This window comes from Nuphar pumila, chromosome 5, assembly GCF_984573655.1.
Source record: "Nuphar pumila chromosome 5, dmNupPumi1.hap1.1, whole genome shotgun sequence".
Classification (NCBI taxonomy): Eukaryota; Viridiplantae; Streptophyta; class Magnoliopsida; order Nymphaeales; family Nymphaeaceae; genus Nuphar; species Nuphar pumila.
Window position 1 is genome coordinate 16,235,025 of NC_143253.1, and position 72,089 is coordinate 16,307,113.

At 37.4% G+C, this 72,089-nt stretch overlaps 2 protein-coding genes across 2 annotated transcripts; one reads left to right on the forward strand and one right to left on the reverse strand.

The window, feature by feature from the left end:
- Positions 1-1,373: 1,373 nt before the first annotated feature.
- On the forward strand, positions 1,374-28,349 carry LOC149836934 (floral homeotic protein AGAMOUS-like). The gene is made up of 8 exons (XM_090005672.1): positions 1,374-1,558; positions 7,097-7,178; positions 25,947-26,008; positions 26,071-26,170; positions 26,449-26,490; positions 26,592-26,633; positions 27,112-27,269; positions 28,162-28,349. Exons 1-8 carry the CDS (start codon positions 1,377-1,379, stop codon positions 28,172-28,174), a joined length of 681 nt encoding a protein of 226 aa, XP_089861798.1. The 5' UTR covers positions 1,374-1,376; the 3' UTR covers positions 28,175-28,349.
- Positions 28,350-53,808: 25,459 nt separating this feature from the next.
- Positions 53,809-59,085, reverse strand: LOC149836935 (GDSL esterase/lipase At5g45670-like). Its single transcript, XM_090005673.1, has 5 exons — positions 58,746-59,085; positions 57,677-57,801; positions 56,803-57,048; positions 56,109-56,364; positions 53,809-54,237 (listed from the first exon to the last, which is right to left on the reverse strand). The coding sequence occupies exons 1-5, from the start codon at positions 58,987-58,989 to the stop codon at positions 54,014-54,016; spliced, it is 1,095 nt and encodes a 364-aa protein (XP_089861799.1). The 5' UTR covers positions 58,990-59,085; the 3' UTR covers positions 53,809-54,013.
- Positions 59,086-72,089: the final 13,004 nt, after the last annotated feature.

Below are 72,089 nucleotides of genomic sequence, written 5' to 3' on the forward strand. Positions count from 1 at the left end.
TGGTCGTGAAGATATATTGCTGTTTAATTCTTGTTTTAGGTACAAACCTTGAAAGCATTATATTGAGGGTTAAAATCATACATAGAATGAGATCTGCCTTATTTTGAACTTGGAGAACCGTGTTTGAGGATAGTGATCCAGAGATTTGGTTTCCAAAAATTCTATTGGTTAGAATTGGGAGTATTTACATACCTAACCATCCAGCCATCTCATTTGACCTCAAAATATGATTTTTTTTTGTTGGGGAGATTTGCTGCATTGAAGGCCAATGGACTTTAGATTTTTTAAAGCCTATAAACGGATGAAAACCTCTTTTGAGAGAGAGAGAGAGAGAGCTGACGTCTTCAATTTCGTTTTTCGGCCTTAGATAGGGATGTAAAATGTGGGTTTTCCTTTTTCTTGAGATTTATGTAAAACCCTAGCTAGGTCACCTATGACAACGAAGCCTCATCTCAGCACATCAAGAGCATCTTTCCCTCCTAACCACACATAAATGAAGGTTGTGGCTAATGTAAAGTAACAACACATGCAGTCGAAGCTTGCACGCCCATGATATACTGAGACTTCTTGTAGTCTAACAAATTAAACAAATCTTTTCATCTAAGAGCATCCTTTCCCTAAAGAATTTACTATAAAATCCATCTTATTCAAAAGTGCCATATTCAACAAGAGGGAGAAAATTGAACAAAGCGAACATAATTGTTCTTCTAGTCAATCTTTCACATGATTTTAGCACCAAAAAGTTACCGAATAAAGAACAAGAACAATATGATACATAGTGCAAATGTTCATTATTGCACATGCATACTTTTGTCAAAAGTGAATCATATAAACTTTTACATATGCCAATCTCTTCATTAAAGCAATTAAAGTGATACGTCAAATATATATATCGGCAATGAGAAAATTGAAATATTTTCTTTTTTGAAAGGAATACATTTAGATCATGATCTCTTGATTACAACTGGATCATTCAATGTCCCATTCAACTCATTTAAAAATCTGCCTTTCCAAAACGTTCCTTTCCTCCTTCTCTATTCCATCCATACAATGTATGAAAATAAACCCTGTGTACCAAAAATAAACGAATAGTAAATAGAAAATAGGACAAAAATAGCAGCAGTAGCATCAACAACATTAAAAAGGAGTAGTTGTGGGGGAAGAGAACCCATCTCTCTCTCTTAGCTTTCTTATTTCCCGTTTCACTCATCTCCATTTCTGTAAGTAAGCTGAAAACAAACACTACCAGCTATTTTCGTCTAACTTTTCCGTTTCTCCCCTGCCTATTCCTCTTTACTAAAAACTACCAACTCCCCATTTGGTCATTTTTTCAAACAGAGAACAGGAAAGAAGAAGAGGTAAGGGAATTGAGGAAGATGGGAAGAGGTAAGATCGAGATCAAGCGCATAGAGAACACGACTAACCGGCAGGTTACCTTCTGCAAGCGCCGGAGCGGGCTGCTCAAGAAGGCTTACGAGTTGTCGGTGCTCTGCGATGCCGAGGTCTCCCTCATCATCTTCTCCAGCCGTGGCCGTCTTTATGAGTATTCAAACAACAGGTTCATCTTTGGTCCCTCTCTCTCTCTCTCTCTCTCTCTCTCTCTCTCTCTCTCTCTCTGATCGTGTCTCTTGCTCTTCCTTGCCTTTTTTTAGTCAGATTTATGTTTATTTTTCCTGAATTATATGGAAAACCTAGGAAGAGAAAATTTCTTCCTTGTATCTTTCCTCAGGTTTTTTGAGTTGATGGCTGCACCTTAATTTTTGACGGCTAACTATTTTGCTTGTTTTAGGTTTCTTTCTTCGTCGTTTTTGTTTCCAATTTTAATAAATTTGGGAGTCTATCAGCTTATCCAAGCAAGATTGGGCGCTTCTACTCTGATTTGCATATAGTGCATCTCACTTGTTTCAATCTATATTCTTAACAGGCCTCCAATGTCTCATCAAAAAGAGGCCTCCAATGAAAATGGCCTTCTTGAAAATTTTATTTTCATTTTTTTTCTTGTAGATTTCACTGAGGATACCAATTTTCATTTGAATAAAAACAGAAAAAGATAGATTTGTGTTTCAAATTATCCAAAATTTTAGACCTTTTCTTTCTTCATTGGATTTTCTGCCTTTACTCCACTCAAGTAATTTCCCGTTCATGTTTTTGTCAATTTCTTCTACTTTGAAACATCTCTTTTGCTGAATATAACCAAACTTATGAAGAAAAGTAGTTTATTTTCTACTACTGATGCGGCCTTATTTCCATCCGTTTTGTTTCCATGAACATTTTTTTTGAGATTTGCATCATTGTTAAGTTTTTTATTTTGTCCTTTAATCTTCTCCCTACAGTTTGAACGTTTTATGCGTCTTAGAGATCAAATGGGCCTGATTTCAACTAGACCATGCTCAAATCTAATGTTTAATTTATTTTTGAAACCCTAGATTTGAGCATGATCTAGTTGAACAAGAAGTTTTTTTTGACAGAAGAATGAGATGTCATTTCCATTTTGGTTTTTTGTGCAGATTTACCCCTTTTGGATTCCTTCTCTTCTTGCGAATTCCTGATCTATTTAACATCCTGAAAATATTTTCTCGGTTGTACTAGACCTTGTCTGTCAATCAGAAACTTTAGCACTTTTTAATCCACTAAAATCTCTCTCTCTCTCTCTCTCTCTGCGAGAGTGGGAAGCAGCAGCCCGTGAGAGTGGGTTTGTCTTCCTTTCCGCCTGTTCTTTCTTTTATAAAACGTTATGCTTTCGACTTATTATGATTAAAGGAAAGCAATAAAAATCCGTTTTAGTTCATCACGTCATCCTCTCATTAGTCCATTCTTGAGCCCACGTACCACCCCGCCCATTTGATTCTTGCTCAAACCCACATAATCTGTTGATTATATTTTTCCATTTTGCTTTTTCACACCCTCCTTCCTTCCCCCATCATCGTCATCATCACCACCATCATCATTTCTACTGAATATCCTAGAAATACCATACATGTCCCTTGTTCTATGCAGCAGACACCAAACCTCTTTGTTTACTGTGAAGGGGTTGTGAGTGCTTTCTTTTTTCTCTCAAAAAAAGAAAGCACTCACGACCCCTTCATGGCAATAAGGCCACTGTGTCACATACCTCAACCTGTTGTATAACATGTTTCTGTAAGCAAACTTTGAGTTTTTATAATCCCTAATTGTCATTGGTTTCACATCTGCAATACTTCTCTCCACTTTACTCAAGTTTTTTTTTAGACAAGCTTTCAGCAGAGACAAATCACCTCTCTTAAAAATCTAATTGGGTTCCCTTCTCTTTAGTAGCAATTGATTTATAGAGTGCTTTCATCATTGTTAAGGTTGTTATTATCTTCTCTCCCAAGATAGTGGCAGGCAACCAACCATTAGAAAACCCTTATTAAGAGGGTATTTTTGACATTTTAGAAAGGTGGTATAGCATTTTGCTCCACATCCATAATGGCGAAATCGGGATTTTGATTTTTTTGTTCTCTGGCCATTTTAACTGTGTCTGCATTTGAGAACACGGCTTGTCTAAAACCAAGTCTTCGTGCTCCATCAATTACCAATTTACCCTTCTCCGGGGTTGCTTTGGCGCTTCCCTTTGGTGGTAGTTCGGTTTAGGAATCATATTCACGTCATCAGCACGATTTCGGTTTCGTGGTTCTCATCAGAGTTGATCTGATTCATGTTTTTGTCTCTGTTTAGTTTTTTCTTTTCTTTTTTTGTTTTTTCATTTTTTTTCATGATGAAAAGTTTCTACTGCAATCATTCATGATCATACATTCTCCTAAAAAGGGGAAGATTTTTTTATCATTTTAGAAGCCTTGTTGACATTAAAATGAGATAAGATCGTTTTGATATTAGACATAAAACTACAGCATATCAGTCCAAACGGTGTGTTGGAGTCTCAAAAGTTTCATTAAACATCGGAATCATGATATTTTTTAGTTGGGGTTTCTTTTTTGTGCTTGGTCTTTTCATCAATATTTTGTAACAAGCTAAGTAAAAAAATCAAGCTTTCTGTGGATGGAATGCTTTCCACTTTTTTTCTGTAGATGTCATTAACATCCATAATGAGAAAATCTGGGACATTGTATTAGGAAAATCCTGAGATTCTGGACTTTGATGAGTTGGCAATTTGGTACCGATTTGTAGGATGAATAGGTATAGTGTTTGCGTTTGACACGATAACTCTTTCTTTGGCTTTTCTTGTTCTTCTAATCTCATGCTTTTTTTAACTAAGTTTGGGCGGCCAACAAATTGAAAACATCAAATCATATATGCTCTCTGAAGTAAGAAAGGTTTCACCTTACATGACAATATTAGACTCAATCTTGGTCCTTGTTAACTGGTGAAAGGCAAATATATCCATGTTGCTATACTTGGAAAGGTTTCAATGAAGTCTTTGCCGTTCCCCCCACTAAATTTTAGTTTCTGCAATCAAATCTTCTTCCTCATAACTTATCAATCTAATCTTATATTCTTTTTTTTATAAAGCTAACCCTATATTCTATTAAAACATCAAAATCCAATGCTCTTTCAGAAAGAGAATCCTTTTCTGCTTTTGACAGTGTCTCCACTACGGCTGTATCCATTGTTCCTATCCCTGATAGCATATATTAACAAAAAAAAACTAAAAAAGAGAAGGGGAAATGGCAGTTCTATGTTTGGCTAACAATTAACACACATTGCAGTACGTACCGCCCTCCTAAGAAATGCCATATATTCTTTTACTCTTTTCTCTTAAGAATACATCATTTTTAACTAGGCCACTCAAGCTCTTCCCCATCCCATCTGCAACGATGGCCCTGTAGAGAGAGAGGGGGGAAGGTACTGTAGTCTATACAGGCTAGGTCATAGGGAAGAAGCAATGGTACAGTTGGGGAGCCAATGGGATGATTGTACGACGTTTTTTGCATGGGGAGCTTCAGCCTTACCACTGCAGGAAGCAGGATGACATTGTACAATAATATAATATTAGTATCTTTATTTACTCTCTCTCTCTATATAGATTTGTCTCTGTTGTAGTTGGGGAAACAAGTGACCATGGCAGAAACCATAATCTTCATAATAAATGGTTACCATGGTTTACTGTCTGAAGCAATGTCGTCAGTATCGGTGCCATATCGGCTGTTTTTTAATAAATGAAAAAAGTACTAAAAAATAGTTTTTAAAAGATTTTTAAATATTATTTTGATGGTTTTGACACATGTCTAATGTTTTTTTTTTTTTTGGCAATTTCGAAACGAATGACTTGAGTATCGGTACCGGCCGATACAGCTGAATCGTTCGCCAAACGACTCAGGGCCGATTCTGACATTGGTCTTAAGACTCTTAACCTCTTAAGGAGGAAATTTTTGCCATGGTCACTCTTTTTTTTTTTTTCCTCTAAAAAAAAAAGGTGACCATGGCAAAAATACCCTCCTTAAGACAGTAAACCATGGTAACCATTTATTGTGAAGTTTATGGGTTTGGTACTCCGTCTAGGGTTTCTCTCTCTCTCCAGATTTGTCATTGTTGTAGTTGGGGAAACAAGTGACCATGACAAAAATACTCTCCTTAGTAGGTTAAGACAGTGAACCATGTTAGCCATTTACTGTGAAGATGATGGTTTTGGTAGTCATTTCCACAGGCGAGGGGTGTCTAGGGTTTCTCTCTCTTTTGCTGGGGGTCATGTAGGATTTGACGGTTTCTTAATGGGGGCTTGGGTTTGGACAAGATTTGCCTCGAGCCCATCCCAATTCGCCACCCCCGTGTCAGTCGAGAGTCCACCAGCCAATCATATCGCGGGATCACGTGCCAGCGTGGCACCCCTGGCCAATAATAAGTCGAGGATGTTAAGGTAAGAGCGTACCGTACGATCCCGCCTGGATCGTACTGATGGGTGCCATGTGGCTGCGTGAGGTATACATGCTTTTCTCTTCACCCGTTGGATAATAACCATTGTTCCTTTTTCCTGCAAAGCAAACGAATATTTTTCTTTCTTTTGAAATGAGTAACAGTGTCAGGTTGGTTACTCACATCGTCTGTTTGGTCGCACACCTTGTCTAGATAAATTGTATATTTCGGGATATATGAGCATAATTGTGCCTTTTCACATGGTGCAATTTCCCGAATTATCCTGATCACGAGGATAAACGGAAAACCACACAACCTCAAGTGGATAATATGTGTTTCATGTATTCTTGCTGAATTATGAGATACAAAGTTTACTTAGTTGCATGTGAACCGAAACTTGGATCTATTTTCTTAGTAGTTTTATCTAAATTTATTTACGAGTTGAAAGGCTTTCATTGCAATTTATTTACGAGTTGAAGCGATGGAGTGATTAGTTTGTAATTAACAATGTTTCATTGTTCTTAATACTTGCATGTTTATTGCACATAGCAATGTTGAGCGGTTTTGGTGGGTTGCGTTGCGTGTTTAGATGTGCTAACTATTCAGTTATCCCGTAAAGTTTTCCCTTTTTTTTATTTTGGAAATATTACATAGTTAAGTTATTTGAAGAACTTATAGTGCTGAGCAAAAGTCAAGCACAGTCTTAATTAAAACTTTTAACCTAATTAAAACTGCTCAACATGGAGATTGGCAGTGTGAAATTATATTTTTCTTTACACCTCTTAATAGTGTTTTCTTCCTATACCGCTTTCATGTTTATTTACTTTCTCTAATGTAGTAGAGGGAAAAAAATCCAGCAGGAAATGACATTGGATATTTCATCATATGGGAATTTGGAAAGGATGGTGAATTCCAGAAAGATACTTTCCAAACAAACAGTCGACCTTCAGACCAATATATTGCTATGCCAAACTGGAATGGGATCTCCTGCAGGCTACTTCCCACTGCCCCACTGTTCTTGTTCAGTATACCTCCCATTTGGAAAGAGACCACTTTTTGAACGTCCCCGCAATAAATTCGTAATACTAAGTAGATTTAGAAGCCATGCAGATTAAATATCTGCATAAAATAAATGGGGCACTAATGTATAGAAAGACCTCATCTCTCTCTCTCTCTCTCTCTCTAAGTTTTCAGTATGATAGCCCCCCATGGTTGAACTATATGCAGTCTAGATGGTATATTAACATGAATGGTTGTGGATGTGCAGTGTTAAGGCAACAATTGATAGGTACAAGAAAGCATGTGCGGACAGTTCGAACTCGGGAACTGTTTCTGAAGCAAACGCACAGGTAAGTTTCTGTTGGTTCTTCTTCTTTGCATTCCTAGTGGGTATAGCAAAAGTTCAGAAAAACTCACAATATTTCATGACTTAATTGGTGTTAGTTTTATATTTTTCTTTTTTCAAAATCACAGTTGCTTTGTGCTGTCAACTTTGAGTACTCTTTCGACGTGAAGTTTCATGCACCAACCAATTTCTTTTTGGAGAAACTAACCAACCGATTACTTATAACTGGTTTTTGATATCTACAAGGGAGAAGCGCAACCATATTCTTGAAAACTATATATATTAATGCAAGAATATAGCTTTGGGCCCCTTCAAAGTTTAAATTACCAAATGCTTCATACTGTTATTCCAGTTAATAATTTAAGGGAAGCAGAACGTGGTACTATAGTCCTTCACAAATTGAAGAACTGAAAATAATAATAACAATAACTAAGTATCATTGATAAGCATGAAAATCAGGAATAGTTGGCAGTGACGAGGCATCACCGGTTTGTGGGGATAATAATAATAAAACAGCAAATCAAAAGATATCCTGATCATGAGCTCCAACTACTCTTTTAAATTTAGGAAAGCTTATTTGTTTATTAGTTCATAAAATACATATCCACTTAGTAAATTATTATGGCAGAAATAATTGCTCCATACATAGATGTCTAACCCTTAATATCTGAACCAAGTGCCATTAAAAATTGTTTAGAGCACCATCAAGTATATGTTATTAAAAAGGTTTTTTCTTATAGAAAGTCAACTTGCATAAAATAGGTAGAATTCGTACGCAGCAGCGACTGATGAGATATCACTTGCAGCAGTTACAAAGCAATAATACAGCATTCAAAAGCAAGAAATTCATAGTCTCGGTTGACTCGGCCAACTCTGCTCCTCATTTGGCCATTTAATCTTGTGCCTCTTCTTAAATTCCCATTTTATTCTTGCCAAGAGCACTTCTGTTGGGAGATCAATACCCCTGAATACCATGCTATTATGTTCTAACCAAACTCCTCTCCAAAGCAAAAGTAGCCCGCATCACCAGGCAAACATCCACTTGTTTCCTTTTCCAGCCTCTCACGGGCTGATATCATCAGGACTCTAGGCGACAAAATGCTTTTTCCAGAAACTCGATCGTAACATCTCCCCAAAACATGCATTAAAGCTCTCTTGAATGAAGAAACATTTTGCAGATATGTGGAACGTAGTTTCCTCTGCCCTATCTCATAACGTACATCTACTAGGCAAATCAAACCATGTTTGTTCATAAATTCATCAGTCTCTATCACATAACACCAACCAGTCAAAAAAGAGCCCCTAGGAAGAAGGCCACCTCCCCCTGCTGGGCCAGGGAGCAGCACACTGAGGGTTGAGAATCCGGAAACATGATGACACTGTAAACTGACTAGAATGAGAGAATTTCCATCTCAAAACATCTTGATTTTCTGACAAGTGAACATGAGATAGTTCTTTTTTTTTAAGAAATGAACATGAAATAGTTGCTGCATTAAAGCTACCCATCGTTGTTGCAAAACCTACTTGTTCGGCTCTCTCCTCAACACAATATCCCAGCCCATATTGTTTGAGTTTAGGGAAATGACCATTTGACTACCACCTCTAGAAACTTGAAATAGAAGTGGATATTCCTATCTCAAAGGAATATCAGCACACCAAACGTCCATCCAAAACACTATAAAATTGTTGTTACTCACTTGAATTTTAATCCTTTGCATGAAACTGGCCAATACCTTAAGAAGACCTTTCCAAAAGCCCAAACTTCTTTTTCATTTCATTGCCAAGGCCATCCTCTAATGTCATATTTTTCCTTCATTACACTAAAAACTAGGGATTCTTCAATTGTAACGATCCACAACTATTTGACAAGCAAAGCTTGACTGAATCTACTCAAGTCCTTTATATAGCCCTCCAGAACCCAAAGGCTGAGCTATGAAATTACATCTCATCAAAATAAGCCTATTGCTTTGATCCGTCCCTATCCATATAAAGTTTTGAAAAACTCTCACCAGCCTCTTAATCAGCTTTTTCGCCATTAAAAACAGTAGCATACAATGTTGGGCCATTGAAGATAGTACATACCAAACCAACTTGATGAAGAAAATAAAATAAAGAATGGAGAGAAAAAGTGGAGAACGATGATGGAGAATGACTTCTAATACTTTTTACTCAAAAAGGCTCTTCACACTTCAGATTCATACAACGACTCTTAGACTAGGTTTTATAGCACTAGTAAGACCTTTCTAGATGTATTGAGACTCCAAAAGACTCTTAGAAACTTGTACCTACTTAATAACTCTAGAAGACTCTTAGAAACTTGTACATACACAATAATTCTAGAAGACTCTTAGAAGCTTGTATATGATCAATAATTCTAGAAGACTCTTAAAAGCTTGTACATGCTCAACAATTCTATAAATATTGTTCAAGTTTAATTTATTCCCAACAATGCCTCTTCTAAATTAAACTTGTTCCTTATGATTTATCTTTTTGCATTTCTCTTGAAGACTTGTCCACTAAGTGGCTTTGTGAAAATATCTGCCATCTGATCTTTCGTTTTGCAGTACTCCACATGAACATCACCTTCATTCACAAGTTTCCTCAGAAAATGATACCGAATCCGAATGTGTTTAGTCCTTCCATGAAGAACTGGATCTTTCGCAACTGAGATAGTTGAGTTGTTGTCACAGAAAAGAGTTGTTGGCTTATTTTGCTTCTGCTTCAAACTCTCTAAAATTCCACGCAACCAAATTAGCTGACGACCTGCAAAAGATGTAGCAATATATTCTGCTTCCGTAGTAGAAAGCGCAACAATTGATTGTTTCTTTGAGCTCTACGAAATTGCTCCACTTCCAAGATTAAATACATAACCTGAAGTACTTCTGTTATCATCAGCACTCCCTGCTAAGTCACTATCAGTATAACCAATAAGGTTGACTGCAACATTAATTTCATAAAAAAATTCATAATCGATAGTTCCTTTCACATATCTTAGAATTCTTTTTGCAGCTTCCCAATGATTTGAATATGGCTTCTCCATAAATCTACTCACCAAACTGACAACATACATAATGTCAGGCCTTGTGGATGTGAGATACATTAGATTTCCAACCAAACTTCTGAACATAGTGGAATTGACAAGTTTTCCTTCACCTTCTTTAGATAGCTTCAAACCTGAAATGCATAGAGTCGAAACTGGATTAGCATTCTCCATCTTGAACTTCTTTAAGATCTCTTTTGCATAGCTCTCCTGCAAAATAAAAATTTCTTTCTTTGTTTGATAAACTTCAATACCAAGAAGATGATGCAATTCACCTAAATCTGTCATCTCAAACACTGCCATCATTGAGTTCTTGAACTCATTCAACATCTGCACATCATTCCCTGTAAAAATTAGATCATCAACGTAAAGACTTACAACAATAAATCTTCCTTCCGAATTGACTTTGATGTAGAGAGTATGCTCATATGGACATTTCTGAAATCCATATTTTTCAAAATATGAATTGATGCGGCTATACCATGCTTTAGGTGATTGCTTAAACCCGTACAAAGCTTTTTTCAACTTGTACACTTTCTTCTCTTCTCCTTCCTTGACAAACCCAGGTGGTTGGTCAATATAGACTTCTTCATTAAGAATACCATTCAAGAATGCAGATTTTATGTCCATTTAAAAAAGCTTCCAATTATTCTGAGCAGCAATAGAAATAATTAAACGAACAGTCTCAAGTCTTGAAACAGGAGCAAATACCTCTATAAAATCTTCTCTTTCTTTTTGCGTGTACCCTTTTGCTACCAGCCTTACCCTGTGTTTGTTGATAGGGTCATATGGATTCATCTTTGTCTTGTACACCCACTTTACTCCAATAGAACTTTTGTGTGGTGGTAAATCTATAAGCTCCCATGTATCATTGTTTTCAATTGAACCAATTTCTTCTTTCATGGCTTTCCTCCATTTTTCTTCTTGGCATGCATCATCAAAAGAAATTGAATCTTCACCTGCAAAGAAGGCAAAAAATATGGCATCATTCTAACTATCTTCTTCTGTGATGTCATATAATTCTTAGATGCTTCTCATTTTTCTTATAGGGCTGCTCGATGAAGAACTTGAGGAAGCAGAAGAATTTCCTGCTTGAGCACCATTTTCATTATTTTCAAATGCTCGATCATTCTCTTCTTCTTCAAACTCAAAAGGAAAGATAGGCAATTTTTTTTTTTCAACCTCCAAGTCTTCAAATATGGAATTTTCATCAAATCGAACATCTCGACTGATCACAATTTTATTTGTCACTGGGTTGTACAGCTTGTAAGTCTTGCTTCTTTCACTCTAGCCTATGAAAATACACTCCTCTGATTTATCATCCAACTTGTTTCTCATAGCATCTAAAACATGAGCATAAGCCACACTCCCGAATACCTTAACATGGTGAACAATAGGCTTTGAACCATACCATGCTTCATGTGGTGTGCAATTTTCCAAGCTTCTTGTTGGTGATCTGTTAATGAGATAAACTGCACAAGAAACAGCTTCTGCCTAAAATCTTCTTGACAACTTCTTCTTCTTAAGAATACATCTGGCCATCTCCATAATTGTCTGATTCTTTCTTTCACACACACCATTTTGATATGGTGTATGTCGGATCGTGATCTCATGTCGAATACCATTGTCCTTGCAATATTTTCAAACTCATTTGAAAAATATTCACCTCCGCGGTCAATCCGCAAAGTATTGATTTTCAGCCTAGTAAATGTTTTAACTTCTGCCTTGAAGTCTTTGAATTTCTGAAAAGCTTCAGATTTTTATTTGACACAATACACATAAACTTTTCGTGAGTAATCATTAATGAAAGAGATAAAATAACGATTACCTCCCAAACATGTCACCGTCATCGGACCACAAACATCTGAATGAATAAGCTCCAAAGGTCTTGTTGCACGCCATGATGATTGAGGAGAAAATGAATTTCTGTGTTGCTTTCTGAGTTGGCATGCTTCACAAACTTCATCAAGATGAACAATTTGAGGCAAGCCTTTGACCATCATCTTCTTTAAGAGAAGCTTCAAATTTCTATAATTCAAGTGTCCATATCTATCATGCCATAGCTTAGAAAATCCATTATCAATACTAGTAAAACAAGACATATTTTTATTTTGAAGAGTGAGTGAAAAAATATTATTTGAAGCAACTCCAACCCTTGCAATAACTTGCTTTTTCTTTGACAAGTAGCAAGTCATGTCATGAAAATGAATGTCATATCCCTTCTTCAAAAAATGCCCCACACTGAGCAAATTATTTTTCAAACCAGGAACGAAATAAACTTCAGACATTTTCTCCATTTTTCCTGATTTTGTTTTGAACTTCATTTCACCAACACAACTAACTTTATAAGTCTTTCAATTTCCTACTTTAACTTCACCATAATTAGATTCAAACAACTTAGAAAATAAATTTTGTTTACCTTTCATATGCTTGCTAGAACCACTGTCTATGTACCAAACATCATCAAGATCTCCACCATGAGACACAAGAAACAAAGTGTCATGATTTTGCTCTTAGTTTTTGTTTTTATACACCAAACGAGCATCATGCCTTTCTTCCTTCTTGTACTAGAATTCACTTGCCATATGACCAGGTTTGTGGCAATTATAGCATTCAAAATAGCTACGACCTCTCCCTCTTTGATTTTCACGACCTCTTCCTCTTTGCGAGCCTTTGAAATTTTGATTTTGATTTAAGCCAGTCTCCTTGCTTGAATAATCGCCTCTTCCATGAGTATATGAGCCTCTTCCTCTAAAGCTTTCACTTCTTCCACGACCACGTCCTCGACCTCTTTGATTTTTGAAATTCTCCTTCTTATTTAGAGACAATTTTGACTAGAATGCTTGATCCAAAACTACTTCTTCTTTTTTATTAGCCTTTCTTCATGAGCTTGCAACGAGCCCGTAAGTTCATCAATGGTCATGGTATTCAAGTTCTTTAATTCTTCAATGGCTACCACAGTGTATTCAAATTTTGAATCCAAAGAACAAAGAATTTTCTCAATGACACGAACATCATTCATAGTTTCACCATTTTTTTTTAATTGGTTAACTTTAGACAATACTCGTGAACAATAATCAGAAACTGATTTCGACTCTGTTTTATGCAAACCTTCAAACTTTCCTCGAAGAGTTTGCAAACAGACCATTTTTACCTTTTCACCACCTTTAAATAAACTTTCTAAAATCTCTCATGCTTGCTTTGAGGAAGTAGCACACGCAATGTTCTCAAAAGCGACTTCATTTGAGGTTACTCCTTGGTATATTACTACAAGAGCTCTCTTATCTTTTTTTCTCGACGCTTTTAAACTCTCTTTTTGAGCCTGTGACATTTCTTCTTCATTTTCAACTTCAACATAGCCTTTTTCGACTATCTCCCACAATTCTTGAGATCCATAAATAGCTTTCATTTGGATACTCCAATTGTCGTAATTTTCTTTGACTAATTGAGAGACGAAAGGAAGAGAAATCGAGTTATTCATTTTAATCAAACAAAGCTCTAATACCAATTTGAAGAGAATAAAATATAGAATGGGGAGAAAAAGTGGAGAACGATAATGGAGAATGACTTCTAATACTTTTTACTCAAAAAGGCTCTTCACACTTCAGATTCATACAATGACTTTTAGACTAGGCTTTTATAGCACTAGTAAGACCTTTCTAGATGTATTAAGACTCCAAAAGACTCTTAAAAACATGTACCTACTTAATAACTCTAGAAGGCTCTTAGAAACTTGTACATACACAATAATTCTAGAAGACTCTTAGAAGCTTGTATATGCTCAATAATTCTAGAAGACTCTTAGAAGCTTGTATATGCTCAATAATTCTAGAAACATTGTTCAAGTTTAATTTATTTCCAACACTTGATGCATCCCGAGTATGAGAAAAACCTCAAAGTCTCATACCCGACCACTTTAAACGTGTCCAACTTCGCTACACTGAAACTCAACCATAGTAACTTCTTGGTATGGAAGACATAGATCCTAACACTGGTTGAAAGTCAAGATCTGCACGTGTTCCTTAATTTAGACATATCACCACCTAAGGCCACCATCAAGAGGTTGCCCAAAGGGAGTGTCGAGGTTTCTGAGGTGCCAAATCCATCTTACCTTGCTTGGCACAGATCTGACTGCCTAATTAGAGGATGGATCACAGGAACTCTCTCTCTCTGAGGCTGTTCTCGGATTGGTGGTCGGCTTGGAGACATCAAGAGATATCTGGACCACCCTCGTCGATGATTTTGCTCAAGATTTTCAAGAGACAAAATTCCATTTGATGCATTAAAAAACATCCTTGAAGAAAGAAAATGATTCTCTTATTAGCTACATAGACAATTTCAAGAGACTACGCGATGACCTTATAGCCATAGGAAAGCCTGTTGAGGACAGTGAAAAGGACTTTTGGCTTCCTCAGGGGCTTGGTCAAGGATACGAATCCTTTGTCACATCAATGATTAAGCCTCTTGTACCTTCATATATGAAATATATGAAGGTGGCGTTACTTCTCCAAAGACATGAGGCTAGGAATAAGATCCAAGAAGCATATACCCCTCCTCAAGTTGCTTTTTATGCTCATCAAAATGTTCCTAAAAAAAGAGGGAATAAAAAATTCAATAATAATACAGGTTGTGAAAATGGGCAAACGAACAATACTTTTGATGGGAAGAAGGGACAAGATGCTAATCAACAATGCTTGCTCAAAGTCAAAGAAATTATAGTGGTACCAAAGAAAGGAAATATGAAAATATTGTTTGTCAAATCTGTAACAAAAAGAATCACTCAGCCATCAACTTCTTTAATTACTTCAACCACGTTTTTCAATCCGAAGAGGTTCCTCAAGACATTGCTGCCTTAACCATAGCTGATAGCCAAGACTCAGAATGGTTTCCTGATACTGATGACAACGTCCACATGACAAGTAACATTGGTAAGTTGTTTAACCTCAAAGGATATATTGGTCATGATTGTGTTATGGTAGGAATAGAGAGAAGCTTAACATTTCTCATATTGGTGACACTAAGATTAACTCTAAATTGTCACCAATTACATTGAGAAAATTTTTATATGTTCCCAAAATTAAGAAAGATCATATATATATGAGCCAACTGACTACAAAATTATCATGTGTTTGAATTCTCTGCTTCTGGTTGTGTCATAAAGAATAGTGCGATGAACCGAATAGTGGTCACAAGGAATAGAAAAGGAGGACTCTACAAGTTGGAGCAAGGACACTCAACCTATTTTGCTAATCAGTTCAAGAGGACCACAGAGGAAAGATGGCACGAGCATATCATTCATGCCAATATTGATACCATTCGCATTTTGAAGGAGAATAAATTTATTGATTTTTTTTCAAACACAACAATAAAGACGTTTTCTGTTTTAGCTGTCAAATTGAGAAAATTTCCAAACTTCCTTTTATAAAATTCGAAAGCACAAGAATTGAACCCCTTGCCAAAATTCATTCGGATCTATGGGGACTTGCACCTATTCTATCGAGAGAAAATTATTGTTACTATGCTAGTTTTGTTGATGATTTCTAGTGTTTTACTTGGTTTTACCTGATAAAAAGGAAATCTAATGCTTTTGAATGTTTCAAACATTTTCACAAACTTGTTGAACGATAGTTTGAAAAAAAATATAAAATTTTCGATCCGACAGAGGTGGTGAATACGTTGACACCAATTTTATTAAATATTTAGATAATCTTGGCATAAAGAGGTAGATCTCGTCCTAAGTGCCCTGAACCAAATGAGGTTTATGAACAAAAACATAGAATTGTCACCGATTTGGGCCTCACCATGCTTTTTCATGATAATTTGCCTAAACAATTTTGGGTTGACACCTTTTCTGCTGTTATTTTTTTGATAAACTGGCTACCCATATCGCTTTTGAAAAATAATTCTCCTTATTTCAAACTCCACGATGCTCACCCAGATTATTCCTTTTTACATGTTTTTGAAAGTCGATGTAAAAACAAGTTTGATCCAAAAACTCTAGTGTGTGTTTTCCTAGGGTACAATGTTCACTACAAAGGTTACATATGTTTGTATCCTCCAACTGGGAGAATATACATTTCACGTCATGTCATTTTTGACAAAGCGAGCTTATCTTTTAAAAAACCAACCCTTTTAAACCAAAACAATAAAGTTGAAGGGTAGATAAAAACTTATCCCAGTTGGGACGTTGATGTCCCTAAAACCAGTGTTAACGTTGAAGTCCTTAAAACCATTGTTAACAGTAAACCCCTCATGACCAACAGTCCCAACAACGCATCTGATCATATCAGCGGATATCCTTGTTTTGAGAATGAGGATTGCATGATTCAACATCATGACACCCAAGAGAATGACAGTCAAGGTCAAAATAATGATTCTGAAAATTATGTTGAGGATGAGTTGCAGCATCAACTCACGGTTCATGAAAATGAAGGGATGTTTAGTTCTCAAGGGGAACTCGATGACGATCAGTCTGCTTAAATAGAAAGTAGTGACATTAATGTAGAGGTTACAACTCCTCAATTGGAACTTGATCTAAATGGTACCGATGAAAGTGAAAATCGGGTTCATACTAGGTCCATGCATGGCATTTTTAAACTAAACCCTAAGTATCTTGGGCTTCATAATATTGTCAAAGTTGTCCCTAAGGAACCTCACAACATCAAGGATGCCCTCTCTCACCCAAGATGGAAGATAGCCATGGATGAAAAGATGAAAGCACTTCTCTCAAACAACACTTGAGATCTTATTCCTAAAAGACCCAAAGACAATGTTGTGGGGTCAAAGTGGATCTATAAAGTTAAGCTATGGCTTGATTGGGGCCCCGATCGCTTAAATGCCCATCTTATTACATGAGGCTTCACTCAAATCAAGGGAATTGACTTCTATGAAACTTTCTCTCTCATCATAAAGTCAGGGAGTATTATGACCGTCTTATCATTGCTACTGTAAAAGGTTGGGATATATGACAACTTGAAATCAAAAATGCTTTCATTCATGAGATATTAAAAGAGAAAGTCCTCATGAAACAACCCCTGAATATGAAGATGTAGACAATCCCGAGCGTGTTTGTAAACTAACAAAGGCGCTCTACAGCTTTAAGCAAGCCTTAAGAGCTTGGTTCTAAAGGTTAAGTGATTTTCTTGCTAATTTAGGTTTTTTTTGTGGCACCATAGATCCTTGAATGTTTGTCAAACACAATGATTGTAGAATCTTAATTTTGCTCATATATGTCAATGGCATGATATTGACTGGGAGCAATAATGAGATTATTAACGGGTTTACTAAAAAAATCAATCAAGAGTTTTCTATTAAAGATTTGGGTCAAATACATTATTTTTTAGGCAGTGAAGTTTATTATAATCTTCAAGGCATGTTCTTGTTTCAGGAAAAATATGCTAAAGATATTTTGGAATTGGCACAAATGCGAGATTGCAAAGCCATTGTGAATCCCATTTATGGATGCCACAATCGACGCGGTGTTTAATATCTCATGCATCCATAGAATGCAAGGATGGCCCACCCCAAACTTTTCCAAGCATTATGTTAGGTATGGCCAACTAATAGAGTCAAAGGCCTTTTCCAAATCAATTTTCAGTAAGAATGCCTACTGTTTGGTAGATTGAATCATGTGATAACAAGCAACAATCATGAAGTCTATGATCATGAATAAAAGCACATTGGACTATTAGTTTGAGGATATAACACGATGAATTGAGCTTTGTTGAAAGGACCTTAGTAATAATCTTGATGTTGAGATGTGACTACAACACAATTCTGCAGTCATTCAACTATTAAAAGGGAGTTTCCTTTTCAATTATTTTTAACTTTTCCTATAACTTTTTATTGTTGAGATGTGGCTTTAACATAGGCGCCTTGTAGGACTAGTTGCTATATAGAAGTCCTTAAAACTTGTTTTTTGGTAACCCATATGAGATGAGAATGCAAATCATATGGGGGCGGGTTCTGAGTTATAAGAAAAAGACTATATGTATATATTTTCTTTGGAACATTAAATAAAGAGAGAGGAGGTATTTTCCCTTGGGGTACATATGCACTTCCTTTGGAGGTTTGAGAGAGAGAGAGAAAGAGAGGTGGCTCACCCCGATATTTTACAAGCATTGTGTTAGGTATGACTAGTTAATAGAGTCAAAGGCCTTTTCCAAATCAATTTTAGATTGAAAGGCCTTCCATTTGGGTAGAGTGAATCATGTGAATTGCTTTATGCATTACCAAGCAACAATCAAGGAGTCTACCACCAGGAATAAAAGCACATTGTCCTGGGGCTATAACACGATGGATTGAGCCTTGTTGAAAGGACCTTAGTAACGATCATGATGTTGAGATGTGGTTGTAACACAATTTTGCAGTCATTCAACTATTAAAAGGGAGTTTCCTTTTTCCATTATTTTTATCTTTTCCTACAACATTTTATTGTTGAGATATGGCTTGAACAAGCACCTTATAGGACCAGTTGCCACATAGGAGTCCTCAATCCACTAGGAAACGAGCCAATCCCAAGAATGCCCTATTCGATTCATTCAACTCATTTACTAGCCCTAATGATAAGTTTGATTTATTTTTTTCTTATTATAGTCAGGTTTGAATACATGGATAAGCTTTCTCACAATGGTGAGAATGAGAATGTTGGTGCAGCGGAAGGGGATTTTTGGTTTGGCCAACAAGTGGATGATGGTGAGAAGTCACACAAGATGAAAATGATGGGTCATTAGGGACATTTAGAGACAACACACACGTGAAGCAGTTTTATAAGACAACCTTGTACTCACAAGAATACTCAACTTTTTTGCTCGCACACTCAAGCACACAAGACATCACATAAAACACTTCATTGCTTGATTGAATACACAAGAAACATTACCCTATTTATGCTAGTGGTGACACGTTTTACACCACTCATTTACCACCATACTTAAATGTTCATTATACATTATAGCCAATACTAATGGAGGATAAGTATGGGTTCTAAATCCCATTTCTTGCTGACTTTACGAGTTGGCAATCTCAACCGACCTCAAGGCTACAAAGTAACCAATTTGAATAAGGTCAGTTTGGATTTTTGGTGCTAGAACCATATAGGATCTAGATCTAATTATAAATTATCTTTTAACATCCACCCTTAATTCGTAATTTGTAAAATTGATCTAAAACCTTCAAATTTATCCATAGGTAATGGCTTTGTAAACATGTAAGCTACTTGTTCCTTGCTAGGGATGAAGTTGGGTAAGATTTCCCCTTCAACCAATTCCTTGATATAATGATATTGAAGATCTATATGCATTGATTGACTGTGGAACATGGGATTTTTTGTCATGGGAATGGCAGACTTGTTATTGTAGTGAATGCTTGTTGAACCTTCTTGTTTTTGTAGTAGATCTGATAGGATTCTTCTTAGCCAAACTGTTTTGTATGATGTTGTGGTTGCAACAATGTATTCTGCATCAGCTGATGACATTGCTATTGTGCTCTGCTTCTTTGAACATCATGAAATTGCTTTAGTTTCAAGCCAAAATACATAGCCTGTGGTACTTTTTCTATCATTGATTGAACATGCTCAATCACTGTCACAATCAACTTTGTATCATTTTTAGCAATGTACCTGATAACAAGTTTCTTTGTGCCTTGAGGATATTTCAGGATCCTTTTTTCTACTGCAAAATAAAGATTACATGGTTCACTTATAAACCTAGAGACAATGCTCATTGTATTAACAATATCAAACCTTATGCTGGTGAGATGTATTTAGGATCCGACTAGGTTGCGGTACATCGATCAGTGCATCTGCTTTCTTTGCTCCATCATTTTTGTTGAGTTTTTCATTTACTGCCATTGGAGAGTTTATATATTTGCAATTTGCCATGTTGAATTTTTTCAACAAATCTTCAAGATATTTCTCTTGAGAGACGAAGATCTCTCCCTTTGACTACTTAACTTGGATTCTGAGAAAATATTTCATGATTCCCAGATCAGTCATTTTATATTCTTTCATCATGGCTTCTTTGAATTTTGTGATCATTTTTGGAGTCGATCCAGCATAAATCAAGTCAACCATGTATAAGCACATGATCATAAAATCTTATTTTCCTTCTTCCTTAACATGGAGGTATAGTTCACTTGGACTTGTTTGAAAACCATATTTCTAGAAGTACTAATTAATTTTCATATTCCAAGCTCTTGGTACTTGTTTTAAGCCATACAAGGTTTTTTTCAATTTGTAGACATTTTCTTCTTTTCCTTTCTTCTCGAAGCCAAGAGGTTGCTCCACATATACTTCTTTTAACTCTCCATTTAGAAAGGCTGATTTCACATCAAGTTAGTGTGCTGGGACTTTCAATTTTGCTGCAATGGTAAGTACAATTCTGATGGTTTCCATCTTGACAACTAGAGAAAATGTTTCATTAAAGTCTACTCCAAATTTTTTAGAGTAGCCTTTCACAGCTGAGCTTTATGCTTTTGGATCAAACTGTCTTCATTGTATTTGGTTTGTACTTGAAACCAACGACTTATTTTCCTTTTGGTCTATCTACCAGCTCCATGTTTGATTATTCTCTATCACCAAATTCTCCTCTTTCATGGCTGCTTTTAAAACATCATTTTTAATTTCTTCTTCATAGTTTTGTGGTTCACATGAAAATAGTGTCAAGTCACATGGTTTATAATTTTTTTAGAGAGACCTCACCTTTCTTGGAGGTGCATCTGATCCAGAGTCACTTGAATTTGCATCTTCTTCATGACTTCGTGTGTCATGAACTTGCTTCTCTCTCAAACCTCCTTCTTTGGCAATTTTAGATGTCTGACTTGAGCTTAACTCCCAGCTCCATTCACTTGATTCGTTGAAGATCATATCCCTTGAAATTATCAATTCATTTGTCTTTGGGTTATAAAGACGATATGCTTTTGATGTGTCACTATACCCAACAAGGATGTATTTTTCTCCCTTTTCATCAAACTTTTCTCTGTTTTGAGACATGATTTTTTTTTAAGCAATACAACCAAAGACTTTGAAATAAATTATCTTTGGGTTTGTGTTTAAATTATCATAGGGAGTTCGGTTGTGGAAGGACTTTATAAGGGCTTTATTTTGAGTGTACACAACAATAGTTACAACTTCAATCCAAAACACATTTGGCAGATTTTTGCCTTTTAGCATATGTCTTGCCATTTCAACAATCACTTGTCTCGACCACTCCATTTTGTTATGGTGTGCCTACTATAGTCAATTGTCTTTTGATGCCATGTTGCTTGCAATAACTTCAGAACTCATTGGAAGTGAACTCTCCTCCATGATCGGTTGTCAATGCATTTAACTTGAACCCACTTTTTTTCTCCACGATTGCTTTAAATTGCTTGAAAATGGAGAATGCTTCTGATTTTTGTTGCAATAAATACACCTACATCATTTTACTATAGTCATTAATGATTAGTAGAAAATACCTTCTTTCATGGTGGGTTTCAGTTTGTGTTGGTACACATATATCTGCATGGATCAACTCGAGCGAGCACCTTGATCTTTAAGTTGAGACTGGAAATGGTAGTCTATGAAATTTACCATAGACACAACCTTCACAAATTTATTTTCCTTCATTGATATGAGGAAGTCCGATCACCATGTTTTTTTGCTTCAATAGTTTGAGACTTTGATAATTGAGATGGCCAAATCTTAAATGCCAGAGATTTTTTTAAGAATAAATATCATTTTAGTATAAATCACAGATAATGTATGAATGGGTGTGATGAGATATCACACCCACTATACGTTGATAATAGAGAGTCCAAAATAGAGCAAGACTTCTTTAAAAAGAAAATAACAAATACAAAATTAAAAATAGTGAAATCAATAGCCATGTAGGGTTGAGATATGTGAGGTCAGATCTGCCTAGCCGTATAACAAAATAGAATGGAGAACAAGGCAAGCTATAGCCCCCCCTTGCCAATCCAGCTGAGATCCAGACTAGGCCACTTCAAGCACAACATCCTTTCCCTCAATTCCTGATTGGTTTTATTGTGCAGTATCCCAATTGAAGCTAGCACAACCCTGAAGACTTTGCAATTCCTTTCAAGCCAATGTATTGCCATGATAAAGAACCCAACATCTCCTCTGATGAAAGCAATGGTTAAAGAGAGATAGGAAGACAACATGAGCTTTCTAAATTGAACTTGAACATGGCAGATTACACCCTCTCATAAATCTATCCTCACAAGAATAGAAATCCAAATCTTCTGAAGCTCTTTAGAACAACAATGACAGGTATGCGAGTTTTTCCCAGTGCATGAAAGTCGACTAGCAGAGGCTTTAGATCTCTGAGAGTCAAAGACTACTACTCCATTGTCCATGCTAGGTATATCCTACAATTTGCATGAAATATAACAAGAAATGCACATAGAGAAAGTTGAAATCAAGCCAAGGCCCATAAAGAGTGGGCCATGCACAGAGCAACGATGAGCAGAGCCTTGATGAACATCCCTACATGCATAGCAACACATATCCATTGACACCCACCCACACACACATGAACGCACACATACACACACATGATAAATATCCCTTGTGAGTTCCAATCATTCCCAAAAAAGATCGCAGTCCTCAGTTATCAAATCAAATCACTATCCTGCTACTGTCAATGCAGTCCAGTGGTTGACCTTGTCATTTGTTGTGAGACATGTTAGTGACAGACCATCTAAGTGACTCCAAAATCGTTGTAGAGTCACCTTTGAGGCCCCTGAAAATGTGATTATTTCTCCCACACCATATTAATTTCCATACAGAGAGAATCCAGACCCTCCAAACAAATTTCCAACGATGACCTTCGGGATTCAAGAGGTTTGCAATCAGTACAACCCTGGGATAAATAAATTGTCCCAATGTAGATTCAGGTTCCCCCATGCACGATCAAGCATGCCTCTGACGAAGTCACATTTCCAGAAAAGATAAGGGGTAGACTCCTCCTCCCACAGACAAAGAGAACAACAACTTGACAAGTGCTAGCCTAACTGTTTTAATCTTAACTCCATATTAACCCAACCATAATTTGCCACCCAAGAAGAGAGCCGCTCGAAGATAGGCCCCCACCCTATAATGTCTTCTTCAAAAACCATTGCATCGAAGGACACCCCAATAAACGATAAAAAAGTGGTGTCTTGAAGTCACCATTACTAGCTAGAATGCAAAAAATTTCATCCTCTTTCTACACAAAAGACTTTTGTATTCTTCAAAAACCATTGCATCGAAAGACACCCCAATAAACGATAAAAAAAGTGGTGTCTTGAAGTCACCATTACTAGCTAGAATGCAAAAAATTTCATCCTCAATGCCTAGTAGATTTTGATCTAAGCCAGCAGGAACCTAGAACACGTCTGGAACTCTTTTGCCTTTGATTTCCTGGAATTTTCCACCACCTAGCTTGACTTTTGATCAAATACTTTCATCTAATTTGATGAAGCAATTTTTGTTACCTGTCATATGATTATTGTAGCCACTATCCAGGTATCACACGTCCTGAGTGTCTTGTTGTGCATTCATACAAGTGAAAAACATATGACCTCCAGAATTTTCTTTTGTTTTATCTCTTTTTTAGAGAAATTCACTTCATTTTTCTCTTTGAACCAGCAATCGCTTTTAGAGTGGTTAGTTATTTGGCACCTGATGTATTTGAATCGGTAATCTTTGGATTCACGGCCAGCCTTTTTGCAAACAAAGCAGTAATATTCAGATTTTCTGCTTTGCTTCTGGTACCTTGGATGATATGGACTTCTTCCTCTACCACGTCCTCTTTGGTTTGATTTCGCATCCTCTTTTGAACTGCTTCTTTTGGCTTTTGCTGGTGCTTTCTTTTTCTTCTTCAATGTTCATTTTTGTTTGGAGTGCATGTTCTAGATTCTATAACTCTAATCTAGAAATCCGCTTCTCATTGCTTCAAGCGAACCCATCAACTCATGTAAAGACAAAGTTGACAGGTATTTGGATTCTTCTATGGCTGCAACGACATAGTTGTATTTTGATGGTAATTCCTCAATATTTTTTCAACAATCCTTTTGTCTTCAATCTTGTCTCTGCAGCTCATAATAATTTCAGCAACTCGAGAGATTTTTTTGAATTGTTTCACTTTCTTTCATCAACGACGCATCAAACTCTTTTCATAGAGAGTGGAGTTTGATAGAGATGATCTTTTTAGAACCTTAGAATTCTATTTTATAATATATTCCAAAAATCCTTTGTTGTTATGCATTCATAATATGAGGGAAAATTTATTTAATTACCCCTTGTGGGATGAACAGAAGTGTTTTGGCATCTTTCTTCCTGTTCTCCTTGTATTCTTTTTGTTTTGCTGGAGTCCACATGCCAAGGTTGTGCCATCGTCCGGTTCAAGGTACCCATCTTTTACGAGCTCCTATAATTCTTCTGAGATGAATAAAGGCTTCATTTGGGGGCTCCAAAATTGTAACTTTCGCCATTGAACACGGGCACTTGATTTTTGCGAGAAGTTGAAGCTAGAGTTGGTGGAACTCGTTGCCAAGATCTTTTTTTAACAGAAATGAGCCTATGTTAACCAAAGCTCTGATACCAAAACTTGTTGGCGGAAGGGGATTTTTGGTTTTTCCATCAAGTGAAGGATCACATAAGTTGAAGACGATGGGTCGTTAGGGACATTTAGAGACAACACACGTGAAGCACTTTTATAAGACAACCATGTACTCACAAGAACACTCACTTAACTTAGGGGACACTCATAGAAGGAAGCACACTTACCCACACTCTTAGTGTAGAGAGGCTAAGAGAGCACTCTCTCACATTATTGCACACACTGAAGCATACAAGACATCACACAAAACACTTCATTGCTTGGTTGGATACACCGGGAACATTACACCTATTTATACTAGTGGTGACACATTTTACTAATGGAGGATAAGTACATGTTCATTATAGACAATACTAATGGCGGATAAGCATGGGTTCTAAATCCCATGTCTTGTCGACTTTACGAGTTGGCAATGTCAACCAACCTCAAGGGTACAAAGTAACCGACTTACATGGTAGACATCCAATTTGGATAAGGTCAGTTTGAATTTTTAGTACTGGATGCATATAGGATCCAGATCCAATTACAAATTATCTTTTAACAGAGAAGACCTTTTTTACTTTAAAATTTTAAATGTTACAAAGAACCACTGTAAGAAAAGAAATCAATAATGTGCACATTTGATTTATTGGTTTTGAATTTTACCATATTCAGAGTTAATTAACATTTGTGGGAATCATAAAATTATCTTACAAGAAATGAAGGAGGCAAGGATTTAAAAGAAATTAACTATAAGAATGAATAAAGCATGTGACCTTGCTCCTTAGCATCATTGAGAAAATCTTCAAGAATCCTAATGGATCTAGCACATGATTTTTACACTGGTATCGATAGTTAGAAATATGCTTAAGAAATTCAGTACCAGGAATAATAGCATATAGATGTGTTTTGTTGATGTTGGCATCCATGTTCAGGAGTTGAGCAATGCACATGACAGCTCAGATGAGCCCAACTTGTCATCAAATGTGTTCTCTAAAATTCATTCAATCAACAATTTTTATGCTCATGGCATCATTCCTTTTTCACTAAAAGTTTATTTTACAAACATCATTATGGTTGTAATTGGTGTAACAAATAATGCTCTTTGGTTCAGTTTGAAATCTAGTAGCTAACTATATTTTCTTCTGTGCAGTATTACCAACAAGAATCATATAAACTACGCCAGCAAATCAGTAAAATACAACAAGAAAACAGGTGAATTTTTTTTGTTTTTTTTCTTCCTTACTACCGAGCTACTAACGTGAAAGCTTCTGCAGGCAAATGCTGGGTGAAGGTATCAATGAAATGTCTGTAAGAGATCTCAAGACTTTAGAGGGAAAATTGGAGAAAAGCATTGGCAAAATAAGATCCAAAAAGGTATACTCACATGTCAAAGACCACAGAACGGAGGTCTTGGCTAGGTAGAGACCCAAAAGTAATGATGTTGGTATCATGAATCCCATCAAGGATTTCTTAACGTTATAATTCATGCATGAGCACAAATGGGTCATGTTTTATGCAAGCCTAAATGGGCCCCTGTAAGTCCCATAGTATCATGCTGCACCACCTTGATTGTAATGATTGGATTTTTTCAGAATACAAGTTTGTAATCACCTGTTTTACTTGATGTATACATTTGATTCGTTTGTCACCAGAATGATTTGCTGAATAGTGAAATCCAGTACATGCAGAAAATGGTAAACTTCTTTTCAACTACTACTTGCGATATTCTTTGGCCTTCCACTAATCATCCATAAACAAATAAGAATATTGAATATTGTTGTTATATTTCTTGCAGGGTGATGATCTGCAGGAAGAGAATATGTATCTTAGAGCGAAGGTAATTGAATATCTCACCAAATGTATTGATTTTTGCAAAGACAGGTGATGGTCATTACTCATTAGGCTCAGTTTTTTATGACGAGGAACCCTCGCATAGAACCAGGTTACTTAATGGGCTTGTCTCCCTGCAAAATAAACCCCGGGTCGGGCCACCGACACCCAAGCCCTTATGAAGCCCACCAGTTAAAGGCACCTGCACATCTGGATGCTCGGTTTTGACTCAAACTAAGTTTTTCATGAGTTTCTTAGTGATTCACTTCTTATCAAGATGTCCTTGCAGATGCCTAAGCCAAGTTCTGAGTCCTTACCGAGCTCAGAGCTCATTGTCAAGTTGGGTTGTGGCCACAGTTAGTCCTGACTCAGGCCCCGGCCAGTTGGGCCAAGTTTGTATCAGTCTTCTGGTGATAATGTAATTTACTTTATCAGAGCAACTACTGATGGGTGAATCAATTCTTTTGTTGCCATGAATTAAGTAGATTAGTGAGAATGAAAGGGCGCATCAGCAACAGCACATAAGCATGATGGCTGGGCCATCAGAGTATGAGTTGCTACCAACGACCTTCCAGCATGTCAATCTATTGGAACCCTCCCACCACCATTACTCGCACCAAGAAAGGACGGCACTGCAACTTGGGTATCTCTCTCTCTCTCTCTCTCTCTCTCTCTCTCTCTCTCTCTCTCTCTCCATTATATATATATATATATATATTGGTGCAAACTTCATTTGCTCAATCTGACCCCACAGGCGCATTCAATTTGCCACTTTATTAGGAAACAGGCTATATTTTTTTATACAAAGCAGATTGGATATGAAAAAACTATTTTTTTCAGTCTTAAGATTTTTGTCAAATTGTAGATTATTTATTTCCGAGGTTCTTGAAAAACCTGCCTAGATATCATAATTGCATAATAATATGTTTTTTACTAAAAAAATTATGTGTGCACGTGTGTGCGTGAGTGTAGCATGCATTCCAAGATACATGAACCAAATCATGGAGGCACAACAAGATTCACTTTTAGGTAGACTGCGTTTTCCTAATATCTCAGAACTTTTTCATCAGTAGCAAAATGGCAAAAAGTATTTTCAAGACCACGAGCATATGACCACTTGCAATCATCCCAAATATTCTTTTTTAGAAGATTTTTTTTGTTTTTTAAAGACAGCAATCATCCCAAATATTCACATTCATGAACTCATGTATTGTATAATAGCAAAAACCTGTCTCATAGATAAACAATCTTTTTAATGAAAATGGAAAAACCCTTACCCTAATCGGGTTACTTAATGGCCTTTCTTCCCTGCGACGTAAAACTCCGGGTTGAGGACACTACCACCCAGCCTTAGTTGCCCCAATCATGATAAAGCAACAGCGGGCCCCATGTGTTGGCGGGATTTGATACTGGGCCCCGCTGACCAATATTTTTCAGCCACTGACAGTTTTCATCTTTGTCTTTTTTTTTGAATAAAATAATTTTCATATTGATCATCTTCTTCATTTGTTTCCTTGTTTTCATTTATTAAGCAGAAGAGATTTCTAAGGAACCCAGAATCTCAAGATGGCTTCTTGTGGAAATATGCTTCCAATTATCTTGCTATAAATTTGCAGTTATGTATTTATTTTCCAATCAAGAAAAGAAGGGGGGATGATGAAAGGAATCAAGGGGCACAATAGAGATGTGGTGTAATCTTGACCATTCTCTCAGTATTTAAAACTCTCATAAAAATCTAGTTTATTGGTGCAGCATGTTTTTCATTTGGGGTGTAGCAACTTAATTGTAAGCATTTAACTTTAGTTAATATTTGTCTATTCTGTTCTATATCTTCCCTTAATTTCAGCGTCTACCCATTTTATGTATATAGCAATGAGCATTGGATGCCATACAATCATTAGTATTAACAACATGGTCATGTTGGGTCAAATATGGACCAACCGATACGACAACCACATCCTATAATTTTGATCTAATCAATACAAATCTTGCCACTGGAACTAGAAGGCAAACACTAGGGTCTCAGTGATTTAGAGTTCTCGGCTCTATTATGAATGCCAGTCAACAACTAGGCAGCTTGTCAACAGGTTGGATCTTAGTTGGAGCCGATCCGAAAGTCTGAACCACGGCCCATGGGTCCGACAGGTTAATTACTAGGTCAGGCTCGGTAACATGTGAAACCCATGGTTATGGAACTTCTAAGTTCTAACCTCCAACTGGTTCCAACCTTGCCTGGATCAAACCCATTAATTCCAAATGCAACAAGCTTGGGGATCACATTTTTGTTTTTGTTTTTTGGATAATTCAAGGGAAGTAACCCCCATGAGTGACCGCATATTGGCTGGCATCTGGTTGGTAAAACCCTTGTTTTTTTTTTTGATAGGCAAGCTGCGGGATAACCCCCTAGAATTTGAACACAAGACCCCTTCCCTTAGTTATGATAGTGTGACCTAACCATCCAGCTGTCTCATTTAGCCCCGTTCGTTTAATTTTGGCTTATTCACTAAAATATGCATACATTTATAATGCAATTACTGGTTCAATGATCTAAGCAAGAGGGCAGCGCCAGATTTAATGAAAATGAAGGTTGGCAGAGATCACTAGCTGAATTAGATAAAAAAAATGTCATGTGGATCACCACCAGAGTATCTTGCAGAGTCTGCTCAATAATATACAAGAGTGGAGTATTCAGAATAAAATAAGATGGAAACAAAGATATAGGGTCACCTGATTGAGGATTGGGGATGCTAATACTTGGTTTTTTCATGTGGGGGCTACAAAGAGGAGGAGCATAAACACTATTCAGTTCATTACAATTACAATTGATGGTAGACCTTCCTAAGGTCACGAGGTCATTGAAGGTGTCACTAATCACTTCAAGCATCTTTTCATTGCTCAGCCAACAAGAGGGGGACATTTCAAATTTGGAATTCTGAATCAGATATCGATAGAGCAGGCTATGATTTTGGAGGCTGATTTTTCATTGGAAGTGTTGGGTGTTCGACCAAGAAATGAGAAGAATTGATTGGAGCCAAGATTGATTATTGATTCATTCATCTCAAACTAATTTATAGTTGAGTACAACATTCTAGGTTCATTGGAATACTCAGAGATAATTCTAGACTAGTCACAACATTCTAGGTTCATTGGAATACTCAGAGATAATTCTAGACTAGTCACAACATTTTAGGTTCATTGAAATATTCGGAGATAATTCTGGATTAGTCACAACATTCTAGGTTCATTAAAATACTCAAAGATAATTCTAGACTAGTCACAACATTCTAGGTTCATTAAAATACTCAAAGATAATTCTAGACTAGGCACTTGCCAACTAACTCATTAACATCACTTTCCAACTACCTAAGTTAGCACATTAGTCAACATATTCCCCCCTTAATGTGCTGCTCTTGAACTCCAAGCATCTCTCAAAAATGGTTAAACTTGTCTTTTGAAAGTGCCTTCGTAAAGATGTCTGCAACTTGGTCTTCACTCCTGCAAAATTCCAGCTCAACTTCACCTTCTTCAATTGCATCTCGAATGAAATGGTGCTTGATGGCAATGTGGCGAGTTCTACTACGATAAACTGGATTTTCGACAATGTCAATGGTTGATTTGTTGTCATATAACACAACTGTAACTTGCTTTTGCTTCTCACTAATATCTTCAAAAATTCTCCTAAGTCAAATGACTTGTGATGTTGCCAAACTTGCTGAGACATATTCAGCTTCAGCGGATGATTGTGTCACACTTTGTTGCTTCTTTGATGCCCAAGAAAACACTCCCGAACCAAGTAAAAAACAATAGTCTGATGTGCTCTTCATATCATCATGACATCCACCCCAATCACTATCACAATAACCATGCAAGTTTATAGGAACTCCTTTGCTTAATTTGATGCCATAGTTGAGTGTCCCTTTGATGTATCTTAACACTCTCTTGGCTGCTCCAAGATGCATTTGACTGGGATTGTGCATAAACCTTGATAATAAGCTTGAAGCAAACATAATATTCGGCCCTGTAGCTGTGAGATAAAGCAAATTTTCCACCAAACTTCTATACAAAGTAGAATCAACTTTCTTTTCTCCATCTTCTTTAACAAGTTTTTCACTTACAACAAGTGGTGTAGCCATATGCTTGCAATCAGCCATGTCAAACTTTACAAGAACATTTTCAGCATATTTCTTTTGACAAATAAAGACTCCATCATTATATTGATAAATCTCCATGCCAAGAAAATGATGCCATTCATTTCATATCTTTTCGTCATGTCTTTCTTAAAATCAGCAATCAACTTCTCATTGTTACCGGTATAAAGTAAATCATCAACATATAAAGCAACAATGAGAATGTTTGAGTTACCTTAGTCTTGACATACAAGGTTGGTTCACTCTTGCTCTTTTTGAATCCTTGCTCCATGAAGTAAGAATCAATTTGGCTATACCAAGCCCTTGGAGCTTGCTTCAACCCATACAATGCCTTTCTTAACTTGTACACTTTGCCTTTTTTTCCTTCTTTAACAAAGCCTTGAGGTTGTTGAACATACACCTCTTCCTTCAATTCTCCATTCAAAAATGCAGATTTGACATCAAGTTGGTAGAAATTCCAACCTTTTTGGGCTATCATGGCAATGATGACTCTAATTGTGTCAAATCTTGCAACCAGTGCAAAAGTTTCATTGTAGTCAATTTCGGGTTGTTGTGAATAACCCTTAGCAACAAGTCTTGCCTTCTTCTTTTGAATTGAGCCATCAGGATTCAACCTAACTTTGTAAATTCACTTGACACCAATTATTTCCTTGTCTTGAGGCTTCTCAACTAGCCTTCAAGTCTTGTTCTTCTCAATTGCATTTATCTCTTCTTCCATTACCTTTCTCCAATCCTTTTCTTCGTATGCTTCTTCAAACTTTTTTGGTTTAAGAATGCAAAAGTTGCATCTTGCATAGACATCACTCAAACTCCTCGTTTTCTTTGAAGTTGAGCTTGAGGAACTTGAGCTTGAATTTGGAGATAAAGTTGGGCTGGTTATTGGAGTTGAATGATCATCACTTCCTTCTTCATTTGCTGAATTTTCTTCTTCATCATGATGCCAAACATCATGCTTTTCAATCTTTTTCTCATCCCAATTTCAAGCAGCATTTTCATCAAACAAAACATCTCGACTAATAATAATTTTGTTAGTCTTCAAATTAAACAATCTATAACCTTTAGACTTGAAACTATAACCAATAAAAAAATATTTTTCACTTACTTCATCAAGCTTGTACATCTTTTCTTTTGGAATTTGAGCATAGCAAATGCTTCCAAAAACTTTCAAGTGTTTCACTGAAAGCTTCCTTCCACTCCACGCTTCAATTGGAGTTTGATTCCACATGGCCTTTGTGAGACTTCAGTTGAGCAAATATACAGTTGTATAAACAGCTTCGGCCCAAAAAAAAATTGGCAAACCTTTATCATGCAGCATAGACTTCGCCATCTCCATCACTGTTTGATTCTTTCTTTCAGAAACTCCATTTTGCTGTGGTGTGTAGCTAACGGTCAGCTGCCTTTCCATGTCTTCATCTTCACAAAATTCTTGGAATTTGTTTAAAGTATACTCCTTGCCACGATCACTTCTTAACGTCTTAATGTAGTGGCCACTTTCTTTTTCAACAAGGCTTTTGAACTTCTTGAAAATTGAAAACACTTCAGATTTTTCTTTCATGAAATAAGCTCAAGTCATTCTTGAAAAATCATCAATGAAAATGATGAAATACTTGTTACCTCCATGAGAAGTGGTTCTCATAGGTCCACAAACATCCGTGTGCACTAGCCCCAAAATTTCTTTGGCTCTCCATGCAACTCCTTTAGGAAATGATTGTCGGTGTTGTTTTCCAAGTGCACAGCCTTCACACACTTCATGTTTCTCATTAATCCTTGATAATCCATACACCATCTCATTTTGTTGAAGTACTTTGAGGCTGTGAAAATTCAAATGGTCATACCTCTTGTGCCACAACCATAAATCTTCAATAACATGTGCTTTCAATGCTTGAGTTTCACTATATTTGAAGTTGATTGGAAAACTTTGATTGGTTTGCATTTTGATTTTCATTACAAGTTGTCTATCATCCATTTTTGTCATAGATACAACACTCATAATCATCAAAGTTAAGTGCATATTTATGCTCAAGAAGTCACCCAAGACTTAATAAATTTTGGTCCAAATCAAGAACAATTAAAGCATCACAAATGAACTTTGTACCTTGCTTGGATTGGACTCCAATGGTTCTCAATCCTTGTGCTTGAGCTATGACTCCATTTCCCATCTTCACTTCTGTTTTTACAGATTTATCCAAGTCCACAAAAATGGTTTTATCTCTTGTCATGTGATTGTTACAACCGCTATCAAGGTACCACACATCATTCTTGATTTCAGTGGTCATGTGACAGACATAGAACAAGCTTCCTTCTCCTTCTTTTTCTTTTGAAAATTGTGTTTGTTGGTTGGTCTTGAACCTGCAATCTTTATCTAAATGGCCAAGTCGCTTGCAATAATAGCACTTTGGTTTGCCTTTGTGCCAACAATCTTTCTCGAGATGATTGTTCTTGCCACAATGGCTGCAATGTTACAAACTTTCTACATTAAAGGTTCTTTGAAAGTTGTTTCTTCCTCTTCATCTTGAATTTCTACCTCTACCTCTTTCACGGCTATATCTTTCACCTCTTTATGAGTCTCCTCATCTTTGATAGTAAGTAGATGTCTCTCTTTCATTGGTCTTGGGGTTGAAATTCAGATTTGATTGAAAAGCACTTTCAATAGATTTTTCAGCATGTCTAGTCATTCTTCTCTCATGAGCCTTCAAGGATCCCAACAACTCTTGAACACTCATTGAAGAGATATTTTTTGTCTCTTTAATTATGGAAACCATTGAATCAAATTTTGGAGGTAAACTAACAAGAATCTTCTCTACATTTCTGCTTTCATTAATTTCTTCACCAAAGGTTTTCATATCATTTACAATTTTGGTGATCTTTATGTAGTAATCTTGAATATTTTTAACGTCACTCATCTTTAAATTTTCAAGCTCTCTTCTAAGAGTTTGAAGGGTGACATTCTTTACCTTGATGTTCTCTTGGAACTCCTTTTGTAGAATCTCCCATGCTTCCTTGGCTTTTTCGGCTTTCATGATTCTTGAGAAGATATCTGGAGTCACACCTTGCTGGATATATGAAAGAGCTTTTGCATCCTTCTTCATATTCGCCTTGAGGGCTTTTTGCTCTTGATTGGTGAGACCTTCTTCACCTTCTTATTCTTCATAGTTATTCTCTACATATTTCCACAAGTCTTATGATCTGAAAATTGTTCTTATTTTTACAAACCAATGGTGATAGTGCTCACCGAAGAATATGAAAATTGAAGGAACATCACTAGTATGATCGATCCTCTTGTGTAGATGAAAAATTACTCAAATTTTATGATTTTAGGGAATGAACAAGGTTGTGAAACTGGGCTCTGATACCAATTTTGTTGGGTATTCGGCCAAGAAATGAGAAGAATTGACTGGAGTCAAGATTGATTCTTGATTCATTCATCTCAAACTAATTTATAGTTGAGTACAACATTCTAGATTCATTGGAATACTCAGAGATAATTCTAGACTAGTCACAACATTCTAGGTTCATTGGAATACTTAGAGATAATTCTAGACTAGTCACAACATTCTAGGTTCATTCGAATACTCAGAGATAATTCTAGACTAATCCCTTGCCAACTAACTCGTTAACATCACTTTTCAACTACCTAAGTTAGCACATTAGTCAACAGGAAGAAATACAAAAAGCCCTTTGGGAATCACCTTCGGAAAAGGGCCTCGGTTCAAATGGGTTTACTATGGACTTTGAAAGGCTTTTGGAAGCATTGTTGCATTGGTATCCTTAAGTATTCAGTGAATTTCCTACATCAACTAAATTGTTAAAGATTTTAGACAGATCTACCCTTATTCTCATTCCCAAGAGTGTAGATGCATCTCTTACATTTCGAAATATCGACCAATCTCAGATAACTTAATTTGCCAAAAGTCATGATGCAGGGAGCGGAGGAAGTGAGGGATATGACCGGGTAGACGAGTGGCCTCCTCCGCCAGGGAGAAGCACGACGCAGTGGATGAGATCTGTATACAGGCATCAAATCCAGGACTGGAACGAGAGGTCGTGGGTCGTTCATGGGCTCATGTGGTATCGAGAGGCCTGCTGCTTCCAGTGCAGTCGACGATGGTGGTGGTGCAGGCAAGCCAGGGAAAACCTCGGTGCAGATTTCGATGAGCAAGTACTCCCAGCTTTTGAAGCCCATAGGGCTAACGGTGATAGTTGGCTTTCCCGATAGTTTCACGATCAAGAGTATGGATTTTTGGTTTATGATCGAAGGCCTCAAAGGATAGTGGGCAGGCATGAAAGCGGCCTCCTCAACTTTCAAAGGGGCTTGACGAGTTGTCTGTCAAACCCTCGTCACTAACTCATAGAGGTCGGGTATGACGATGAAGATTGAAGTCCAGACTACTGTTCCGATATGGATGCGCCTGCGAGACCTCTTTGCCGAGCTGTGGTCGATGGAAGTGTTCGCCGGAATCGCAAAGGCGCTGGGAGGAGAACTCGTGGAAACCAATTATTTCACCCGCACCAAGGAGAGGTTGAAGTTCGCTCGTTTGAAGATCAAAGTTCCTTTGGACTTCTAGCCGGCCCCTTTCATCGATATTGAGATCGAGCATGGCCCAACATCTCAACAAGAAGTGTTGTACGAGAACATCATATACTGCAGTCATTGTGGGGGCGATAATGCACGCTTCAAACCGGTGTAGGAATAGGCCGACGATGACAGAAGAAACACCTACGGCCACAGAGGAAGGATGGCATAGTGTTAAGATCACACGTAGAGCCCCCAAACAAAAACATGGGGGTATAAAGGCTAAATAGGAGAATCGCTTCTCGACCCTGATAGAGAACGAACCCACAACAGAGAAGATGGGTGATGAGTGCCCTCCACAAGCCGGAGACCACATGCGATAGGTGGTGAAGGTCCATTGGGAACGATCGGCCAATAGGGAAAGAACATCGGCCATAAGCAGGGATGATGGCCTATCCCAGTTGGGAGGCCGTCGGGAACGAGCAAGAACACTCTGGTTCTGACGCCATGGAGGAGGAGAACGACAGTCGTGTCCTCGGTTTGGCAAACACGAAATGTCGTATAAAGGACACTACGATTTTGCAGCATGAGAGGGAAAAAAAAAAGGCAAGCAGCTGCTAGGATGTAGGGAAGGGTGGCTCCACTGCTAATAGGGGGCAGCAAGATGCAGAGGGAGGGACTACTTTTTTTAAACCACCGATCGACGTCAGCCTTCTTATCCCTCAGTTTTCATTTCCTGTTAACAAGACCTACCGCCCCCTTAAAGAGGGAGCGAGAGTTTCGGATTTGCCCCCGGGCTTTTCTCCTATTCCCCACCAGAACACATCAGGAACGAGCTAGGACCTGGATCCAAGATCCAGTCTAACCTAGTATGGATACCAAAGATGCAAACATAAAAAAGAGGGGTTGGGGAAGGAAAATAAAGGGATATTCAATGGTTTTAAACCTTATTTTAAAAAGAAAACCCCAATAAGTCATCTCAATATGCTGAGGGAGACGCAAAACGATAGTGCTGGGGGTCGTATCTCCTACAGACAGCTAGAAAGGTTGATGGGTGAGACAGAAACCAAAATATGCAATGTGAAATATAGCGAGGGTAGGGATGCACACGAGTCAGGCTCGAGCTGAGTTGAACATGTACAAGCTCAGCTTGCCCACAAAATGTGATATACAGGCTCAGCTCGAGCTCAGCCCAAGCATGAACCATTGGTGTTCAAGCTCGGCTCGTGCTCAGTATTGAGCTGAACCGAGCTCAGCTCGTTAAGCTCGTTTTGAGCACAACGGACCGAGCTGGCCCGGGCTCGTCCGTTGCTATGTCCGGGCTTAGTAGGCAGAGAGAGAAAAGCAGACGACAGTAGAAATCCTGATTGTAGATTCCTACAGTTAGATTTCTTTAATGGTTTCATCTCAACGACGTCAGAGGAACGAAGCCTAACCTTAACGCTGAAATCCGATGAAACTGCAGTGTTGCGATGCATTGCACCATCGCCTCCAAGTTAAACTTCCTCTTGAGCGGATGGCTAGGGTTTGCATGCAGGCGACCTTGGAGGAAGAGAAATCCTCGTCTTCGTCATGACTTTGCTTGTCGTCGGCGATGACGAAGACCACGAGTCCATCTGCACATTGGGATGGATAGGGGGATGTAATCGGATGCTGACTTAGTCTATCGGTGGTTTTCGGCCGACCGTAGCTTCAGAGTGAGGAATTCTGTCAAAAAAATACTCCTCAAAACCAGAGAGAGAGAACATTCATCATTCAACATTACCAAAATACATCCAACAAATTATTGGATGAGAGAGGAACATAAGAGTAAGACAGCCACCATCTAGATGGTGATTGTGCACAGTTCAGAGTACAAGTAGATCCAACCCCTCATCTCTACTATGTAATTTAAGAGCCAGATACACATCAGACATAACCCGCTGACGTAGCCTTCCAAAATCGAATTTGATGCCCCTTAAAAAGATATTGTTTCTTTCAGTCCAGATCACCCACCATGCTGAAAACAACCATACCCTCCACAATAATCTCAAATTTTTTTTGTTTCGTAAAATCATGGGACCAAGCACGAGGTCCCGAATAACAGAACTCGAACGAGTTTGAACAGGCGGTGCACCCCAAGTTTGAAAAAATAGGTCTAGAACTACCGGGCAAAACCAAAATAGGTGAGTTGTGTCCTCTATTACTTTCTCGCAAAGAACACACTTGCTGAGAAATTGAAGCCCCTGTTTCCTGACATTAATCTGGGTTTGAACAAGAGAGAGAGAGAGAGACAGAGAGAGAGAGTGTAAAACCCGTGAAATTTATGAAATTCTAAATGAATAAAAGGGATCAGTTATGTGAAATAGTAAGATTTTAAGTTAGACCGTACAAATTTTATGACTTGTGGTTTCTAGAACGAAACCGAGAATAAACTCTCACAAGTGGTTTTGGATCCGGATCTTGGCGAGATCCGATGATCCGACCCAGTTTACGAGTCCAAGTAAGGAAACCCGATGGTTTCAGGATAATAGCGTGAGATCCAAAGCACATTTAAAGTAAGCAAGTGCAAGTTTAAAACCAACGGGTGAAAAATCCACTTGAAATGGAAGAAATCCATCAACAAGGAAAAACGTCCCGATATGACATAAAAAGAATATTTTCGCAAAAGTAAACAATAAGTGGTGAAGTGGAGTTAGAGTTATGGTAGGACACATAGGGTTGTAGAGCCACCACCCAAGTTCAAAACCCCCTGTGCATAAATTATTTTTTTTCAAGAAAGTGATGATTTCTACCTTGGTGAAAAGGGTAAAAACGTGGGCTCAAATTAAACCCTACCTTTTTGGTCTTTCTCCGCCAAAAACATAAGCAACTCCTCTCACCTTAACAAAAATAGAGGGGAATCCCATGCATCAGGGGATGAGGGGTACCACAATAAGGAAAAAAAGAGTGGAAGTTGAAAAAAATGACACATGGAGTAAATGGCAAAATCGGAAGAGATGCTATCCCAACAAAAATCGTGGGATTTGGAGGAGATTTTTTTTAGGGTTGAGTTTTGAAACTCCACCTAAGAAAGAGGAGACAAATCAAGAAGTTTTTCTTTTAGAAATCGTGAAACACGATTTTCTCTCTCTCTCTCTCTCTCTCTCTCTCTCTCTCTCTCTCTCTCTCTCTCTCTCTCTCTCTCTCTCTCACGGTGGTGGTCGACCTCCATTGGTGGACGGTGTGGACCTCCCTTGCTGAACGCGTGAATATTCATTATCGACGAGGGGTGCCGCTCTAACGAAGAGAAGGGGTTGCAGCCTTGCCGTCGTGAGACTCCAAAGAGGTAAGGAGCATTGTTATTTGTATGTAAGTGCTTGATGCCTTGTTGCACATCTATGTTGCAATAACATAGAGGTTACGTGACAAGCACCACCTATATGTAGGTATGTTTAGGGCCTTGAGACCCAGGTGGCATGAGTTGAAACACCTACTGGCCAATAGGTCAATATGTAGTGGTTCAGCCAATGGTTCTCACCCTTGGCCAACGTTGAGGCACTGTGGTGTTCTTTGTAAGGGCATTTTATTCCTATGTGTGTGCCTGGTAATATGTAGTACTCATATCAAAACCTACAGTTTGAATCTGTGTAGGAAAATGCATATATTTTGGTGTGGGTGTTAGCCATGACGGATTCAAGATCAAAACAAAAATAAAGTAGGCAAATGGCGTGGAACCTTAAGTATCTTGGATTATTATTCATGAAATTATTGTTTGGTTGTATTTTCTTGTTCAATACACTTTTCCTACTTTGTAGATTGAATGGTTTTAATCAAGTCTGAAGTTAGGTATACGTGATTGCTATTTCACATCATGGTAAAATAAAGATATATCATTCCTATTGGGTAATTCGATTGGATTCGATGTTTTTGAGTGTGGAATGCACTCATATTTATAGTTGAAAGATTCCATACATTGAGGATGAAAGGGGTGGCAAAACAGTCTATTTAGAATGATCAAAATGTTTGAAAAATAAAAAGATATGCCCTTTTAAAAAGTTAAAGAAAAACGGCAAAATTAGTCGACTGAGACAATAATTAGTCGACTGATAATATGTTCAGTCGACTGATAAAAACCTTCAGTCGACTGCTGCAGAAATTTCCAGAAAACAGACATTCTGTTCAGTCGACTGATAAAACCTTCAGTCGACTGATGCTAAAATTTTTCCAGAAAATAGACATTCTGATCAGTCGACTGATGCTAAAAAATTTCCAGAAAATAGACATTCTGATCAGTCGATTGATAAAACCTTCAGTCGACTGATGCTAAAAAATTTTCAGAAAATAGATATTCTGATCAGTCGACTAATGCTAAAATTTTTAGAAAATTGATATTCTATTCAGTCGACTGATAAACCCCTCAGTCGACTGCTGCTAAATTTTTAAAAAAACGGACATTCTGTCCGGTCGACTAATAAAACTTTCAGTCGACTAATTTTATGATCAATCGACTGATAAACCCTTCAGTCGACTGCTGCTAAACTTTTCCAGAAAACAGACATTCTGTCCGATCGACTGATAAATTCTTCGATCGACTAATTTTACAAAAAAAAATAATAATGTTTTGCTTAGAAGATTTGAAGCCAAAAGGGTTGGTCGACCGGTGAGCCTATTGGTCGACTAATAAACATGAAAATTTAAGTAAAGAGTTTTCTAAAAGGATTTTCATGAAGGGTTCTTTTAGAAAAGTTTTCTAAAGACTTTTTAGGTGAAATGCAACTGAAATATCTATGAAAAAAATCATTTTGATGGTAAACTAAATAAGTGATTCACATATGGACTTTAAGATTATGTCCAATACATGAAACACACATGATAAAGTTGGATATTGTCATGTTGCGGCATAATCAGTGGGGGTACGAAACGTACACTCGATCTCATAAACAAAACTGAAAATGCTGAATGTTTAAGTACTCGACACAAAGTTGAACCAGAATTATGAGAAATTGTGGTCGGTGCCTTGGAGGCATTCGATGGGTAATGTGCATATACTAAGATCAACTTGAGTACGAATTGGGGTTGTTAAAGTCCCCTGTGGTGCAAAGACTTGCATATAAGAATAAATACACATTAAATATGGGATTCTGGGTATACCTAAAAGATGGTATATGTTACTGGTTTCCTAGGGTTCTGGGTACATCTGAAAGAAGATGTATGTTACTAGATCCAAACAAGCAAGAATGAAAATTTATACACATATAAATTAAATATGTTGGATTCTGGGTATACCTGAAAGATGGTATATGTTACTGGTTTCCTAGGGTTCTGGGTACATCTGAAAGAAGATGTATGTTACTGGATCCAAACAAAGAAGAATGAAAATTTATACACATATAAATTAAATATGTGGGATTCTGGGTATACCTGAAAGATGGTATATGTTACTGGTTTCCCAGGGCTCTGGGTACACCTGAAAGATGGTGTATGTTACTGGACCCATGGTCTACCTTGGAGAGGGTAGGTGGTACAAGCTTCGTGGACATTCTTGTTCTTGTGAGAGCTAGGCGTCTCACTCGGTCCTCAGTCCACGAAGTTAGGGGACCAGGACTACCAGAATGTCCTAGGTGGTAGATCCAAGTCTTCTGCAGAAGTACAGGGTGCATCCTAATTTTTGTTCTAGCCACTGGGGAGTTCTCTCTCGGTCACTGACCGTCCTCTTTGGATATCCGTACGGCTAGTCATACGGGTTATTAAATAATAGACCCCCGTATGGTCTCGGTCCGCTACGAGGTCTATGCTTGTGCGTACCCACAGGGTAAGAGTAAGATAAGCATTAAATAATTTAAGTTGACTAGAAACTTATCTCTGAAGAATTATATTCTGTTGAGTTGACTTTAGTAAAATTTGTGGAATCTACAGCTTGTACTAATGTGGATAAATATACATCTAGTTCAGTCATCCTTTGCACTGTATCATGAATTAGAGAGCATAATCATCTTCTTAGAATGTTATAAACTTTCATGCTAGTTATATTTGTTGTACTTGCACATATTTGTACACAGGTCACTGAGCACCACATATAAATATAATGCTTCTTACGCAGACAGGGGAGTCTGACCCTTCTGCTTTAAATGTTTTTCAGGTAGCAACTAATTGGAGTATCGGGGTGTCGTGTTGGATAAAGCCAAGAGATCTCATTTATTCAGTATTTTATGTTTGAACTCTGATTAGTAGATTTACATTTCTGTTATGGGTTGTAATTAATGACATTAATGTTTCAATTAATGAATGGTATGTTTGGTACTTCTCTGTTTTACCCTGTAATGCGCTCGACTTGTGTTTTTCGCACTTCCGCTATTTCAAAAAAAAAAATTTTACTCCAAAATTTTTACTACAAAAAGTTGGGGCGTTACAGAGAGAGAGAGAGATGGCTCTCAACATGGGGTGAGGGGATCAAGTCGAGATGACGCTCGAGGCGGAGCGGGGGCTTGAGTAGGTTTTAAATACATTATATTATATAAAATATAAATACAAGTTGAGCCTTCTCAAGCCTTATTGAGCTCAATAGGCTGATCAAGCTCGATCGAGCCTCAAAGCTTAGTACAAGCCCAACTCATTTACGGGGGTCGGCCCAGCAGACCAGGACCTCATTATTAAAACCCAAACCCCCCATCCACGAGGAACTCATTTACGAGGGTTTAGGGAGAAGGTGGGCCCGCAAATTGATTGTGGGGATCCTTAAAGACCACATGGTTGATGTCATGTTTATGTTGGAAACAAAAATCACGATAGAGGGTTTGCCTATAATGCCAAAGAATTTTCTAGAATTGTGCATGGTTGGCAATTTTGAAGCTACTCCCAACACTAGAATTACATGTACGTGGAACCCAAAGAATGTACCAGTGGAGGTCCGGTTAGCTACAGATCAACTATTGATAGTTTTGGTGGAGCAGAGAGATGATTTGGTGATGGTCTCGGGTGTGTATGGACAAAATGAAACAAGCCAAAGGAAGATTCTATGAGACATGCTAATACAATACCCGAGAAAGGATTAATTCTTGGGTGGTACTAGGTGATTGGAACACTACCAGATCAGTAGAAGAACGACACAGATCAAATATGGTTCACCAGGAATCATACCAATTTAATGAGATGATTAACCAGTGTGAACTTATGGAAGCGAAACGTGTTGGCCCCTTATTCACATGGCGTAATGGGCAACAAGGAAGTCGATTCTGGTCGGGCTGCCTAGACAAGGCCTTGGTGAATTAACGTTGGGTGGAGAGTTTTCTCAATACCATGGTTTGTATTTTGCCCCATACAATATCATATCATACCGGCTGGTTGTTAAGTAGCCAACCTAGATAGAGAGTTTCATCTTCATTCAAAATTTCAAGGAGGAATGTAGAGAGATAGTGAGAACTTGTTGGGATCGAAAGGTAAGTGGTTGTCCATGTACATTAGCTATGAAGCTTGATGCAGTTAAGAAAGGCCTCAAGGAATGGAATAGGAACACCATAGGGTTCATTTCATCCAGGATCAAGGTCATTGAGGGGGAACTTGAGGCTTGCCAAAAGGGAGGTGGAAGAAGGGGATGGAAACAAAATCCAAAAGGATCTCCGTCTGCGTGATGAGCCCCAAGTTTTGGTTCATATGGAATAAGAAATATGAAAGCAAAAATCTAGATGTCGATGGCTAAAGAAGAGAGATTATAATACATTTTTTTTTCTTGCAATAGTCAATAAGAATATTATGAAAATGAATATTTCTTTCATCATAAAAGATGACGACTTATAAGTCAATGGCAAAGAAAATGTCAAAAAGGAGGTAATAGTTTATTTCAGGGGACTGTTTATTCAGGTAGAAGTTGTAGAGGACTAAGGTGAACCAAGGGTGACTGAGGAGGAAAACTTGTGAATCACTGAAGAGGTTAGGGTGGAGGAGGTGCACCAAGCGATGTTTGAGCTGGACCCTGAGCATGCTCAAAACCCTCATGGGTTATCAAGTAGTTTTTTTCATAAGCTCTGGGACATAGTGGGAGGGGACCTATGTAAAGCAGTTATGAACTTCAAAACCAGGAAAATGCTCAGAGGGGGCTAACAAGTTTAGCCAGTTCACGTCCATCAACCTATGCAATTTTGTGTACAAAGTTATTACAAAAACCATTGTTAATAAGATAAGAAGAGTGTTGGAAACTCATAAGCGGTAACCAAATAGCCTTATTGACAACATACTCTTAGCCCATGAGATGATGGATTCAATAACAATAAGGAAACAAAAATGTGTCATGTTCAAAACAGTTTTGGTTAAAGCATATGACAGAATTGGGTGGCACTTCCTAGAGGCTCAAAGGTGTTGGCTTTGATAACAGATGGTTTGAGACTATTATGCAATGCATAAAATCTCCTCAGTTTGCGGTAATCATCATTAGTAATACTAATTTTTTTCCTTTTAGTAGGGGCATTAGACAGAGGACTCAATGTCACCCTACTTCTTTTTGTTTGTAATAGAGAGATTATCCTGCAATATGAACCTAGAGGAAAAGCTGGGTCAATTATTCCCAGTCTAGGTGAAAGGATTCAAGTGGCACCAAACCTTTTATGCAAATGATGCTCTCTTCTTTATGCAGGATAGGAAAGATTCTATGAGTAACTTCTCGTCTATGATAGATGTGTTTGAAAGACAATCTAGACTCCAGGTCAGTAAGGAAAAAACCATTTTTTTCCTTTTAATCTTTCCTAAGCAAGCATCCTCCAAATTCAACGAGTGGTTGGCAGGCAAAGAGTCTCCCAGTTACATATTTGGGACTTTTTTGTTTAAAATGGTGGTAAAGAAGGGTATGTTTGGGAAGCTAGTAGAGAAGTTTAGTACAAAGTTGGAATCATGGCATGGTAAGTTGTTGGCCATGGCGAACAAAATAGTTCTTATATCATTATTGAGTGCTTTCTGATCTATTTGATGGATTGTTTTTGTTTTCCTAATGCCACCATCTAAGAAGTTGAGGAAATCATTCGCACTTTTCTCTAGCATGATGATGAAAACCACAAGCGCCATCACCTCATCAAGTGGAAGCAGTTATGTAAACCTAAGGAGGAAAGAAGATTTGATATTAAAAATCTAGAAGAGACCAACAGAGTTGCGCTCGTAACGCTGGCATGGAGGATATGTCACTGACATTTGAAGCATTGCTTCTTTGGTGGCTATTTTGTTCAACTATTTCTTAAAAATCACTTCCAACTACTTTTTATCTAAGTTAGTCATATAGTATAATGAAAACAATCAAGTAAACATCACTACTATGTAACATAGAATCTACATCATCATTCAAAACTAGTATCAATATTTTATGGCTTTCTATGTCTACAAAATAACTATACCAAAAACTCTGATACTCTTCAGCACACCCAATTTTATGAGGAATCAAGGTCATAAATTTCTTAAGGCTACTATTTTTTTATGCCATTATATAATTTCAATGAAGATAATCAATGAGACTATAGTATATTTTAACTCTTTCTAAGACTATTGTGAATTGTCTACACTAACCACACAAGATATCATGCATCAAAGGAAAATAACATCTAACAAAAGTTCATTCATATAGCATTTATATATTTAATCAACACAACTTCATACATACATCAACCACGGTTGTTTTCTCACACTAAAAACAAGTAAGTTCAACCCTAACCTCATTACCCTAATTGAATGCTTGGGCACAGTCAACTATAACCCCATTACCCCAAAACGAAATAACTATAAACATATAATATGATATCAGATATTAAATAAAATACAAGCAAACAAACATAAATCATCTATGACAAGATTCAAACATAAATATTATAAGGCCAATAATTATAATATATATTAAAACCTTAAGAATGCAAGAAAACATATGGAACTCATTTTTGGTTCTAAGTTTTGAAGGCCAGAAGATGAGAAAGATTGACCAAAAAGTTGTTGCAACCTCGCTAGAATACTAGAAGATGAAACACTAAAGAATTGAAGCAAAGAAAGTGGGAAAAGGGTTAGGGTTCTAAAGATAAACAAAAAAGAATCGCCAAAACAGAATGACTTTATATGAATCAGAAAGCATGTGACGGTAAGGACATTCTCAAAATGTCATTCGCATGTTAAAATAATTTGACATTGCATTAACAGGGGGTTCATATACAGTATTTATGAAAGTCACACCAAACATTTACTCACATCCTGACTTTATGTGATTTTTAGTTAAAGAAGGTTCACATGATATCTGCTCAAATGCCAGAATATCTACAAATGTATAACACGAACATATTGAGCTCAAATTAGAAAACATGAGAAGGTAAGGACATTCATAGTATACATTCACGAAGGTCATGACATACATTTGCAGACATTGGTGTGAGTTTTGGAAAATGATTTATAAACAATATTTTAATGAAAAACAAGTGAAAGTCAGACACCAAAAATATAAAAACTGGCTCGCACGCGTGGTGGAGCCCAGGTCAATCTTAGAAAACAAGAAATACTTTGTATTTAATCACACAATCTAACTACTTTTTATTGCTAATAAAAGTAAGAAATAATTCATTAAAATAAACAAAAGAGTGTTGCTCTACGCAGAGGGCTTAAACAAATAAATAAATGGTTTTATTATAGACCCAATGAAAAAGAAATAAAATTTTAATCTAAAAATAAATGAAAGGTCTTCAGTGCTTGAGTCCTTTGTGGTCCCCTTGTGTCCCTTTTATTCTTCTTCTTCTTTGTTTTGTTGCTCTTTGGGGGCTCCCTGAGGTCCGCAAGGGCCTTTTGAGGGAGCCTTTTAGGAACCTCAGATAGTTCTTTGAGGGTACAAAAAGGGCTCTACCGCACGTTCCAACGCTTCCTAGCAAAACACAAAAATAAAATACATAGCAAAAAAAGAAATCTACAAGAAATACAAAGGTAAATATGAGGAAAAATCACAAAAATATGAACTAATTAACATGAACTAAACTAATAACATGAACTAACTAATAACAGGAACTAACTATGAACAAACTTAAAGCAACTAACACTAAAAGACAAAATAGCAAAATAAATTATAAACCACTTCAAGAACTAACTAAATTAACATGAATATATAAATCTGAATCCAACTACTAAATAAAAACTGGAATTAACTAAAAACTTACACTGAATCTAAGAATGAAAGCTTAATATTAACTTACTAAAAGAAGAACAATGTATAACTAATAAAATACCCAGCTATTGGGCTGCATCAACGTATACTATAAAATATTAATATAAAACATTAATGGACTGAAGCTAATGCAAGAACGCATAACATAAAACACACTAAAAACAATTAACTTGTTGTTGAAAGAACATGTAAGCAAAACAACTAAGTAAAAATTAATTAACTATGCTGCTGGAAACGTTAATGCTAACCATAGCTAACAATAAAATATATTTAACTAATGACAAAATATAGGCAACTAATGGATGATCAATCAATACAATAAAACAAGCTAACCTAATTAAGTCAACGTTAGCATATATTTTACCTCTAACTTAATAAAAAAAACTAACTATTTAGACCTAATTGACTCACACCCGTAATGTATTATGCAACTATCGTCTAATGCAATAAATAACTTAAGTAACCACTAATGCAATAAAGGCTGAATCAAATACCTAATGAAATCACACAAAGACCTGTTTGGAATAATACCCACCACACTACACTACAACACTATGCAACAAAAATGTTGATATGATGCTAGCTAAATAACAAAAAGGAAACGCTACTGCATGAAGAATAATAAAAAAAAATGTTGATGAATAAAAACTAACTAAGATGTTGCTGAATAAAAAACAAACTACAAAGACGTTGACCTAAATAACGTTGAACCAAGAACCGACTAAATAAAAAAGTAACACACAGTGAATGACTAAGACGCTGAAACTAAGTAAAAAAATTTGTTGAACCTAAAATAACATGCAGTCTATGAACTAAGAAAACAACACGCAGATCAAAAAAATTAAAACACGATTTTAGAAAAACTATAAAGCAAAGCTAATCGGCCAAAAAAATATTTACTTGAAAAAAAAAATGAAACACACCAAACATAAAAAATGTGATGCAGCTGTTCTAAACTAAATCTAATCCTACACTAATCTAAAACTAATCAAGAATCAAGAAAACAAGATATAAAACCTATATTAAAACTAACGATCTACTTAAATCAAGATTTTTCCAATTCTTAGATCAAGAAATGGCTAAACCATCAAAAATAAAATATATTTTTTTATTTTTTTATATGCAAGAAAACTAAACTAATCTAAATATGCAGATGATGTGAGGATCTAACAAAACTACATGTGATGTTATGCTTTATGCGATGCAAAACTAGATCTACGGTGAAATGGGAGAGAAAGAAGCAAACCATCGCGGATCACCTCCAATAGATTGGATGAGAAGAGAAGGTGGCTAATTCCAGCTGAACACATGCCTCTTCGATGAAAAGAATGGTTGTCGACGACAGATTGGATGCGAAGAGAAGAGAAAAAGAAGAAGAAGAAGTAGAAGAGAGGGGGAGAAATGGGCAAGGATCGAAAATAAGGAAGAAAGAGAAGAGAGGGAGGGAGCAAAGGGAGGCTTGAGGATGCTGGAAAAAACCTTTTTCCAGCCCTCAAAACTACTATTTATAATCCTTAATTAGATTAAAATTCAAAATTTCAAAGAGAGTCTGATAATTTTTCTCAATTTTTAAAACAGGGTCTCTTTCTGAAAAACATATTTTTCAAAGAAATATTTTTCTAAAACTCATTCAAAATAATTAAGTAAGTCCTAATCTAATTAAAGTACAAATTATAAAAAAATTTATCTAATAAAAATACTGAAAAATATAGGGCAAACTTTGAAATATGTGATTTAATTTCTAATAATTTCTATTTTAATGTGGTTTCTCAAAACTAATGATAAAAATAGGTTTTTAATGTAATTTTACACTGGATCATGCATAAAATAAGATGAATAAAGATGCAATTATTATGCATGATCAAATACCCTCATGTTTATCGTTTGCTAGTCCTTGAGCAAACTGAATCAAAAAGCAAAAATACTAAATTAATCAAAAAAAAATGTAACTCACTTTTGTAAGAGTTACGATTGCATTTAGCATATGAAATAAGCCCTTTCAACCCTTGGGTTACCCCAGTGGACGAGTAAGGTCTCGTGAGGGTTTGCAGTGATGCTACCCACAAACATCTCGGTCATGTATGCATAAAGATTTCAATTCAAGAAGCATTATTGAGGAGTTTGTTTTTGTAGATATTTTATGTCATTACATTTCAAAACATGATTAGAGTCTTTTACAGGCCACCACAGAATAAAACTTTTTCTTCTACTTTTCTAAATAGCATAATCATTTATGTTTCATTCTCAAAAAATCAAATATATACATGTCATTATTTACTAATCCTCACTCATATATTTTCTGCACAAGTTTTCTCAATATTTGCTTCTAAGTAGTAAACTTTTTCTTCTGTTATGCTCTTTTTTTTTTCTTGTTTTTTAATTTTTCACACTTTTTCCTTTCTTTTAGTGAGCACTATATTAAATCTCTAGTTTTTGTGACCCGTGTAACGAGCTTTGAGTCAGTGACTCCCAAGCTAGATGACCTTAGGGCACCAAATACAAAGTATCCCTCAAACTTAATTGCTTGAGTCACTAGACTTTTAATTTTCATAGTTTTACGTATAGTCTGCTTTTTCATATGCAATGTCAATATTATTAGGTTCTCTATAAAGTCCATGTAATGGGCTTTTGGGCTAGTGGCTCTCAAGCCAGATGGATTTAGGGCACCGGGTGTAAACACCCCTCAAGCTATACTTTCTCGAACCAAATAGGCCACAAATATCAACTAGATATAGAAGTAACTTTCTTCGTTATCCTTTTCAACATGGGAACCAAACACTATAACTTATGCCTTAGCCCAGCTACTAGGGAATACGAAGATATCAAACAACTAAATGTATGCTCTTTTTATCTTTCTGAGATCATAAATGCAATATTGTTCATTTGCTTAGTTTTTCAAAAATAAAACTATGTATATTCATACTTATGATTCAAAATAAACTCTAACATGCATCTATCATCATTTCTTTAAAATCCACTTACATAACTGCAGTTTTTTATATCCATGTTAGAAAAAAAATATGGGGCTTAAAAATTATCTAAAAACACTAGATTATGTAAAGCGTTCATATAAGTTTAAACTCATTCCTTAAAAACTTAATTTTTTATGAGTTATCATCAAAAGTATAAATACAAAGACAAAAAAAGTTTGAGTGTGCAAACTACACCCTTCCTCAAGCTTGAATGACATTGTCCTCAGTGGTACTCCCCCATGCTTGCATGAAATTAAGTGAATGCATATGAGAAACAAAAATAAATAGAAGAAAATGAGTAAAAGTCACCTGATCTACACTATGAAACCTTACCTGATATGACATGTGAATGGTTCTGCAGAGGTTCTACCTATCTCACAGTTTGTAATTCATAAATATATACCAAAAATGCAATGCATACATGCTCTATCATTCACGCTCATGAAGACAAACTACCTAAAAATAGAAAAATTACTAAGACTACTAATAGTACATCATAAATATACATGGGTTGCCTCCCATAAAGCGCTAAGTTTTACGTCTTCAGCCAGACAAATCTTTGAAGACCCTTCATCGTTCATGAGATCAATGGACATGAAGTCATGCTCAATCAAGGGCTCTGAGAAAAAGAGTGTTGTATGTGACACTGCACACTATGTTTTCTCTAACTCTACCCCCATGTATCTTACGATGACTCTGGAACTTGGGATGAAGGAGCTTAGTCTCCACGTGGAGACTAAGCTCAAATAATGGTGAATTATAAACCAAACGACTAGAAAGGCATGCATCCAACTGTGGATCAGATTGCTTTCCTGTGGTATCTGTCACCTAAAAACAATCATCATGTCACTCTCTTGGCAACATCAAAGATATGTAACCATAAATGCTTGTTACCAAAAGAAACCTCCATCTCTCCAGTATGACAATTGATACGAGCATGGCCAGTAGCCAAGAATGGTCTGCCCAGAATTATAGGGATCTAGTGAGCGACATTAGTGCCCTCCATGTCCAGAACAAGAAAGTCAATAGGGAAATAGAAGTCTTTGACCTTAACTAACACATCTTCCAAGATTCCTCGTAGACGCTTAGTAGACCTGTCAGCGAACTGCAAGACAGTAGTTGTGAGCTTTAGATCCCCAATCCCAAAGGTATCATAAAGGAAACCCGATGAGATATTCACATTTGCCCCAAGATTGAGCAATGCACGCTCGATAGTCATGTTCCCTATGACACATAAGATAATTGGTGGCCCAGGATCCTTGAGTTTGGTGCTGAAATAAGGAGATCACTTGCTGAGTCAAGAAGATCATCTTGGGCAACGACCTCAATTTTTTCTTCTGCGTGCAAAATTCTTTGAGGAACTTTGTATGGGCAGGCACTTGCTAGATGGCATCAAGCACGAGAAAGTTTATATGAACCTGCTTAAACATGTCAAGCATCTCGTGCATGTGTGCCCCCTGTTTGCAGAGAGCAGTCAGTTTTTCTAAGGCCTGAGGAAAAGGGGCTCGAGTGATATATGAAGATGACACAGGTCGTGGGCTCTGCCCGTTCTTCTTGAACCTGGTGGAGGAGATCGACTGCTCAATAGGTGTAGCATTGGGCTCGCTAGTCAACTCCTGAGTAGGGTGGAATGGCTTCCCACTCTAAAGGGTCATAACAAAGTTGGTCTGCTCTTGGTGGGACTCTGTGAGGTGCAGGCCATGATGCATGGGTTCCTTACCCTTAGGGATGATGACAGACTGACTCGGGAGGCTTTCCTCATTTTGCCTGCTCAAGACCTCAGCCAACTATCTCATCTGCATCTCTAGCTTCGCTATTGACTGTGTGTGAGAACAGAGGTTGGCCTTAATGTCAAAAAAGGTCTTGAGCAGCTTCTCTTGAAAAGATGGGCTCGATGTGGGTTCTTGAGGAGAAGGCAAGCTAAGCTGGGGTGGGTCTGTAGAAATGTGGGACACGAGTAACCTTGTGGGAGGTTATCCTATTTATGTTGTGTCTGAGGAGGCAGATGGGATGGCTCTTATGGATTTCTCCATGCAAAGTTGAGATGATTTTGCCATTCCGGGTTATAGGTGAGTGCATAAGGATCGTGCACTGGTCTGGTGAAACCTTGGGCAACATTCACTTGCTCCTAAACGAATTCAGGGTAGAGTGATGTTGTTGGACACTCAGAAATAAAGTGTGCAAGGCTAGCGTATAACTCACACACTTTTCTTACTTAATTTATCGAAGCTGGGTTGGCCAATAATTAATCTACTTTCCTGGTCAACTGGTCTACTTTGATTTGCAAATCATGCTCGAACCCAACTTTATAAATCTCTTCCTTCTTAGGACCACTAGGAACAGGTGTGGTTCTATCAAGTCGAGAAGATAAGGCATGATGCATGGCATTCTCGCTCAATGTATCGAATAAGCTTCATACCTCATCCTCGCTCTTGAGCATGAACGTGCTCCCACATGAAGAATCAACCATTTGCAAGTCTTTGTCGGTCAAGCCATCGTAAAAGTACTACACCAGTTGCCAACGGAGCACCTGGTGGTGGGAACACTTTCAGAGAAGAGCTTCCATCCTCTCCTAGGTCTCATGAAACTGTTCTCCCTCAATCTAAGAGAAACTGGTAATGGCTTTACGAAACTGGTTTGTCTTATCAATTGGAAAATACTTCTTGAGGAACTCACGCTGCTTATGTTTCTAAGTGGTAATCTGAACAGTATCGGGGGCCTTCAGCCACTGCTTGGCTTTATCTTTGAGGAAGAATGAAAACAATGTCAACCTCAATGCGCCATCCTTAAAGTTGTTGATCTGTACCGTAGAGTAGATTTCGACGAACTCGTCAAGATGACGATAGGGGTATTTGTTGTTCAGGTCATAGAAAGATGGTAGCATTTATATAATGATGGCCTTTATCTTGAACTACAGCGCTACTACAGCGGGTCTCGCGATGTAGGAGGCCGGAGTGTAAGCATTGCGAGTGAAGTACTCTCTAAGAGGATGGGTCAATTGTTGATCTTGAGCCATGGGGTCGGATTGATGGGCTTTCCTAATAAGAGACTCAGGGTCCTCGACTATCTCTGCAAGTTTAGGGTCAAGTGAGCATCACCCTTGCATGCACCCGAAGGTAGACTGGTGCAACAACCATTCTAAGTAAAAGGTTTTCTAACTACCTAACGTGCAGAGCGGCCAAACCACAGCAAACTACAAAGCATGTAAAAGAAAAATAATACTAAAAAACAGTAAACAAGCACTACGCAATTCCACCCAAACAGATATTATGCAAAAAAAATAAACTATGAGCATTGTACCAATCATGTGTGACTCGCCTCTAAGGGTATCCTAAAAGGTAGGCTGTGCAAGAAAGGTAAGCTGGTATGTACGGTTTGCAAGCCACGTGGTTCTAAACCTAAATATGGAAAAGACACTAAACAATCCTAAATATTAAGCAATAAAGTAAACTAAGCAATCCTAAACAAAAAACAGAAAGTAAACTAGTAACCTAAACACACGAGAACACACAATGGCAATAATGTGAATACTCGTATTAATGGTTGTTCCCCTGCAACGGTGCCAAAATTTTGGTGTGAGTTTTAGAAAATGATTTTTAAAATAATATTTTAATAAAAATCAAGTGAAAGCCAGACACCAAAAATACAAAAACCGGCTCGCATGAGCGGTGGAGTCTGGGTCAATCTTAGGGAACGGGAAATACTTTGTATTCAATCACACAATTTAACTACTCTTTATTGCCAATAAAAATAAGAATTAATTAATTAAAATAAATAAGAGAGTGCTACCCTACGCAGAGGGCTTAAACAAATAAATAAATAGTTTTATTACAGACCCAACACTTCCAATGAAATTTTTAAACTCTAAAATATTCACATCAGGCTTGAGAATCTCAAAAGATCTGTGCATTTCATATGCAAATCTTCTGTGTTGCAATTCAAGTTAGCCATTGTCACATATTTTTTATGTGAATGTTGTCAGGTCTGCAAAATAGTCATGTGAATCCCCTAGTTATTGAGACCTTGCAACCTTGTACATATCTATGGTGAGAGCATCAGCGGGTTAGCTTGTGCAATGATAAAGATTTGGCAAATTAGTAGGCATTTATGAAAATGTGTCATTTTACAAGAACAGTTCGATCATTTCAGTAATTTTTACCACATATCCAAATTCACTTACTTAGGGGCACACTTATTTGCACCAAACAAGACAAGTTTATGCCCACAGTATAAAAAATAGCCCCTAAACTTCATGAAGGCTGGCCAGCCTTGTACCTTGGACAAAGGCGCAACCCAGACCAGCCAGAGTCATTTGGCCTGTTGGGGGCAGAGATATCTTCTGTGTTTGAGGAAGTGATTACTGTGGACGCGTGCGCTCAGAGAGAGAGAGAGAGAGAGAGGACAAATTTGATCTTATATACTTGAAGACAAACTCTAGAATATATATATATATATATATATATATATATAGCCAACTTGATTTGCAGTAGAGTCGGTCTAGGCCAACAAGAGCACACATGAAGAAAATCTTCTATGAAGACGTTTATGTTCATAAATATTTAGTATGCAATAGCAAGCCCACACAACACTTAGTTAAAAGAATTCTTGAAGTGGCCGTGAGCACCACTAAAGTTGTGCCAAGCTTCTTATATCCATTGGGTATGAATCTGAAGATGATTCAGCATTGTAAGATCTCCTTCCAATGATTAAGTTTGCAGCCTCAGTTGGGTGAAAGGCATCCCAGAATAGGTACTCATTTCTGTTAGGGCAAGGCAGCTCGAATGGAAGGCATGTGATCTGCCCATTGTTCCTTCCCACCCCACAACATCCAACATTGCTTACAACAAACCCTGCACAATAAAAGAGAAAAATGGGAACCATTGTTTAGCTTAGCTTGTTGGTCACTCAAGAAACTCTAAACTCTATGAAACAAAAGTTAATAGGCTTAGCAGCATGGGTTAATGTTGGTACCAAAATGTTGCTAAGTTCTACCCATTATACTGAAATTCCGTGTACATATCCTCCATTCACGCCACTAAATAAAATTGTATTTGGACATTTAAAATGCAGTTTTCCCTTCCCTTTTGCATTGTGAACTTCCTGATATTCAAGCAGCTACGGAGAATGGCATGCATTGATCCTCCCTTAGACGGTGGGGCTCAACAGCAGATGGTAGGTGATCAGTTGCAGCAGCACACTAAAAGTATGGTTTCTCTTATATTTGACCCGATTAGACCCGGGTCTGGACCTGATACCATACCCAAAAATCTGGTCCAAGTATGGTTTCATTGGGTCCAAACCAAACCCGACCCGTTGACACCCTAGTCCCGAGGGAGGGTAAGCCCCAGGATACGTGGTAGCACCAGTTGGCGAATACTCTCTGAATCATGCCTCCAATAACACAACCCATAAACACTTAAACAGGTTATAATTGGCATCTCTCAACATTAGTAAATAAAACTACATATCCAAAGCCAAGAGTGATCATGATAATGCATCCATGTTTCGGTAGCATAAAGCCGCCTATTGATGTTCTAAAAATTTTTTTTGCTTGTGTAGTCCTTTGATGTCTGCAACAATATATAAACTGGTGACCTTGTTCTAATCTTCCTCAGGGCATTCTATCATTACAAAACATGTTGGATTTCCTAAGTCAATACCCTTCAAAGGGAAATATCTTTTCTTGCCTCTCTCTCTCTCTCTCTCAGCATTTACTTTCAATACACTTAGGCGGTCAAGTCGGGTTATTCTCCTATCAATGTTGAATAGAACATGGTAAACAAGATTTTCTTCATGTTCTTCTCGATTTAGAGCAAGAAAACTGTAGGGAACTTATCAAGCCATGTGCTACAGCTCGAATTGCTGAGTCATGAGGTAGATATCAAATCTAGCCAATGCATAAATGCGGCACATCGATGTCTTTGTGACATGCTGTTACTATGGGATATATACACTGCATCCCTATGCATTTATTGTGCAGTTATTAAAACTGACTTCTTTACCAAGTTGGTATGCCTGAAAAAGCAAGTTCTTTGTCATCAAAGTGTTTTCTCCAAAATCTCCTTGACGTTTTTCTGCTTTAGCTCTAAACGTACCCTTGTTTTGTAGAGCTGGCAACATGGCATGATGTGGTCTTCAACTGGGATTCCTTTTTGTTTTATGGTTACGGATAGAATCAATACTGTCATGGACATGCTGGCACTAAATTAATGTGTAAACTTTTCACATAACTAGGGCTGGTAAACAAACCCAGCAGCTTGTGACTTGGCTCAAAACTTGATCATCAGGTTGGCCCGTCAAGCCCATCATGCCATGAGCAGCTCGGATATTGTAACCAAGCTGAGCAAAGACAATGGGTGTTCAGCTTTGTTTGGGTTGTCTTGGCTCGTTTAGATTTATAGCTTACGTGAGATTTCTGTATCATACATGTTAAAAACAATATGGTACCTCAATTGGTTGGATGGGTATGTTTGTAACCAACAAGTTACGGGTTTCATTCTCATTATGGACCCCATAAAACAGTACTGTGTGCGTGTGTGTGTTTAACTAGCCAACTCGTGGTTCATCTTTTCTATTTCAGGCTCATACGAGCTCGCCTGGCTTGGCTCACACGAGTCAGATGAGCCAAGCCCGAACAACTCCTGTTCTGTTCATTCAGCTTGTTTACCAGCCCTACACATAACAGTAAGGATGTGGAGAGAGAGAGAGAGAGAGATCATACCATGTTGGGCTGGATCCCGGAGAATATCGGCAAAAATGCCAAAGGCATTAACATAGATGAAGTGTGCCCCTTGAAAGTTATTGTTGAAATGGTCCACAACCGAAATCAAGCGAGAATTGAAGATCTGAACAGCATTATTTATTCTTTCCACGCAAGTGGCACCATCGGGGCTGTACCGAGCTAATTCGCTTGGGCTGCAACCAACTGGACCCACCCCAATCAATGCCACCTTCCTCGCCCCATAGTTATAAAGTGTCTGCAGAACCAATAAATAAATCAATTATAAATTAATTAGTTTCTACAATGTTGGTTATTTCCTTTCAAGCTATGAGAATCTATGCCTTGATCCATTAATTCGGTCAATTAGCCTACATTTGGGTCAAGCAGGTAGGATAAAAAGATCAAGCCCAACAAATCAAGTCTAACGGGATCCAGGTCCAGACATGAGTGAGCATGAAACAGAACAGAGTTCCTTAGCTTGAACACTTCTTCTAGAGTAAACAATAGGCTTCATGACCTTGGCCACCTTTTGCTTTAGTAACTTCACAGTTCATGAAGTTGGTCACTTTTCACGTTTCACATTGATTTTATACCATTGATTGATAGAAGCTTGTCAAATGCCATGTTTAAACTTAGCATTAATTAGTAATTAATGATAGATATGATTTATAACTTGAGAGATTGAAGCACTCACCGTTAAATGTTGGGTATACGTCTGGATTAGATTGTCTGCATACTCTTCCGGAGTGTACTGGCTGCCGGTTGAATAGTATAGAGGCATGAAGTAGTTGTTGAGGTAGTCATTACCCCCCAACCCTACCGAGAAGATGCATTGGCTGAGATGATTTGCTGCTGAGTCTTGATCACCAAGAACATTGACAATCGCCGAGACGGCATTCCGATAGTTCTCCACTTGACCACTGATGGTAATTCTTCCTCCCTATCAACAATACAGTTCATGAACTAGGTCATATTTTACATGATGCCAAACATACACTAAGCCGACCCTCGTGGGTAATTCTTATAGTCCTGAAGGTAATTAAGCCCTACTAGAAGCTGAAACTTGAGCTCCAAAAGTCACATTTGTTTAATGCTGTGAATCAAAAGAGCCTTTATCCCCTAAAGGCCCTAAATTCACCTATCATCATCTGTTTGGGTATGAAAGTGTCCATTGCAATTGCCCTCTTCTAGCTTGGTTCCTGAGTAGGGATGTGAACGGGTCAGATTTGGTTTGGATGTATGAATTGCAAAATCAGAACATCCTAATTTCGACTGGAATTCGGGTATAGATCAAAAATGCTGTTACTGAATCTGGATACAATTTCATATTTGAGAGCTAAGTGGATATACATCTTATACAACATGTGTTGGTCTTCAATATTAGTTAAATTCTAATTCAGAGTCAAATGAAATGCTCAAATACCAAATCTGACCCATTTGGTTAATTGGATACTAAACCCAGCCAAATGGTAATTAGTAGGTGACGAGGTCTCCCCCTAAATCATTTAAACAAGCGCTCAGAAAACTTCAATTCTAAAGTCCTAATATTGTTTTTCAAAGGAAATTACCAATTGTCGGCCAGTTTCTTCACGGATTCCGGCGGCAGCAGATGCAAAATTTGCTCCACTGAGGAGTGTCTGAGCATTTGAACTTACAAAAGGTGGAATGAGGTCATTGAATCCCAGATATTGAGCTGCATCAAATTAGTAATGAGGCTTAGTTGAATTGCAAGGCAACCGATCTCTCTCTCTCTCTCTCTCTCTCTCTCTCTCTCTCTCTCTCTCTCTCTCTCTCTCTCACACACACACACACACACACACATGCGAGCATGCGTGTGCGCTCACACACATAGACTGCAAAAGAAGCACTCATGCATGTCGGATGATCCTACCACTTGCCTCCTCAGCTTTTGAAACCAACAACCTACTTTAATGGTGACACCTACTATCAATATTGAAGCACGGTCCACAACACGAATATAGATCAAAACTCTTGGATTTCCCATGATTAAAGGTCCACATCATGTGCTTATCCAAGGAACATGAGCTTTAATTTAATCTAGTCTCATTTCCTAAAACAACACACATAGCATGAAAGCAACTCTGACCAAGTTTATTAAATAATCCTTATTCATCATTTAATGCAAATGAGGAACACTCAAATAGTATGGCCTAAAACAAAAAGCTAATGTGAGATTGTGATGTTACAATAATATCATGACACATTTTGTGAAAGTGATTTGAAAAACAAAATCTTGAAATAGTTCATGATTTTGCATATGCTATGGGATAACATCTTTTTGTTTGAAGCAAGGGCTTTTTCTTTTTCTCTCTCGGTCCATATAACTGACCAAGCATATGAAGTGCACATCAAAGGATAGGTCTTCAATGAAATGGAAGCAATGTGCCCTAGAAACTTCCTACTTCATCACTAGCGAGCAATTCATTTAGAACCTTGGTACTCAATAGCACTTGTTCACTACGAACTCAATTTGTGCATGGTTCCTTGCTACAACTGCTTTAGTGATCATGACAATGTAATAGGGAACATGTTGGTACACTTAATTTCCAATTTGAATCATCTAGGAAACACAAGGCTATGGCTCAGTGAAGAAGCTAGGTGAAAGATGGCACTTACCGATAACGTCAGTGGTGGTCATGCCATTGCAGAAGCGGCCTGTCGTACCTTGCGGGAAGTCGATCCCATACGGCCGGTAGTCCGCTCTAGCCAGAGAAGCTAGGTGGTTGTTGTTTCCATTGTCAACAAGTGAATCCCCAAAAATGAAGTAGCATGGCACTTGCTGTGCTACTGCCATGAGTGTCATCCTAAGAAGCATACACACATGCACCTTTATCGTGCATCTCCTCCTTGTCAACCCCATTGAGTGAGAGAGAGAGAGAGAGAGCTACTCCCAACTTGGATAGAATTGAGGATGCATGAGAAGGATGAGCTTTGTGTGTATGCTATGGATGGATCAATGGAGGAGGGTGGAGATATATAAATATGTGCTGGGTTTGGCTGGATAAAGTAGATTTTGCTTTGTGGTTGGGAGTTGGTAATGACATTGAATTCACGCTCATAAATAACAAGGGTTGCTGAATTTCCATCACAGTACTCAATGCTAGAGAGAGAAAGAGAGGATCAAGTTCAGTTTGGACATGTCCAGATCAGGAACTTGTCCAAGTTTTGGTCCGATCTTGTGGTACCATGACCTAGCAACCTATTTATTGTAGGTACAAAGTAAAAAACTGTCCGGTCCCTGTCAGGTCCAGATTCCGGTCAGGCAGTGGCCAAATGCAGGAACAGTAATTACTGGCCACCAGATCCAACTTAAATGATCCATATGGGGATGCATAGTCACCAAATTCAAGGTCCCTTGCAGGATTATTTGTACTAAACAAACACTCTACTGCAATGAATTATGGGGTCACGAGTCGTGAATAGGGGATCAAAATCCGAAGTAGACTACATTAAGATAGGATCATCTAAACTAAGAAAAAGACACTGGTAAACTTCAAAACCGGATCACGGGTCATGAGTTGCAAGTCATTTCAAAGCAACATCACACGCATGTTGGGCTCTTCTCAGGGAGGGAAAATTTGGCGATAAACTATGAAGGTAATTTTTTTATATACTCATATAAAGCTATATAATGATAGAAAAAACATGAGAAATAAAAAAGTATCAATGGTGTTATATCAAGAAAAAAACATGATATTCTAGAGATTTGTGATATTAAAAAAATACCAGGTTTTTTTTTTTGGGAAATGTATTGGTTGATGAAAAATTTACATTGAAATCAAAATATTTTCTAAATATCGACAATATTATGTTTATGGTTCAAAGTATATATCCGGCATCTATGGTTGGCTCAAGGATTGGATCGAACCAGAGAGAGAGAGAGAGAGAGAGAGAGAGAGATTGCATTTACTAACTGAGGTGTAGATGCATGGACCACCGTGGCTCACACAAATTGCATGGTGTATGGAAGCAAGTGGCACCCACAATTCAAACAGGGGCCTACCCAAAGCAGTTATTTTGCAGCTCTCGACTGTCAGATCTTTCATTAAAACAATCATCTTCTCATCCAAGCCCAATAAACAAAGTGTGATGTCATCATGTTTCTTTGCTGCCTGGCTGGGACGCCTTCTAGCGGTTGGAGTTGGACTGCAATGAATCAACTGCAGGATCCCATAAGATGCTGTAGCAAATGAGTCCTTGATTTATCTAATGGATGGTGCAGACATTAGACAAGAGCCTTGGTATGGTTTGCTATATTTAGGGCAAGCACTGCAAGTTGTTCTAGTGTTAAATTGGACTATGCAGCAACCTACTTAAATGTTTAAAGGGCTATATGATATGACATAAAAGTAGTGTTTAAAAATACAACAATGTCATATGATTCACTTTATCTTAACCCCCTCCCCAAAATGATACCATATTTTAGCTTGAACTAGGCCCTTCATATTGACAAATTAAGGGAATCATGGGCACGTTTGCTTTTCCCTATGATTCTTGAACTTGGTCAGCTAATCTGTGATCCCTGACCACAATCATAGATGAATCACAAGCTACACAAACATGAGAATGTGAAACCTGTGATTATGAAATCTCAACTGAGATTTTAGACCGTTTGACCTGTGAAAGTTGGTCACAAGATGAGAAATCACAGTTGTGACCAAAACAAACGTGCCACGCACATTAAGTCCAAGTTTCTTATGGCTGTCAAGATTTTGAACCTGACAATTGGAGGGAATCCGAGGGACGTGTCTTTCTCATTCTCTACACGGTCACCGTGGAGCTTGATGTTGCTTTTAAATTGTTGCAGATTTGGTATTCTTCTGCACGACCCAAATGGCAACCATTGTAGGAGAACTGAAAGATTTTTGTTCTAACTAGCTAGTGGGAACGGCGTGTTTTTCTTAAAAGTGATAGTTGCCCACCAAGATTGAAGTTGGGTGCAGTAGGGTTTGAATTATACTCTTGGATCAATTAGATCGGGATCTAGGTATAGTTTGTGAATATTTGGCTTGGATTATGTTTGGGAGCCTTATTGAGATGGAAACATAGTTTCAATGTGTTGCCAAAATATTATTTTGCCAATGTGTGATGTTGAGAGATGGAGTTGTCAAAAACATCTCTCATGAAAGGTGTTGCACCATTCCCAATACATTGTTTCAGCAATGCCATTGCTCCCAAACAGCAAGAAACTACCAGAGCATAGTGAACACCACAACACAACCTCCGATTCAAAGCTCCCAAACATAGCCTTAATAACTTTCATATATGTATATATAGAAAAACTGGAATATGTAAACTAGTATGAACAGAAATTTCATAGGGTTTTTTGCAAACCTGCAGCAGATGCATTTGGTGTGGTCCATTTGCTTGGAATCAATTACTGGATCGTCATAATCAGATCGAGAAATGTGATTTTATATGCTTGAATATTTATGAAAAATTTGAGTCATTGATTTTCAAGCCTTAAAAGATCCTTCTTGTAATCGGATGGTCTAAGAGACTTCTCCTGTAAAACCAATCATCTGTGCCACATCCGTAGAGTAAAATTTTAGAAAAAAAATTAAAAAATATAAAAATCTGGGTTTATACGGGTTTACATATTTTGCTAGTTTACATATTTCAGTTATCCATACATATATACATATGGGGTTAATGTTTGTTACCTTGCTTATGGTAAAAAAACCCTAGTGAAAAACTGTAATACTTTTTTTTTTCAGTTTTTTTTTGCACATGTGACCCTCCAAATGTGATCTACTATCAAGTTTAGCAGAAACTGACCTTTGGATCATGTTTTTCTAATGTATGTATCAGATTTTAAAAGGATTAAAAAATCATCTGCCTACAATGTACCAAATTTTTAAACCTCAAAAAACATGTTTTTATGTCCAAAAACTATGATCCAAGACTTGATTTCTACTATTTTGACCATGCCCAACACATCCATGAGTTCTAAGTAGGGGGTTTTTTACCGCCAAGGTAGAAAATGCTATCCCTGCACACACGTGGTGTTCAATTTTACGGCCTTCCCCTATGAGCTCTCTCTCTCTCTCTCTCTCTCTCTCTCTCTCTCTCTCTCTATATATATATATATATATATATATATATATATATATATATATATATATATATATATATATATATATATATATATATATATATATATATATATATACACACACTAATACGAGACCAATTCTCAACAATGGCAACCATAAATACTCCAAGCGGAGTTTGGGGGTAAAAAAATGTGCACATTTTGGAATCCCAACACTACGTAAGTGTATGTTTGAAACTCATGGTGGGCCAATTTATTAGGAAGGTTTAGGATTTAAAACTGGTAGAGGGAGACTTGTACACTGATGCTAGACCAATTAAGAGGCACCTCTTATGCTTCTACTCTTTTCCGTGAACTTTGACTTTTGGTAATGGCCAAGGGCAATAATGATCTTGTACTTCTAAGTGTGGGAAGTATCTGTCATTTGACTTCTTTTGGCAGTGGAAATGTTGGATCAGTGTTAGTTTTAAAGTTGGACCATGGTGGAAATGAGAAAAGATAAACAGATGCAGAAATTAGGGTGACATATTCATTTTACTCTACCAAAGAAATATGCAAAGATACCTACATTTCTCACTGTTTCCTGCCTGCCCACTTGGGTGCTTTGTACCTAAGTTGCATTTGGTTACTGCCAAGAATTTTAGAAGTATTTGGTTTTCTGAATTTCTTGCTACTAATGGGATTATAGGAATGCCAAAAAAACATTCAGGTCAGTTATGTCTCCAGTAGCATTGAAGGCCTAAGGCTGGTAAACTGAAGCCAATGAGCAGCCCTTAAGCTGTTTAGGCTCAGCTCGTTTTAGGTAAACCCTTGCTCGGGCTCAGCTCATGAGCTCCTTATGAACTAAACTCAACAAACTAATCACGAGATGGCTTGTTTAATTTTTAAGTATCTCTTAAAATTTGATAATGTATAATATATATATAATACATATAATATATACATATAGTAGCTAGTATATGTATAAAAATATATATTTTATAAATATATAGTATATAAAATGAGCTTACACAAGCCGAGCCAAACTTTCTCTGTTCATACTCGGCTTGGATACCTAAACGAGACAGCAGCTTATCAAGCCGAGCATTTCACAAGCCAAGCCAAGTCGAGCCAAAGAGCGAGGTGCTTGTCTCATTTCCCAGCCCTGTTTAAGGGTATGGTCCAATGTCATGAAAGTGATATTGGAAACAGAATTGTAGAAAATCAAGAAGGAAGGAATTTGTGCTTTTTTGGTTGATCCAAGCACACCCATAGGCAATAGGAACCTTTGTGGTTTACAAATTTTTATAATGAGTGACTTGGAGCTTTAACTGCCTGAGTCACTTGATCTAGAAACCAAAGTTTTGGTTTGATAATGCAATATGGAAAAATCTTAGAAGTATAGAAGAGGAGTTTCCAGATTGATAATATACAACCAAGTGGGGATGGGAATTGGAGCATAGTGTTCTTTTGTTTTTGTTTTTTTTTTGAGAAAATTGAATCTTGGTGTTGTTATTCACCAGGAACATCCAGGCTTGGTGAGGCCAATAATTTCACCTGTCAGAACTTGTTATTCCCAAGCCTACGGCTTAATTATAACATTCCACGAGAATATTGAAAGAAATTATTGTCCTGATATAGGCAAAGACTTGTGACAGCCCAACCAACTGGACATGACTTGGACTAAGAGCAATCCATGTCCAACCCTGGGTTTATTCTAAGTGTTGCCATGACTGAATAAATCTTGAGCTTAGTTAGCATAATGTTGGTCCATGTCCATATTCCCTCACTAGCTAGTGATGATTTTGAAATGTTAGTCATATAGTTCTTACCAAAATAGTTGTTAGACACGAGGAATATGTATTTGCTACAATCATTTGTAACTAAAATCTAGTTGAGATCTGATGATGCAAGTTTTTAGACTCGATTAGATCTTATAAATGTGTTCAACATGCATAATTTAGTGGAGAACGATTCTTATGATTGTATTGACTGAATGAATTTTCACCGCTTATGGAATGGGTCAAGATCTTGTCCAAGAGTGAGAACTCAATGGGACCTCAAATCCATATTAGAGGGTCTGCTCCTATTCAGTCTTTACCAGAGTTGCCAGACGAGGAAGCGAAAGTGGGAAGCGAGTCACTTCTAAAATTTTAGGAAGCGGGAAGCGCGGAACGACTTAGGAGCGAATCAGGAACCGTCTCGAAAGTGACCGAAGAATCATCTTGGAAGCGACCTAGGAAGCGAAGAAGAAAGCGACATAGGATTCGAGTGAGAAGCAAATAAGAATTGAAAGGGAAGCAAAAATATAATTATAATATTATATATTTTTATTTTATAAAAAAATAAGATTTATGTCATCATTAACAAAATAAAACATGTATCTAAGATAATAAATAATATAAGTTGTAATTATCTAACAAATGCATCATATTGCAACTGTCAAGCATTTAAAAAATCATACGTCAAGAGAATATCATAATTCACATTCTTGTTTCAACCATTTAACAAATGCATGCAAGCACTAAATAATGCATTAAGAAAATAATTAAATTTGATCAAAAAATATACCTTTTTGAACGAAAGAATCAAATGACTTGTTATTTGATGTTGTGATTGTTGTAAATCTTGTCATCTCTGCAACATAGAAAATGAGAAATCAATGAACTCAAAAATTACATAGAGATATGGTTAAATTTTTAATCTATAAATTTCTAAACTATAAATTATAAGATACAAAGTTCTAAACTCTAAAATTAAAATTAACATAATCCACTACTTCACTTCATCATGCAAGATTCAAAATAAAAGTACATATCAAACCAACAAAATATTAAAAGACCATGACAAAAAAGTAACATAAAAGTTTTTAAGTTGGATTACTCCAACTACATCATCAAAAAATAATTAATAATTCAAGAGTTCATTAATCTATCATCTTTCTCTTCCCCTTCAAGTCAGCAATAGATCGCGAACTTTCTGCATCATCACGTGTGTCTTGTCTTTCACGACCGTGTCTTCTGCTCTTTCCTTCACTTTTTATAATGAATACGCTAAAAAATTAAAATGTTCAAAAATCATAATTTAAAATATAAAAAACACAATAAAAAACTCATATGGACAATCAGAAGACCTCTTGGTCTTGCCCTTTCTTGCATTGTCCTTCCCAACACCACTAGACGATTCATGCTCCAAATTGTACAAATAATCATCATCGTCATCATAATTATCATGATCATAGCTTGTGATGGTCATTAATGAAGCAAAGAACATGCAAATATACCCGCATCATAAAAGTATAGGAATCATTTTATAACACTTAAAAAAAACTATTATTAACAACAAAAGATGGAGAGTGGAATGCGAAAACAAAAGGAAAAAAAAAGAGACTCAAAGTAAACCATGAACGCCCCTTGCAATCGAATTCCCATAAAATACTATGGGGTTTACTAAACAACTTCAGTGTCAGCGCACATAAACTAATCATGCTCATTTCTTAAAATAATCCAGACAATATGTATCACACACAGCTTCGCAGTCACAATCTAAATTTCAGAACTATGAAACCAATCAGATTTCCTTTTTCTAATAGCATTAACACTTGTAATGAATACAGAGGAAAGCATCAAGCCTTAAAATTCAAGTTTAATCAAACTAAATCTCAAACAAACATGACAGTTGAAACTTGAAACACCAAAGATTTAATTTAACCCAAAAAATCACAAATAGGTAGAAGCTTGATAAATCCAATCTAAAAACAACTGCAAACTAGTTCTGTTTATTCTTATCAGAATATGCCCATCAAATCAAATTTAACGAATCAGTACATGAATCATCCAAGAGTCCAAGACTCAATGCATATAGAAAAATTTGTGAATCAGCCAAATTTTTTTTTTTGAGATAAAATAAAAATAATAAAAAATGACTACAATTATTAATAAAAGTCTATTTCATATGGACAAATTGAACTATTTGTTGCAGTCAGGGCTAGGTAGGACTGGGCTGGGCTACAAAAATGGATAAAAATCTATTTCATATGGAATCAGGGTTGGCTGTCTCCCGAAATAGTTATTTATTTATTTATTTTTAAAAGCCCAGTCCTAGCCCAACCCAGATTCCATATGAAATAGATTTTTATCCATTTTTGTAGCCCAGCCCAGTCCTAGCCCAGCCCTGACTGCAGCAAATAGTTCGATTTGTCCATATGAAATAGATTTTTATTAATAATTGTAGTCATTTTTTATTTTATGTCAAAAAAAATCGGGGGCGCTGCCCCCGAAACCCCAACTCACACACAAATTTGTTTTTTTTGCTACACCCTTGTTTGCCCCCCCCCCCCACACACACACACATGAATCCTAGCTACGCCACTGCACTGAATTCCTACAACTTGCTACTCACGAAACAAACCATTCACAGAGGTATGAATATCACTATCACTTTGATGGATCAACAGTCTCAACACAAGAATGAATAGTGGATGAGACCTCGAGTGAATCGAAAGAGAGAGGTCGTCGGGCGTCAGTGGAAAAGAGAGGAACATACCTGAACAGAGACATTGCCAACGTCGATCGAGGTCTTCAGATGTCAACAAAGGAGAAGGTCGTCGATCGTCGGAGGTAGCAGATCGGCGGAGGTAGCAGATCGTCAGAGGTCGCCGATCGTTGAAGGTCGCAGATCGTCGGAGGTCGCCGGTCGTCGGTGGCTGAAAATGAGAGAGAGAGAGAGATGGGTGAAAAGAAAAACCCTGAGCCTTCGTTCTTAAGTTTTTACGATTTTTTTAAAATGTTTGTTTTGCCCTTATTCAGAATTTTTTTTTTAGTTTCTTGTTTTTCACGTGTCAATTTCGTTTTGAAAAATGGTAAAATTGATATTTTGTAAATGCATCCCCCTTTAAAGGGGGGGTGCTTCCCTTTAAAGGGGGCGTGTTTTCCTTTAAAGGGAAACACGTCTCCCTTTAAAGGGAAGTGTGTCCCCCTTTAAAGAGGGATGCGCTTCCCTTTAAAGGGGGACGTCTTTAAAGGGGGACATGTTTCTTCTTTTTTATGTGTGTTTCCTCGTGCATTTCGAAAGCGCCGCATTTCGCGCTTCCAAAGCGCATCTCGAAGAAGCGTGCTTCCCCTTATGCATATGCGTTTCCGGTAACTCTGGTCTTTACCCTTCTCATGTCTGCAATTTGGTTCATCCGAGATGATACCAATCTAGAAAATGGACTGCAAATGAAAACACCCACTGAACCGATCACAGGAATACCAATTACAGTACCTATCATTCAAAGAGGAATCATTCTGGCCATTTACCTCACTTCCCTCCCCCATTTCATCAAGTGGTCATGCTAGAGATATAGATAGTCATGGATAATTATGGGTATGGATCATGTTTTTTTATCCAAAAAACATGTTCTTTTGAGTTGAAAATTTTTTATATGTTTACAGCTATTGATTTTTTAATCACAAACAAACCTGCTTCGATATTGGAATATGATTATTTAAATATCAGTTCCCACTAACAGAGCTTGTAGATCATATTAAAGATTTGCTAAGAAGTTTTTACATTTACCAAAAAAAAAACTTTTTGTTGGCATGACCAAATAAAAAGCCAAGGGAATCCCCCCTAGAGTAACTTAAAGATGTAATTTACTTAAGGCACATTTGGAAGCGAGAAAGATGTAGGAAAGGTGATGCAAAATGAAAAATTCATACGGATTTTCCAACCCTTCCAAACGAGAGACTTTTCACTGAGAGAGTTTTTCTAAAAAGTAAACTTTTTGAAATAAAACATTTCTACATAAGGGGGGTGGAGAAATGTTTTCTACCGAGAGAAAAAAATATATTTACACTCCCCACCACCCATCTCACCACATTCATCTCACCACCACCACCACCATCCATCTCACCACGACCCTCCTCCTCTTTTCTCATTTTCTCACTCTGTTTTTCTCATGCTACACAAACAAGCAAAAAACTTTTTTTAAAAAAACTTCTCATATCAAAAACTCTCATAAGCAAAACTTTATTTTCCTATGAGAGTTTTTCTCTTTTCTAAACGTGCCCTTAGGGTTTCCTAGGGCAACCGAAACATGTGGATGAGAAACACATAGTATCGTGGGGTTTCCGTATGTTGTGACATAAATGCGATAACAATTAATACAGCGAGGTAAATAATAAAGGGGGGCTGTGCAACTGGAGTAAGGTTGTTTATGTCATAAATGAGAATATATTTGACCACAAGTAAAATAAACCGAGCCATTGACTGTTGCCGTTTTTTTAACCACTGGCCTTGGCTCAAGTGTCCAACTTGCATGACTCTTTTATATCGAATTAATTCAATTGGCGTGTCACAAATTCGTCTCGATGCTTGATGCAATCAATGTGGGGACCTGTGAATCCTCTAGTTAAATATCTTCCTAGGGTGAAAATAAAATGAAGTCCCTGCTATCTTCTTCCATGTCTTTAGGTACGTGGGTTCAATACTGAATTCTGCAGTAGACTGCATCTGAACCTGAATACTGAAATTGCCAATGAGAGTTGACAACCACCTACGTGCCTACCGGTCGGACTGCTGTCAGAATTAGGTGGTATCAGACCTGTATCCAACCAAGTATTACTGGTTTCGGGTCCGAATCTGATTCCAACCTGATCTTCCATGAGAGGATGATCCGGATGGGTCTGATAAGAATTATGTAAACCAAACTTGGTCTATGCTTTAATTAATCGAAACTTGGGTTGGATCTGGGTTTGGTATGCAATTTGTCAAACCATACCCAGCTCTGTATGCTAACCGGACCTCACGAGTTCAGGACAGATAGTTAATGGGACCTCTTATTTTGTTACCAAACCTTGACCCTACTGAATCTTGTACGGATTCGGATTGGGTCCTGTTAACATCCTTTTGTCCACTCTTTTCATGATTTTATTGTCGCATTTTTTTATTTTTTTATTCATAGGTTGATTCAATTAGGGTGCTTGTGAGCACATTAAGAAATTTTGTTAGTGCTTGCATGATTGCACAGGCATGCAAGCATATGAGAAGATGAACCACGTACGAATATTTAGGCTGCAAATGGTGCCACGTGAGGTTTAGCAAATGGGTAGATCCTACTTTTGCATACCTATATTTGGATTCCAATCCAGATCCAGATTCATGTCAGGACACCTTCATTCCTGAAATGCATTTGGCATCATTCATTTTCATCGCCTAGGAATCGCTTTCGGATAATCCATGCACTGCCTTATATAGAGCCAGCTCGACCTGACCCATATGCCACACTAGGGTTACTAGTGAGAGCACTCCCACCTTCCATTCCCATCATTGATTCCGGCATACACACACGTGGCATGCTGCTTAGGGTACACATCCCTCATCCTATGCCTTTGTGGAGGGCACCTACCCTTGGCAACTGGTAACTAATTGCCTTACCTGCCCCCTTTAATTGGCTAGGTCTGTGTAATTTTCAACTGGGAGGTGGGATTTATTTTACATGATGCTCCCCTTGTGTACATTAAATGCAACGCTGCTATAATGGGATTCTAAATGAGAGAGGGAAGTGATGGTGCTAGGAAATTTTGTTATCGTTTCCATAAAAAGGTGACACATAATATTGCTTTTAGCTGGGGCAAACCCCTAGTCACTATGCTCCATCAATGAAGTTCATTTTGCACAAGCTTTCCATGTGGATATAAATGCTCATAAGTAGGAACCCTAAGATCATAAACCATTGTTTGAGCCTAGACAACACTGCTAAGAATATGCTAAAGCCAAAAAGGAGAAGATTTGTTTTTCTTAATTAGAGTGAGGCTTGTATTTGGCAACTCCCGAATCTAGGAAACTTTTCTAGCACTTTTATCAATTCCCACATATGGATTTTGCTTTAATTCAAATTGTTTGTATTCAATAAATTTCAGATCTAGCTAACCTGGCTAGCATTCTTTTTTGAACGCCCATTAATGAATTCTAATGGTTTTAGCACTAAAGAAATATGCATTTGATTATTTTTAGCAAATTTATGTTTGAAAAAGGATAGCTTTTGAAAGGGGTAGATCATGTAGGTTTTATGGGGATCTCCATGTCTCTGGTGCAAATTTAAATAATTCAAAAGCATTCCAGACATGCATATTTTATTCATGACCCCACTAATGTTTACACTTCGTTTGGCACCGAAAAAGTAGCTTGCTGCCTACCAAGTGAAGAAAAGAATTGCACCTTGATAGAGAGTAGCAGTAAAGAGTGTATTCTCACTTTAAATTTGATACTTGGTCACTTGAATGCCCAGAACATGGACAATGACCTTAACCAGCCTGGAACCTACTGGTGTGGGGCTTCTCTAAAGGTGGATCTGGGTCAGTTTTGGGTGAGGCTGGTTTTGTATAGTTGGATTAGGGTCCATGTCATGATTCACTGGGTGTGATCCAATACAGAGTTACCGGAAGCTTTTTAGATTGGTGGAAAGCATACTTTCTGGAAACTCGCTTTAAAAGCATGGTACTCCTCCCTTCCGAAACTTGATGGGAATTTCAATTCTCCCACACTTCTCCTATATTTTTCAAACACTTCATCTATTTTTTATTTTTTTGTATGTTTTCTTACTCTACTTTTGGTCCGATCTTGTGGTACCATGACCTAGCAACCTATTTATTGTAGGTACAAAGTAAAAAACTGTCCGGTCCCTGTCAGGTCCAGATTCCGGTCAGGCAGTGGCCAAATGCAGGAACAGTAATTACTGGCCACCAGATCCAACTTAAATGATCCATATGGGGATGCATAGTCACCAAATTCAAGGTCCCTTGCAGGATTATTTGTACTAAACAAACACTCTACTGCAATGAATTATGGGGTCACGAGTCGTGAATAGGGGATCAAAATCCGAAGTAGACTACATTAAGATAGGATCATCTAAACTAAGAAAAAGACACTGGTAAACTTCAAAACCGGATCACGGGTCATGAGTTGCAAGTCATTTCAAAGCAACATCACACGCATGTTGGGCTCTTCTCAGGGAGGGAAAATTTGGCGATAAACTATGAAGGTAATTTTTTTATATACTCATATAAAGCTATATAATGATAGAAAAAACATGAGAAATAAAAAAGTATCAATGGTGTTATATCAAGAAAAAAACATGATATTCTAGAGATTTGTGATATTAAAAAAATACCAGGTTTTTTTTTTTGGGAAATGTATTGGTTGATGAAAAATTTACATTGAAATCAAAATATTTTCTAAATATCGACAATATTATGTTTATGGTTCAAAGTATATATCCGGCATCTATGGTTGGCTCAAGGATTGGATCGAACCAGAGAGAGAGAGAGAGAGAGAGAGAGAGAGATTGCATTTACTAACTGAGGTGTAGATGCATGGACCACCGTGGCTCACACAAATTGCATGGTGTATGGAAGCAAGTGGCACCCACAATTCAAACAGGGGCCTACCCAAAGCAGTTATTTTGCAGCTCTCGACTGTCAGATCTTTCATTAAAACAATCATCTTCTCATCCAAGCCCAATAAACAAAGTGTGATGTCATCATGTTTCTTTGCTGCCTGGCTGGGACGCCTTCTAGCGGTTGGAGTTGGACTGCAATGAATCAACTGCAGGATCCCATAAGATGCTGTAGCAAATGAGTCCTTGATTTATCTAATGGATGGTGCAGACATTAGACAAGAGCCTTGGTATGGTTTGCTATATTTAGGGCAAGCACTGCAAGTTGTTCTAGTGTTAAATTGGACTATGCAGCAACCTACTTAAATGTTTAAAGGGCTATATGATATGACATAAAAGTAGTGTTTAAAAATACAACAATGTCATATGATTCACTTTATCTTAACCCCCTCCCCAAAATGATACCATATTTTAGCTTGAACTAGGCCCTTCATATTGACAAATTAAGGGAATCATGGGCACGTTTGCTTTTCCCTATGATTCTTGA

What these genes read in the sequence shown, in the direction of transcription:
- LOC149836934 (XM_090005672.1), top strand. Translation starts at nt 1,377, where the DNA reads ATGGGAAGAGGTAAGATCGAGATCAAGCGCATAGAGAACACGACTAAC. An exon ending in AAAATACAACAAGAAAACAG is followed by an intron (nt 26,009 to 26,070) that starts GTGAATTTTTTT and finishes AAGCTTCTGCAG; the next exon opens with GCAAATGCTGGGTGAAGGTA. An exon ending in TCCAGTACATGCAGAAAATG is followed by an intron (nt 26,491 to 26,591) that starts GTAAACTTCTTT and finishes TATTTCTTGCAG; the next exon opens with GGTGATGATCTGCAGGAAGA.
- LOC149836935 (XM_090005673.1), bottom strand. Translation starts at nt 58,989, where the DNA reads ATGGGGTTGACAAGGAGGAGATGCACGATAAAGGTGCATGTGTGTATG. An exon ending in CGTATACCCAACATTTAACG is followed by an intron (nt 56,365 to 56,802) that starts GTGAGTGCTTCA and finishes TTGGTTCTGCAG; the next exon opens with ACACTTTATAACTATGGGGC. An exon ending in CCGGGATCCAGCCCAACATG is followed by an intron (nt 54,238 to 56,108) that starts GTATGATCTCTC and finishes TTTATTGTGCAG; the next exon opens with GGTTTGTTGTAAGCAATGTT.